This window comes from Microcaecilia unicolor, chromosome 8, assembly GCF_901765095.1.
Source record: "Microcaecilia unicolor chromosome 8, aMicUni1.1, whole genome shotgun sequence".
NCBI classification, from domain to species: domain Eukaryota; kingdom Metazoa; phylum Chordata; class Amphibia; order Gymnophiona; family Siphonopidae; genus Microcaecilia; species Microcaecilia unicolor.
In genome coordinates, this window is record NC_044038.1 from 20597546 (window position 1) to 20658493 (window position 60948).

Genomic DNA, 60948 nt, shown 5'->3' on the forward strand with positions numbered 1-60948 from the left:
CATAGCCTGGCATTGAATATCCAGGCCTAATTCAATCAGCTATGGTCAGTACTTTAAAAAGGCTGACCACTGCCATCTAAATATTGACTGGTCAGTATACCTCAAGAGATGTAGTAGTTAACTTTTGTTCAGAGTGTCAGCAGGCTAATGCACCTGAATGGATTTCACCTCCTCTCACACCATCTACCCTGTCTCAACTGACTGTACCAATAGAGGCCTAGAGAGGGATTCTGAGCACAGACACCGACTGTCAAATGGACGTACGGATAGTGCCTGCACCCATAGCATGCTCTAACTAATATGTCTGCCCCCTACCTGCAGCATGCATTACCGGCGATGGAAGCCTACCATCTGCCCTAATGGCAGCGGAACTACTAAAAGCAACACGAGGAGCTGAAAAGACGCCTCCTATATTTTTATTTTATTTATTTTTTTATTTTTTTACTTACGATTTCACTGGTCGCCCGGCTCTCTCTCCTCCGCGCTTTAGGGGATGTTTGGCAGTTCACCACTTGCCGCTTCTCCGGTCTGCTGCACTCTTGGAGCGGTGCGGGGGCCTGGATCGCCGGTGCCTGGGGTGGCCGGTCGCGGTGCCTCAATCGTCTTCCGGGTCTTCTTGGGGGGGCTGTTTTGGAACCGAAACGCCGATCCCGGAAAAGAAACAACGCGCCGATCCCGGACAATGCGACAAATAGCGCCGAGGTAGGCAGGCTCAAACAGTTAAACGCCGCCGCCGCCGCTGTCGAAGGAGCACGTGAAAGGAGCACCTGGTGCACCTGGAGCCCGGAAGTGAAAAGAGGCCGTCCGAGCTCCAACTCGGGGTTTTTAAACCCCCGCTCTTTCTCCTCCCATGCCAGCGGGGTGCCTCCATTTGCAGCGGGAACGCGCCCACTCCGCTTCCTGGCACCCCGCTGGCATGAACGCGCATGCCCCTCGGTGCACGGCGCCATGTTAGCTACGGCTCCGTGCACCTCTGGGGCACTGCGCCTATCTTTGATCTTTGTCACCCCGATGAATCAGCACATAAGAACTGTCACTACCAGATCATAAGATTAAACCCCAGATTTAAACACTACATAGCAGTTTAGAAGAAAGCTAACAGTTGACAACTCTATACACACAAAAACTTACCTCAGGATTTCATTTTTTTTTCACCCACCAGGTCCACACTGGAGTAGATAATTGTCCTCTCAGTCGATAGCTCAGGCCCAGTCAACTGCCACCGAACTGACACGGCCCCGGTCACTCAGCCATCGCATTGCGCTGCAACACAATCTGATAGGAACAGACTGTAGCTGAAACAGTAAGTGATATGACAAGATGGCAACTAACTGTACCCAGCACTACAGTTTGTCTCAGGCAACTGATCACTACAAAAAGAAAAATGAATTTACGGAGTGTATCAGTAATTCTCTACAGTGACATTGCAAGGAGGTTGATACTGTAGGGTATCAGTTTTCTGCTTCCGCAGCTGAAGTTCTGCTAAATCAGACTCACTGCGATGATTTTCAGGCACTTCAGGGGGGAAAAAAAATATTGCAGAAAGCAAAAGGGAAAATAAATGTCTAGTTGCAGCTGTTAAGCACTAAGACCTTGCTTCAGAACTGTGCTGAGCACTGATCTCCATAACACACTCAAAACATAAATGGGAAATACAGATAGCACCAGTTAATCCAAGTTTGATTTAGTGCTCTACGGTGATCAAGATTCCAACATGTATGTAAAATCGGTTTCCGTGACAGTTTTAGACCAGGTGAAAAAGGGCGTTTGACTGTCTTGAATTACTCCTTTTTTTAATGTATAGGAAGTTGTGAAATCCTGAAGTACGTTCAGCCAATCAGAACGGAGGAGGGAAAATCATTTACAACATATGAGCTGCAGAAAGGTAAGACTCAAAAATAACATTAGAAGATATTTCTTCACAGAAAGAGTAATGATCTCCCAAGTCAACAGAATTTTGGAAGGCATGGGTTACACACAGGAGAACCTTAGTGGCCAAAAAGTGAAATGAGGCTACAGAATTGCCTGGGCATAAACTGGGCACACTAAATGGGTCTTAACCTGCCATCATAATCTATGTTTCCATGCATTGTCCAGTATCCACTTCACCAGACCTGCTTTCACCTATGGCTAAAGAGGCAGCTGCACCAGGAACCTGCATAAAGGGGGCTCAGCCCTTCAGGTTACCCATTTGCTGCTGGCTGCACTTTCTTTCCTCTATAGGACTGCACTGCACCGCAGCACCACCGGAAACCACAACTGTGACTGGCCAGCTACTCTTCTCATTCTGTCAGTGCCCACCACTACTACGCAGCCCGTGCCCCTCAGTCTCGCTCTACCTCTACCTACACAGGGGATGATGTCACCCTCAATCATCTGGAATACTGTAAGCTGCCATGATAGTTTACCTGGGCAGGCAGGAGGCATACATGGGGCAGGTGGGGCTTGCAGAGCGGGCAGGACCTGGTAGACAGGGCAGTGGGCTGAGACAACAGGCACGCTGCAGGCATGTGCACATATGATGGTTTATTTATTTATTGCATTTGTATCCCACATTTTCCCACCTCTTTGCAGGCGCAATGTGGCTTACAATACATCATGAATAGTGGAAATAAGAAGAGAATAGACATTTGGTATTACAGAAGGATTTTGAGTTGCATGGTAATAGAATACATGATAGTAATATAACAGAAGGCATTATTAAACATTTCTGGATATATGTGGGGAGTTTCACATGTGTTGATCGTTGTGGTATATCTTGTCAAAGAGATGGGTCTTCAGTAGTTTGCGGAAGTTGGTCAGTTCATAGATTGCTCTTAGGTTGCGTGGCAACACGTTCCAGAATTGCGTGCTCATATAGGAAAAGGTTGATGCGTGCATTAATTTGTATTTTAGACCTTTACTGTTGGGGAAATGAAGATTAAGGAATGTGCGAGATGATTTTTTAGCATTCCTGGGTGGTAGGTCTATCAGGTCTGACATGTAGGCTGGGGCATCGCCATGGATGATTTTGTGAACTAGGGTACATACTTTGAATGTGATGCGTTCTTTGAGTGGGAGCCAGTGTAGCTTCTCTCATAGGGGTTTTGCACTTTCGTATTTTGATTTTCCGAATATGAGTCTGCCTGCCGTGTTCTGGGCTGTTTGGAGTTTTTTTGAGTATTTGCTCTTTGCAGCCAGCGTAGAGTGAGTTGCAGTAGTCTAGATGACTGAGTACTAATGATTGTACCAGATTACGGAAGACGGTCCTTGGGAAGAATGGTCTTACTCTTTTTAATTTCCACATTGAGTGGAACATCTTTTTGGTTGTGTTTTTCGCGTGATTCTCAAGTGTTAGGTGCCGATCAATGGTAACTCCAAGAATTTTTAGGGTTTCCGAAATTGGTAGATTTAGTTTTGGTGTGTTGATGGTGGTAAATTTGTTCGTATTGTGTTGAGAGGTGAGTATTAGGCATTGGGTTTTTTCAAAATTACTGGGGGTGCTAAGCCCAGTGGAAATAACTCCTCCCTAGACATATACAAGAAATTTTCTCAATATTGGGGGTGCTCAAGCACCCACAGAGCCGGTTCCTATATTGGTTGGTAAGGTTTGGAATAAAATTGCTCCACAGCTCACTTAGCCGTACCCTCTATTTGTAAGGCTTGGAGCGTTTGGAAAACTAAAAGGGGGCCCATCCTCAGACGTTTGCCCATGGCTCCATAAGTGGTTTAACTGGCTTTGCACTTCACTGATAGCCCTACTAACAGCCCATAACTGAGCAAAAGGACTTCTAGAATGGGGAGTCTCCTAGCTGCTCAAGAAACAGAGAAACTTTCAAATTCCAGTCCTTAGAACAGAAACCCAGAACTTCCCCACTAGTTACATTATACTATGAAAACAAGGGTCTCACAAAATGGAAGAAAACTGGCAAAAGCTTCTTCTTTTTAAAATGCGAGCAGCCAGAGGTGATGGGACTGCTCAGATTTTCACTTTTTCTCCTGCAGTCTGAAGTTGTGTTGAATACAGTAATACCCAAGCAAGCTGCTGCCACCTGCAGGTTGATGTATAAAATCCATTCTACTTTCAGAATAGACGGGAGCTTTATCAAGCTTTATTTATTTATTATATTTGTATCCCACATTTTCCCGCATAGCAGTAGGCTCAATGTGGTTTACTGGTTCCGGAGAGGAGAGTACCAACTCCGGGAATATATACAGAGTGGAAACAGAGTAACAGTAGGTGCAAGGAAGCTGATAAGGTTCCGGAAAAGAGAATACAACTCTGGGAAGAAAATATAGTAGCATATAGAGAGAAGTAATCCCAATGAAGCTAAGTCTCTGGGGATGGGACTACAGCTTCTAGTGAACAATACAGAGTAGGATAAGGGTACAAGTACACTTAATAAGTAGTGTAAAATGGAAAAGAATGACACACCAGGAGAAAGTTGAACTGAAGCTACTAATCACAGTGAATATCATGCATTATAATAGATTCAACTCCAGAGGCAGGATGGGAACAGAAACTAAGCTTTCTGGTGACGTTTCAGAGCACACCGACTTCAGTCTTGCTCTGTGATTTCAACTTTTTGCCAGCAGCCTGAAGTTACCCCAGGAGATTACTCAAAACGTGGCTGTACATTCCATATGTTGTGCATTGTTTTTATTTCTTTATTCAATTTTAAGTTACATATCTCCAACATATCTGAGATAATCAAGAAAAAACAAAGAAAAAAGAAATACATCACAAATCATTAAGGAAAATAAACCATAATCTTACGTCCACAAGTTAAAAAACAAAGATCCAAGAAATCAGAAATCATTTTTAAAGGAAAATATAAATGGAAATGGGAAAATCCCCAGGCAGACGTAACTCCCGAATACTATCCCCAGCCTGCCCCAGATAGCACGCATTCAGGATTGATTATGTTGTAGCATTCAATTCTTGTTTAGCTAAAAAAAAAAAATCATTTAACTGTTTTGGATCAAAGAATTGAAATTGTTTACCCTCGTGAACTATAAAGCATAAACAAGGAAATCTAAGCACTAAGCTTGCACTCTGGACAAAGGGGTCAGAAAATCTTTCCGCCTCGTCTGTGTCTCTTTTGAAAGATCAGGAAATATGTGCAGTTTTCATTTCTACGTAGCTCACAGCTTTTCAATAGTAACTTGAGGTAAGTTACACTCGGGTACAGTAGGTAAGTTATCTGTCCCCAGAGGGATTATAATGTACTAGTAAAAAAGGCCCGTTTCCGAAACAGATGAAACGGCTCGGCGCATCACCAAAGCCCCTCCCCCCGGAGCATCACCCAAACCCCTACCCCCCCCCCCCCCGGGCACATAAACCCCCTCGCCACCCGCAACCGCCAATACTAACACTGTCCAGCCGCTGCTGCTTCTCCTGTTGAGCAGCAGTGGCGGCCTGGACAAAAAGAAAAAAGCAAAAAAACATTTCAAACCTGAAACAGTGCTCCGTAGACAGCCAGCTGGCATTGGCTGTCGTCTCTGCAGCCGCTCCTTCTCTCCCCTGTGACGTCGCTGCACTCCTCCGGGGTCTTCCTCCAGGGGCAGTGACGTGCAGGGGAGAGGAGGAGCGGCTGCAGAGACGACAGCCAATGCCAGCTGGCTGTCTACGGAGCACTGTTTCAGGTTTGAAATGTTTTTTTGCTTTTTGGCCAGGCCGCTGCTGCTCAATAGGAGAAGCAGCAGCGGCTGGACAGTGTTAGTATTGGAGGCTGCGGGTGGCGAGGAGGTAGGTGTGGCCGGGGGGAGGGGGTATGGGCTTGAGTGATGCGCCGGGGGGAGGGGCTTGGGTGTTGCACCAAGGGGGGGGCACTGAGAGCTGTTTCGTAGGCAGGGAGAGGCGTAGGGAAACACGCGAAGCATGATTCCCTACTCCTCCCCCTGCCTGGCCGGGGTGTTGATGTTCTTCGGGTGGGGGGGTGTTTTGCTGATGCGGCGAGGGGGGGTGTCTGTGTTGCCCCGCTCCCTGCCACTTGCTCCGAAGTGGCAGGGAGCGGCGCACTGACAGCTGATTCCCAGGCAGGGGGAGGAGTACTCCTCCCCTTGCCTTGGAATCAGCTGTCACTGATGTCTCTGACTTCAGTGCGTTCTAGCCTGCCTAGAAGACCACCTCCGAGGGAGCCACGGTCCCAGGCAGGTTAGAACATTGGAGGTGTGTATTATTATATAGGATGGGCTAGATTTATTAATGTTTAAAGGGGGTCTTTTACTAAAGATTAGCTCGAGTTATCTGCAGCAGGGCCCATAGGAATAAAATGGGACCTGCTGCAGATAACTCGAGCTAACCTTTACTAAAATACCCCCCGAGTACATAATCCCCCTGATTCTATAAAGGTCACCAAAAATTATGCACGCAAATTGAGGCATGTTCCTGATTTGTGCACACAATTTAACAGAATAACGAGCCAATAAGTGCCACTAATTGACTTTTTAACAAGCAATTATTGGCACTAATTAGATTTAATTGGGACCAACACGCATAAAGAGGCCCTTTTACTAAGAAGCGTAGGCACCTACATGCATACAATGAGCGTCAAATTAGAACTACCACCTGGCTACCACGTGCTCCAGGCGGTAATTCAAATTTTGACGCGCGTCCAAAAATAATTTCTGTTTTCTACCGCATGGTGCTAACCGGGCGCTAATCGACAGTGTATGCACGCTGACGATTATCACCTGGTTAACGCATGAGACAGAATACACTTAGCAAATTGTGCACATAAATTCCAATTATTGCCAATTAGTTCTCATTATTGCTTGTTAAGTGCTGTTATCAATGCTGATTAGCTTGTTAAGCCAATTGATTTCGGCGCAGACCTAGGTGTGCTATATAACATTGGCATGCAAGTCCTGGGAACACCTCTAACCCACCCATGCCCCTCTCAGGCCTCCATTGCAGTTGTGTACTAGGATTCCAATGTAGGAGGAGTGGCCTAGTGGTTAGGGTGGTGGACTTTGATTCCCACTTCAGGCACAGGCAGCTCCTTGTGACTCTGGGTAAGTCACTTAACCCTCCATTGCCCCATGTAAGCCGCATGAGTGGGAAAGCGCGGGGTACAAATGTAACAAATAAATAAATAAATAAAGCACAGGAAAATCAGAATTAAACCACTGTGTTCAAAGGGTAGTACTGTGGTCTTCATGCAAGAAAGGCTTTCAGTAGTAGAAGAGTGCCATCTGCTGTTATTCTGTTCTAATTACACCGCTCAAGCTGAGGATTAATACATACTGTAGTTGTTTCAGTAGGGTTGACGATATAGTGACATCAGCAAACCCTTTGTTCTCAGACTATCTCACCCAACTAGCAGAAGAATTCTGTACTATCTTTCCATCAGGAATATAGAAATCAAGCTGAATTCAGCTTAGCCAGAAATGTCAGACATTGGTGTGTGGAGTCAATTCACCAGTTTTCAGTGCTGAATTGTAATGTGGACTAGTTCTAGGAAGCACATAATGTCACCACTAGTGTTTGGGACAGGAAAAAGAAAGGATTATGCCCATCACCACTGAAAATCAGTTCCCTTGTCGTCTCGGTTTAATCATTGAGGGGCCCTTTTACTAAGCCGCATAGGTGCCCACGTGCGCCCAACGTCTGTCAGTTTTGAGTTATCACCTGGCTACCGTGTGGCCCTTGTGGTAATTTAATTTTTGGCATGCATCCGATAGGCGCGCCGGAAAAACTTTTTATTTTCTGGTGCGCAGGCGGTAATCGTCATTCTGCATGCATAGACCATTACTGCCCGATTACCATGTGAGACCTTACCGCTAGGTCAATGGCTGGCAGTAAGATCTCAGACTCAAAATGGATGCGCGGCAATTTTCATTTTGCCACACGTCCATTTTCGGCAAACATTTTTTTTTAACGCATTTTTTTACAGCTGCGCTGAAAAATGATTCTGCGCGCACCCAAGACACGCGTCCACACTACCGCAGGCCATTTTTCAGCGTACCTTTATAAACGGGCCCCTGAGCCAGCTCTGGTTGGTATTCTAAATAGTCTCAAGCTGATAAGATGATATAAACTTTACTGTAATCAGTCCTTACACTGTCTGATTACATAAAGAATACAAAATGATTAGATATACTTCATTCGTGAGGGAGAAAATGTCCATAGCTTTCGTGAACAACTTACAGAACCCTTCTCCTCACTAATAATCATTGAAAATAAAAGCAATGGCTCCCAAACCTGGCCTGGGAGCCCCCCAGCCAGTCAAGTTTTCAGGATATCCACAGTGAATATTCATGAGATAGACTAGCCGTTAAGCCCGTAAAAACGGGCGAGTATTGCAGCCCTCCTCTCTCCCCTGGCCTCACCCTGTCCACCGATCCTCCCCCCCCCCCCCCATATCCAGCAACCCTTCTCTTTCCCTTGGCCTCCCCCCCTCCCCCCCATGTCCAGCAACCCTCCTCTCTGCCCTGCTGTCACCCCATGTCCAGCAACCATGCCCTCTCCCCCCTGCCCTCCCCCCCATGTCCAGCTACCCTCCTCGCCGCCGCTCCCTCCCCCCTCCGTGCCGGGCCCCCTGCACTGACCTGACAGCGCCTCTCACCTCCGTGTGAAAGCACTGCAGGCAGCAGCAAATCGCTCTGCTGCTGCCTGCAACGCTTCCACACAGAGGTGAGAGGCACTGTCAGGTCAGTGCAGGGGGCCCGGCACGGAGGGGGGAGGGAGCAGCGGCGACGACAACGACAACGTCCGGGATGGGTGGGTTGGAGGTTCGTGCACCGGCGATATTGGTTCTTTTTAACTTTCCAGGCTCCAGCGGCAATGGCAGCATCCGACTCCGTTTCCCTCTCTGTTCCGCCCTCTGACGTCATCACGTCTTGATGCGAGGGCGGGACAGAGACGGAAGTCTCTACTGCGCATTTGCAGGTGAGTCGGTCACTTGCCGTTTATATGTTTGATTTTAATGCCGAGAAGGTAGGTTTGGGAATCTCTGAGCTGTCAGCCACTGGTTCCTGAAAATGCATATACCCTCAGATTCTATACAGGCCTGCCCAAAGTTGGGTGCTGTAATTTGGCTATGGATCCCAGATGTTGGCACTCCTCAGGCACACTCAGTTCACACATGAACTGCGCATACACAAACAGTGTCAACGTTGGTGGCTGGAAAGCATGCTGCTGACTTCCTCACTGCTGAGACAGCACCGGGGGTGGGGGGAGGGGGAAGGTGTTCAGGCAGTGGTTTTCTTAGGCTGATGGGGCCTGGACATTCCCACCAGCCATTCAAGGGTGCTAAATTTTTGGAGGGGGCCTGAGCCCATAGTGGGGTCCTAGGCCCCCAAGCCCCCCCTCCCCAGCCTATAACACACAAAGTTCCTGCCTATGGCAACTCATGAATATTTTCATGTAGAACTGAGCTGTAAATGAGACAAGAGCTCATTTGCAATTCCTAACTAAATTTGATAGAAAAATGGGTACAAACCTTCAAACATTGTCACAGATTAATACACAGGCCCCATAGACTGGCTTGTAGCTACTTTTGCACAGTCTACTACTACTACTACTATTTAGCATTTCTATAGCGCTACAAGGCATACAGTCAACGGTGATATTCCTATTCTGGTAGTGTAGCAGGGGTCCTTCTACAAAGGCGCGGTAAAAAGTGGCCTGTGGTAGTGTAAGCGCAGGATTTGGGCACACGCAGAATTCTTTTTCAGCACACCTACAAAAAAATGCCTTTTTAAACATTTTGCCGAAAATGGACATACGGCAAAATCAAAATTGCCACGCGTCTATTTTGGGTCTCAGACCTTACCGCCAGCCATAGATCTAGCGGTAAAGAATTTGGGTGGTAATGACCTACACGCATCAGATGCCACTCGGCGCGCGCCTGAAAATAAAAATTATTTTTCAGATGTGCGTAGCGGATGCGTGCCAAAAATGAAATTACCGCAAGAGGCACATGGTACTCAGGCGGTAAGTCCATTTTGGCACGCCCTGGGCACGCATAGAGCCTTACGCGGCTTAGTAAAAGGGACCCTTAGCTATCAAAATATTTTAGCTTGCACCCTATCCCTATGGAAAATGTGTTTACACAAGAAATACAAGGGCAGCTCCGCTGACCCCTAAATTTGGAATTAACCTTTACTAAAGCATTATATTTTCCCGGTATAATCCTCAATCTAGATTGTGATCAAGGGGGCTTGATAGACCTTTGACCTGTCCCAGTATGGAGACACTTATGTCTTTATAAGGTGATACCTTTTTAATGTATACGTAATACATTTTGATTAGCTTTTAGGAGCAAAAATCAGAAAAAGCAGTGTACAGTGAAAATACAATTTATAACACTTCTCAGAAGTTTTTATTTTAAAACATGACTTTTTTTGGGGGGAGGGGTCCTTTTACTAGGCTGTGGTAAGCACTAACACATGCTTAAAATGCCTTACCATGGGGTGCGCTCAGGCGTCCCGTGGTAATTTTGGCATCGGTGCAAGCTTCCCATGCGCTAAACAATATTTTGTTAGTGCTGGGGCGGGTCAGGGGGCAGAGGGTAGGAGCGTTCTGCACTAATTGGTTAGCGCAGATACATTGCCACATGCTAACCAATTAGCATATGATTAGTGCATGAGCCCTTACCGCCTACAAAATAGGTGGAAGAAGGGACTTCACATGCTAATAACAGCCATGCGTTAATGGCAAAATTAGAGTGTGGCCATTAATTCAAGCAATAGAAAAATAGTCATTTTACCCATGCGGAAAAATGGCCTTAGTGGGTGGGAGTGACCTGCTTAAGCACACGGTAAGGCCGCTTTCTCCTACAGTTTGGTAAAAAGGGGCCCCTTTATTATTAAACAGCAGCCGTCCATTGTGTTGGCAAATTATTTCTCATGAGGCTTGCTCTGCTACTCGCTGCATCTTGTCATTCAATGTAAAATATTATATACTTCCACATCTATACAGCTAATTATCTATCCCCTTTGTCTTTGTTCATTATCAGTGTCACATTATAATAAATGCTGTGTTCCCAGCCCGCATTACACATCACTTCTGTCATGCTTTTCTTACCGTGACACCCCACCCCCTTTTCTGGGTCATTGATGAACATGCCGAAACAGGCCTCCTCCCTGAATTTGATCTGAGCATTTCTGCTCACTCACTCCTGCGCCTACCTCTCCTAGCCAATTTCCTATCCATTTCAGAACATAACCTTCAATGCTGCATTCACGTACTCTGTATATTAACCTTCCAAGAAGTGCAGGCTCACATGTCTTCACGAAGTCCAGATAGCTATCCGTGACGCCTTCTTTTAGTGAATGTTACCAGATTAGTTTGACACGACTTGCCCCTATTAAACTTGGACTCGTATTTAGAAGGTAAGCTGTGCCTAGCCAGGTGCTCGTCTATCTGGCCCTTGATTAGGATCTGAGAGTCTGTTGCTACTGCTGTTCCCCTGGCCTCATCGTTTGAACATTTCTCCAGATTCTTTCATAAACACAATACCCAAAGGGCTCTTATTCTGACTTTACAGTTCTCTCTATGCTTTCCAGTTTGCTTGCTGTAACTGAACTTGCATCTCCTCTGACTTGGCTGTTAGGACTTAACACCGATTTTTTTTTTTTTTAAATCTTATTGGCAGTTTTAGATGTTTATGGTCATCCTACTCTAACGTCTTTCTTTTTGCTCATCGGTTTGTATTCCCGTTTACATAAAAATGTCATCCTGCTACCTTAGGTTTACAGACCTTTGGCATAGCTGGTTTCCTTCCATTTAACACAAATGCCCTTTATTAACTGTTTCCTTGCACTGCTCTCGTTTCCAACCTTGGATGTCTGTCTTTTTTTTTTTTTACAATTTTTTTATTAATGAATAATTGCATATCACAAATGACAACCAAATTCTTTAGCTCCAATACAACTTAGCCAACAGTATAGACAATTTGGTAAAGTATCATCAATTTCTTTTTCCTTAATACAGAAAATAAACGCTCTTCAATAGAATGTGATAGTCATTACATAAACATGACATAAATATTCCAAACCTCCAATTACATCAGATACTTTTTGATCCCCTAATCTTCCTGGATGTCTGTCTTTAGAAGCGATATCTGGACGACATCTTCTTCACATGGAAAAGTACGGAAGATCAATTATTACAGTCTGTTCAATGGTTGAATCAATTGGATTCCAATTTACAATTTGAATTACATTATTCTACTAATTCTATTAATTTTTTGGATCTGCAGATCCAAAACAGATCTGAAAGCTTTTTTATCACTCTACATAGGAAAGATGTTTATTTATTTATTGCATTTGTATCCCACATTTTCCCACCTTTTTGTGGGTTCAGTGTGAGTTGAATGTTGGAAATACAATTTGTTACAGATAGTTATGGATTACATTGTGCGGGTTAAGCGAAACAATTGAGGTGTCGTTAAGGAATAATTATCTGAGATTCCATAGCTTTCATCCATATAAACTTAAAGAAAGTCTTCCGATCAGCCAATTCTTGCGTCTCCGTAGGATATGTTCTACAATAGATGAGTTTAAAAACCAAGCAGAAAAGTTGACTCAATTTTTACAGTGGGGCTATCCGATGAAAATACTCAGGAAAGCATATTTACGTGATCGTTATGCACAAAGATCGCTTTTACTACAATATAAACGACCAGCTAAGATTGATAAACTAGTCTACGTTATGCCATATTCACAAGCTTCAGGTTTTGTGGCAAGGGCCATTCATGAACATTGGCATGTTCTTCGATTAGACTCCTGTTTTTTTGGATCACTCCATAATAGCTTTACAACGCAGGAAAACCATAGGGGAAATGATTAAATACAAATCTCAAAATACGACAAAGATACCAGATGCTAAACACAGTTGTTGTGGATCATGCCAATGGTGTGCTTTGACCATGGAAGGAAACAGCTGGACACAGTGTAAAATTCAAGCTCACAGGCACACCAATTGTGTCACTAGAAACGTAGTATATAAAATTCAATGCCCTTGTGACAAAATATATGTAGACAGAAGCAGCAGACCGGTTAAAATTCGATTGACAGAGCATAAATCTAAGCTCTCTACACAAGCGGAGGAAGCTCCACTGGTACAACATTGGATACAAATGAATCAATAGTAAATGGGAGGGAGGGAGGTAATTTGGAGCATATTCTTAATTATAAGGCACAAAACTGGATTTTCAAACTTGATTCAGTCAAACCTAATGGGCTGAATAGAGAGATAGAATGGATGTCTCTGATTTGACAAGTTCCTGTGATTGGTTGGTGAAGCCATGTGACCTCGGCTAAACAAACTATAAGTTAGACGCCGTGGTTATCTTGGCAGAAGGGGGGTAGAAGGACTAGGAACTCACTTTTGAGACATAAAGGTAACAGACCATCGAATGGATTTGTAATGAATGATGTGACAATCTTATTTTTTATCTATTTTTTCCTTTCAGGGGCATACCTTGATAAAACTGAGATAGCGAAACACGTGTCGGTATGCCGCCCTGATATCTAGCGTGACACGATATAAAGATCAGGTAGAAGATCAGTAAAGGATTTTCCTATATATGAACACTATTTAAAGAAATTTATTCAAGAAAGTCAAAAAATAAGAAATGTGTAAAAGGTATTCTTTATTATGACCGATGATGAGAAAGATGGGAAATATTCACCGTATGAAAATGTGATAGCGGTATACCGCCAATAAACGGAGTACTGCCTCTGATGGTCTGACGATACCTTATGTATCTGAATATTTATATTAGTTACAATAGTAATCAAAAATATATACAGTTTGTGTACAAATATACATTGTTGAACTATGCACCATTATCATAAGAATAGCCACACTGGGTCAGACCACTGGTCCATCTTGCCCAGTATCCTGCTTCCAACAGTGGCCAAACCAGGTCCCAAGCACCTGGCAGAAACCCAAATAGTAGTAATATTCTATGCTACCAATCCCAGGACAAGCAGTGGCGTCCCCAATGTCCATCTCAATAACAGACTATAGCCTTTTCCTCCAAGAACTTGTGCAAACCTTCTGTAAACCCAGATACGCTAACCGCTGTCACCACATCCTCTGGCAACAAGTTCCAGAGCTTAACTATTCTTTGAGTGGAAAAAATATTTCTTCCTATTTGTTTTAAAAGTATTTCATTGAGTTTCCCCTGGTCTTTGTACTTTCTGAAACAGTGAAAAATCAATTCACTTTTACCCATTCTACACCACTCAGGATTTTATAGACCTCAATCATATCCCCCCTCAGCCGTCTGTTTTCCAAGATGAAGAGGCCTAACCTTTCCTCATACAAAAGGAGTTCCATCCCCTTTGGTCGCTCTTCTTTCAACCTTTTCTAATTCCGATATATCTTTCTTGAGATATGATGACCAGAATTGAACGCAGTACTTAAGGTGAGGTCACATCATGGAGCGATACAGAGGCACTCCAATATTCTCGATCTTATTTATCGTCCCTTTCCTAATAATTCCTAGCATCCTGTTTACTTTTTTGGCCGCCGCCACACACTGGGCAGAAGATTTCAGCGTATTGTCTACAATGACACCTAGATCTTTTTCTTGAGTGCTGACTCCTAAGGTGGACCCCCTAGCATCAGGTAACTATTTAGATTTTCTGTTGTACGAATAAAATTAAAGAACTAGCCTGACAGTTCCCATTTGTCTTGTTCCAACAGCTTCTGTAATGTGTTCCTAAAATCAATTATCTCATGAAAGATTTTTTTTTTTAATTCAGCATTACGTCTAGCTATCCATCTAAAATATTAAATTATGCAGGAGGAACCCTTCTCCACCACTGCCAACTCCAGGCTCCGCCCATTCTGCCTCGCCTCACCCTATGCCTGGAACAACCTTCCCGTACGTCAAGTCCCCTCCCTGCCCATCTTCAAGTCTCTGCTTAAAGCCCACCTCTTCAATGCTGCCTTTGGCACCAGTGTTGCCAGGTGGGCGGTTTTACCGCCCAATTGGGCGGTTTTCCGCGACCCGCCGCGGGAAATTTTTGCCCGCGGCGGGTTGCGGTTTTTTGGGCGGTTTTTTAAGCTTCCGGGCGGCTTTTTGGGCGGCTTTTTGATTTTTTTCGGCCGCGGGGGGCGGGGTTAGTGACGTTTTTGGGCGGGGTTAGTGACGTTTTGGGCGGGGCCGATGACGTGGGAGGCGGGGCCGATGACGTGGGAGGCGGGGCTGATGACGGGGAGGCGGGGCTGATGACGGGGAGGCGGGCCCGATGACGTTGGAGGCGGGGCTGATGACGGGGGGGCGGGCCCGATGACGTGGGAGGCGGGGCCGGTGACGGCGGGGGCGGGGCCGGTGACGCGGGGGTGGGGGTGTCAGGGGCGGGGTTTGTGTTTGGGCGGGTTTTGGGCTGGTTTCTGGCCCGGATTGGGCTGGAAAAAAAAATTCTACCTGGCAACCCTGTTTGGCACCTAACTCTTACCTTCAGGATATCCAGACTGCCCCAATTTGACTGCCCCTATCGTATTGACTACTCACTTGTCCTTTAGATTGTAAGCTCTTTGAGCAGGGCCTGTCCTTTTATGTTAAATTGTACAGCGCTGCGTAACCCTAGTAGCGCTTTAGAAATGTTAAGTAGTAGTAGTAGTAATATTAGCTTGATTCTTGGGCTACTAGTCCCACTTTATCTTAGGCATTCCATAAAGGGGTTTAGTTGGGGGGGGGGGGGGGGAGGGGGGATACTGAGGCCAGCACAAATGTTATGTGGGCATCCTACTACTTTACAATAATGTACCAGTACCATGAAACAATGGCCTTCCCCTCCCCTGGGGACTCCTTACACAAGTCACCGACCAGGTTACAAGGCAGGCCAGAGAGAACAGATAAGCTGATTCTAACAGCACCAGGATTCAAAACTAAAGTCCAAAGCAGTGTCGAAATCCCCAAGCCTGACTACTGCCCCCCACCCACCCCAGTCCTTCGACATATACTTAAAGAGCTGAGTTTCCATGACGCAGCACTCCTGGAAGCGCGACGTCATCAGAGCGCGCAGCCGTGACTCGGCAGGCGTCCAGAAAGTTCTGCCCACTAAGCAGATCCATCCTAGAACTACGGGGTAGATGACGTCAACGGTGCGACGGGAGGGGGCGGAGTAGGATGTTGCTATGGAGACCGGGAGCGTGACTCAGCAGGGTCCGGCGATAAAAGTGAGGCGGCGCGGTAAAGTGATACATTCCCGGAGGAAAAGCAGCAGGAGAAGGTGTGTTAGAGCTGCAGTTTGCGCTACCTGAAAGATTTGCTTTTCTGATCATGGAATTTCCTGACTTGGGGAAGCAGTGTTCTGAAAACACCTGCAAACAGCTCGGTAAGAAACGGGGGTTTCTTTGTTTTACTGTGATCTTTTTTTTAAACCATGTACTTATTCTCAGCGAAAGGGGAAGGTGATATTGAAACAGCTACCAACTTCATAGTGTAACTTAAAAAGATATTTAGTATGGAGGGGGAAGCTAGTAGTTTGGTTTGTATGGGGTAATATTAGACTATAGGAATGGGGGGGGGGGGGGGGAGAAAAGTAAAAATTTAAAATTATTTGATGATTGAGTTAAAGGATATATGTTTGTAAACATGTTGCGAGATTTAATGGTTATCTTGGAATTTTGTGGTTGTGTTTGAATGCAGAATCATCAATAAAAAAAAAAGATATTTTAGAAACGGATGTAGAACTCCTATATTAACACATTGTTCTAAATCTAAGCCCCAGCACGAGAACAGCTTGCTAGTCGAATTTTGCTGCTGTCGGGTTGTGATAATTTTGAATATTAGTTTACTTGTCACTTCATGTTGTAGTTCCCTTTATTTTTCCCAAAGCTCAATAGATGGAATATCTTTAAACCAGACCCATAACAAAGCTACAATGAAAACATGACGGAATTTTTAGTCATCATCCTTCTTGTTGCATGCAGAAACCGGGAGACATGACAATAGCAGTAGTAAGTCAGACCAATGGTCCATCTAGCCCAGTATCCTGCTTCTAACATTGGCCAATCCAGGTCACATGTATCTAGTGGAAACCCAAATGGTAGCACCATTCCATGTACCAATCCCGGGGTAAACAGTGGCTTCCCCCATGTCCTCAATGACAGCCTATGGACTTTCCTCCAGGAATTTGTCCAAACGTTTTTTTTTTTCTTTTTTTTTTTTTTTAGCTCTAACCACTATTACCACATCCTCCTGCAGCAAGTTCCAAAGCTTAACTATTCTTTGCGTGAAAAAATATTTTCTCCTATTTGTTTTAAAAGTATTTCCATGTAATTTCATTGAATGTCCCCTGGTCTTTGTACATCTAGCAAAATCTAGGAAGTTAAGTAACATAGTAGATGATGGCAGAAAAAGACCTGCACGGTCCATCCAGTCTGCCCAACAAGATGAAGTCATGTGTATACCTTACCTTGATTTGTACCTGTCTTTTTCAGGGCACAGACCGTATAAGTCTGCCCAGCACTATCCCCTCCTCCCTCCTCCCAACCACCAGCCCTGGCACAGACCAAGTAGTTTCTTCATACCTGTATTTATTTATTTATTTATTTATTTATTTATTTTTCTGTTACAGATTTCCTTCCTCTAAAATGTAACGCTTGTGAACAGGTCTTCTGCAAAGATCATATTACTTATTCTCAACACAAATGCACATCTGCATACAAGAAGGTAAGACAGAGAACGTCTGCTTTCTACTTTTTTGGGATCTGCTAGGTTCATGTGATTTTTGATGTTTGACGTGGCTAGGCTCAACTTGATGGACCTTAATTTGATGAAAAAGTTATTTTAGAATACCAGCACATAAACTAAGCTTATTTTTGTAGTTTAGGAGAAAAACTTTAGGTTCAATACAGGTAGAACAAGCTTTTCTTTTTAAAAAAAATTGCAAACCCCTGTACAAAAGGGGTGAAAATACCTGTAATCATTAATAAAGTAGAAATATGACAGCAAATAAGGGCATCTAGTCTGCCCATCCTCAGTAACCACTAACTCCTCCTTTTCCTAAGAGATCCCACATGCCTGCCCCACACTTTCTTAAATTCTGACACAGTCCTTGTCTCCACCACCCTTTCCGTAAATTAGATTCCTCCTAAGCTTATTCCTTCTTAATTTCATCCTGTGCCCCGCTCATTCCAGTTTTCCTTCATTTGAAAAAGGCTCACCTTCTGTACATTGATGCCACTGAGGTATTCTCTATCCTATCCCCTCTCTTCCAGTGAATACATGTTGAGGGTCATAAGCCTGATGCTATATGTTTTATGACAGAGACTGCTAATTTTGTAGCCACCCTCTGGACTAACTCCATCCTGTTATCTTTTTGAAGATGTGGTCTCCAAAATTGCACACAGTACTCTAAATGGGGCCTCACTAGAGGCTTATGCAAGGGCACAGTCGCCTCTTTCCTGCTGGCCATTCCTCCGCTTATGCACCCGAACATACTTCTTGCTTTTGACTTGTCAGTTTTTCTACCCGTTTGGCTACCTTAAGATCATCAGACACAATCGCCCCCAAGTCCAGCATTTCTTTCGTACACAGAAGCACTTCACCTCCTATAATGTACTGTTTCCTTGGATTCTTGTAACCCAAGTGCATGACCCTGCATTTCTTAGCATTAAATCTTGGTTGCCAATTATAGGACCATTGTTCAAGCTTAGGTAGATCTTCCTCATGCTATCCACACCCTCCGGGGTGTCCACCCTATTACAGAGTTTGGTGTCCTTCACAAAGAGACAAACCTTACCAGACAGGCCTTCCGCAATATCACTCACAAAGATCTTAAAAAGAGCAGGCCCAGGGATTGATCCCTGTGGTATACCACTGATAACATCCTTTTCATTGGAGCATGCTCCATTTACCACTACCCTCTGTCTCCTTCCATTTAACCAGTTTTTAACCCAAGTCACTCAGTTTATCAGTCGCCTATGTAGAACTGTGTCAAAGGCTTTGCTAAAATCCAAGTACACCATATCTAGCACCCTTCCCACGTTCAACTGTTTGGTCACCCAGTCAAAGAAACAAATCAAATTTTGTCTTGACAAAACCTGCCACTAGTAAAACCATGCTGCTTTGGCTCCTACAGTCCATTCGATTTGAGAAGCGTTCCCATTAGTTTAGTCACCACTGAGGTCTGGCTGACAGGTCTGTAATTTGCAACCTCCTCCTCCTACTTGTGTGGAGGGACCACTCCAAACTCTAAGGAAGCACTGAAGCGGTCAGACAGTGAAGCAGCCATAACTTTCTCCGAACAGGCCCCATCGCTTTGTCTATTTAGTTTAGCTAGCTTCTCGCAAACTGTCTTCTGAGAATCAGGCCAGGTCTACCATACATCATGATGCCGGAAATCTTTTATAACCAATTCCACAAACACAGTAACATAGTAAATGACGGCAGATAACGACCTGTACGGTCCATCCAACAAGATAAAACTCATTTTACATAGAATGTGATACTTTATATGTATACACAAGTTTGATTTATAAGTAACTTAGTGACCAAAACTTACCTATTTAGAAAATTTGTGTTAAATGTTAGAATATGTAGTTTAGGGATATTCTGTTCTGTTTTTGCAAGGTTATGTTCTGTTCCTGGAAATGTCCAGTCTTCTTAATGTATGATCCACATTGAACCGAAAGGCAGTGCGGTGCCCCCACCAGCCCATGGTTGTGGCAGGACAAAATGTCCCCAGCCCCCATTCGAGATCTGGTTGCATGTCTTGAACTAACATCCAGTTTTAATCTTGCCTTATCTATTTCCAGGATGTACAGGTTCCTGTGTGTCCACTGTGCAATATCCCAATACCAGTGAGGAAGGGAGTCGTGCCAGATATAGCAGTTGGTGAACACATAGAGCAGAAATGTAAATACAATCCTTCCCAGCACAAACAGAAGGTACTTGGTTTCTAGTGTGCCTTTTTATTACATGATGACTTTTAAAGTTTGTAAAGAGATGTTCACTTAGTAGATGAGAAACTCTCGAAGATAAGACTGTAGCAGTGTTCGGGTGAATAGAGATTGGTTTAGCAGTCAGGTCACTTGAAGAATATATGTGCGTGTGGTGTCACGTCTTTGCACGTGAATGCTGTTGGAAGATGGCATTTTGAAAGGCTTCAGTTTTTATGTAAACATATAAGAAGTATTTAAGAAGCTTGTTTAAATTAGATGTTCCAGCCCTGTGGTTTGATCTTGTTTTCTTCCCTTTTATTTAATACTAGTAAAAGAGGCCCGTTTCAGAGCAAATGAAACGGGGCGCTAGCAAGGTTTTTGTCGCCGCCCCCAATGTCATGACATTTGACGTGAGGGCGGGGCCCGGAGCGATTTCCAACCCGCCTCCCTCCCTCCCTGCCAACCCCTTTTGCTCTGCCATTGCTCCGCCTTCGAGGCGGGGCCCGGAGCGATTTTGGTGGCTTCACCACCACGAACCTTCGAACCTTTTTGAAAGAAGTCAGGGCTTGGCTTCACTGACGTCAGTGTCCTCAGAACGTTGAGGGTGAGTTTTATTATAGTAGATAGCGAGTCTTTGAAAATCTCTCTGCAATTTGTTATGGCACAGATTAGTCTGGACTTTTTTAAACACTAAGCAGCAAAACTGTGATTTGATGGCTAATGGGGAACCATATAGGTGCATGTAGACGATCCAAGAAATCTGGAAGTATAGCCAAGGAGTTTAAAAAATATATATTTCTCTTCCAACTTAGATTTTCACAAATAAGTGTCTGAAACCTGGGTGCAAAAAAAGAGAGCTGATCAAGATGGTGTGTGATCAATGCCAGAGCAATTTCTGTATAAAACATCGCCATCCACTGGACCATGAGTGCAGCAGCAGCAGCGGTAGCAACCATCCACATCGCAAAGCAGGGTAAGGAAAGCTTTGCACTCGGGTAGGCCTGCAGAGTAGGGAAAATTGAACTAAGGTGCTTGCTTTCCAGAAGGCATGTAGCTGTAGCTTTTGAAACAAACACCCTGTAGCACATCTCCCCCCCCCCCCCCCCCCCCCCCCCCCCCACAAGTTATTAGGGACATAAATGCACATTGCCAGTTTTAGCTTGCTTCCTAAAAGGAAAGGATTGCTGTACTGAATACAAAAGATTGGGCTTTTACAATCCTCCAATTTTCATGAGTAAAACTAATCAAATGAACTGCTTGAGTGGAAATTACATAAGTACATAAGTAGTGCCATACTGGGAAAGACCAAAGGTCCATCTAGCCCAGCATCCTGTCACCGAAAGTGGCCAATCCAGGTCAAGGGCACCTGGCACGCTCCCCAAACGTAAAAACATTCCAGACAGGAATTCAAAATGGCCGCTGACTAGTTCGGACGCTCAGCAACGCTCCGAGAATCAAAATGCCAAAGAGAAGGGGCCGCTTATCCTCCGCTGCTGCCCCTCCACGGCAAAGTCTTTCTTTACAATCCACAATGATTAATTACCTTCGCGGTGCACAGATACCAGGAACACCGGGAGCAGGTTCGCTAGGTCGACCGGGTGGAAATGGAACCATTTCGGAGACCGCTGGACTGGAGCTATCGCTCAGCCCCGATGATAGGGCACCTCCCCCGCAACCCTCGGGAGCGAGCACGTCGACGCCGGATCCTAGCAGAACGCCACCGAAGAGTGCAGTCGTCCATAGGACCGAGGAGGAGAGTCGAACTGCGGATAGTGTGGACCTTTCTTGCGATCTAGGTGCCTCTCGAGGGGGAGATATGACAACTATTAACCAGCACCAGACGGAAGCTGAGACCGGAGATAAAACACTACAGTCCGCTGTTGCAGTTACAGAGGTACTTTTTCCTAAGTTTCGGAAACCTACTGAAATTACACTAGAGACTCTATACACCTTGATTGTGGACTTGGGGAATTCCTTAAGTCCACAAATTAAACAATTATCTCAAGAAATGTCTAATATGGACCACAAGGTTCAACAGACTGAACTCAAGATAGAGACAATATCGAAATGTCAAGAAGAATTGGAAAAACAAGTGAAAGAGGTTCATTTAAACCAAGAGACTATGATTAAAGATTTAACTTCTTTAAGGAGACGTACTGAATTCTTGGAGAATGTAACCAGAAATAATAATATCCGCTTTTTAAATTTTCCAAAAAAAATTGGTGTTTTACCAAGGGAAATGCTTAGAAAATACATTACTGAGACACTTGGCGCTTCGGAGGAAATGGTTCCACCATTTACACAGATATATTATTTGCCCCTGAAGCGCCAGGTGTCTCAAGAGCAGCCAGATTTGGATATTTCTTTGATATTGGAAGCTTCAGATACTGAATTAATCCAAGCCTCTACATTAATTGCCACAGTAGCCTTGTCGCCAGATAAAAACTGGCTGATGAGACTTTTCTTCCAAAATAAGGATAAGAGTTTCCTTGGTTTAAAAGTTAGTCTCTTCCCTGATGTGACTAAGGAGACTCAAAAACGTAGACAGAGATTTTTACTTATGAGGCCTGGGGTAATTCAGCTAGGAGGAACGTTTTTCTTAAAGTACCCGTGCAAATGCCTAGTTAAATACCAATCTAATAAATATGTGTTTTATGAGCCGGCACAACTTTCTTTATTTCTGGCTGCAAAAGGACAAGGGAGTATTTAACTTATAGCCCTATATGTTAAGAGAAGATATCTGTTATGAGCAACCGATAAAGGAAAGCTTCCTTAATTATTTTCTTTCGATATCCATTTTGTAATTTTTGAATCTCACAATGTGGACTTTAATTAACATGCTGTAATTGCTTTGAATATTAATTGGTTTCCTTACATATTTGAACAGTGATGTTATTTACTTGACAAGTTTCTTTTTGCTTGTTTAATATATTTAAATTGATAAATAAAGAAATAAATAAAAAAAAAAAAAAAAAAAAAAAAAAACATTCCAGACAAGTTATACCTAAAAATGCGGAATTTTTCCAAGTCCACTTAATAGCAGTCTATGGACTTGTCCTTTAGGAATCTATCTAACCCCTTTTTAAACTCCGTCAAGCTAACCGCCCGTACCATGTTCTCCGGCAACGAATTCCAGAGTCTAATTACACGTTGGGTGAAGAAAAATTTTCTCCGATTCGTTTTAAATTTACCACACTGTAGCTTCAACTCATGCCCTCTAGTCCTAGTATTTTTGGATAGCGTGAACAGTCGCTTCACATCCACCCGATCCATTCCACTCATTATTTTATACACTTCTATCATATCTCCCCTCAGCCGTCTCTTCTCCAAGCTGAAAAGCCCTAGCCTTCTCAGCCTCTCTTCATAGGAAAGTCGTCCCATCCCCACTATCATTTTCGTCGCCCTTCGCTGTACCTTTTCCAATTCTACTATATCTTTTTTGAGATACGGAGACCAGTACTGAACACAATACTCCAGGTGCGGTCGCACCATGGAGCGATACAACGGCATTATAACATCCGCACACCTGGACTCCATACCCTTCCTAATAACACCCAACATTCTATTCGCTTTCCTAGCCGCAGCAGCACACTGAGCAGAAGGTTTCAGCGTATCATCGACGACGACACCCAGATCCCTTTCTTGATCCGTAACTCCTAACGCGGAACCTTGCAAGACGTAGCTATAATTCGGGTTCCTCTTACCCACATGCATCACTTTGCACTTGTCAACATTGAACTTCATCTGCCACTTGCACGCCCATTCTCCCAGTCTCGCAAGGTCCTCCTGTAATCGTTCACATTCCTCCTGCGACTTGACGACCCTGAATAATTTTGTGTCATCGGCGAATTTAATTACCTCACTAGTTATTCCCATCTCTAGGTCATTTATAAATACATTAAAAAGCAACGGACCCAGCACAGACCCCTGCGGGACCCCACTAACTACCCTCCTCCACTGAGAATACTGGCCACGCAATCCTACTCTCTGCTTCCTATCTTTCAACCAGTTCTTAATCCATAATACCCTACCTCCGATTCCATGACTCTGCAATTTCTTCAGGAGTCTTTCGTGCGGCACTTTGTCAAACGCCTTCTGAAAATCCAGATATACAATATCAACCGGCTCCCCATTGTCCACATGTTTGCTTACCCCCTCAAAAAAATTGTTTTAAAACAGACCCAATTTGGGGTTTTTTTTTTTTTTTAAATGACCATCTTGAGTTTTATTGCCTTAAGTAGCACTAGATGATGTTAGAACTGAAACATTTTTGTGAGGCCTCAATTACGTTAACAGCACTGCAGGCCGTTCACGTATGATCCATGCAAGAATTACCTCTAGTTTCACAAGTGTCTTGATACCCAGCCCGTGTAATAAGCCGAACCCACTATATATGGATACAAAGTCTGGCCAGTACATGTTACCACTGTGTATTAGCAAAGATGCCTTTCTTAGTAGTAGCAGCAGACCTGAGGAACAGCATAGTCCCATCAAGTCGGACCCATACAGGTAACTTTCTTTCTGTGCAGATGGAATACATCAGTGCTGTGACTTACAATTCAGAGTTCCTGTGCTTTATTCTAGATGTGCTGCTATACTGAGAACCCAGGACTCTTTGAAAACTTCCAGTAAAATGGTCTGCCAACCTACAATAATGGAAGATTCTACAAATCCACATCAAAACAGGTATGTAAAGTGTGTGTGGGGGGTTCTTTAACTTTTGAAATGCTTGAATAGCATGACTTATGAGCACTTTTGTCTTATCTGCACAGGAGTGCATCGTGGTTGGAGAAGATGTTTGGTATTTCTCAGGCTGGCTCCTTACAGAACGAGTTGGTATGTAAACTAGTAGTGGTCCATGAAATTACAAAATGATGGCAGCAGCTACAGCCTATCCAGTTGGCCTGCTTACAAAAATTAAGCCCTACAGCCCTTTCCTCTGCATTGGGTACCCTGTGCATCTTGTGCATGTATGAATTGATACTGTCCTTATCTCTTCCACCTCCGGGGGGGGGGGGGGGGGGGGGGGGGAGAATGGGACTGTTCTGTGCATAGACGGTTATATTTGTGGAGACAAAAAAATAAGTGGTGCTGGTGCTACCCACCACAAACCAGTCTTGGCTCCAAAAATCCTCTTCATACAAAGTTAGAGAACACAGTGTAACTGTGGTCAGGGCCAACACACTGTAGACACCAAGAATGGGTGTCTTTCCTGGAGATTGTCCGATTGCACAGGGTACAACGCTTAAAGCCACCGAGAATCTTCATGCATAAGGAAGGAAACACTTCCTCAGTAAAATTAAACAAAGTGATGGTGCCTGAAAAAGGGGCAATGCACAGCAAGAATAGGAAAGTTCCTGCCTAAAAGTGGCCCGATAATGATGAAAAATTAAATAAAACTTAAACCTGGGCAAAAAAAAACAAAACTAAACTTAAGACAATTTAAGAGTGAGGTTCCAAAACAGGAAAATAAAGGACAAAAAAATAGCCAAAAGGCACAAAGGAGCTCTCTAGGACTGAGCGATGTGAGGAGACTTTTTTTTTTTTTTTTTTTTTAAACACTCTCCTCACTGCAAAGACAATACGAGGTGGAACGTGTCTCGCACTCCACAAAGCTATTAGACTTTGGTAAATTTTGGACTGGGCGATGCAAGTTGCCGTCACTCATGAGAATACATAAGCCCCCTTGTCCTTGGAGAATCAGGTTTTCAGGATATCCACAATGCATATGCATGCACTTGCTCCTTGGTAGGCATAAGTTATTCTGGATGTCCAGAAAATCAGTGATGCATCCTGATGGGACTGGGTTGAGAGAGCCTGGCCTAAGGACTTAACTGAGAATCATTGTCCTAGACTTCTGTTTGCAAGATGCTCATGAACTTAATGCTTAATGACTTTTACAGAGTGAAGAAGCAGTGCTGCAACGAGCCCTGGAGCTGTCCTTGGAGGAATGGATGAGAAATTGTTCTATTACTCGGGTATGCACTGGAAAAGAATTTTATATATATATATATATAATTTTTTTTTTTTTTTCTTTAAATAACTGACTCCTTCCATTGGTCTGTTCTGTTGGAAACAAATTGCCTTCAGATATTCAACACCTTAGTTAGAGAACAGTTTTCTAGAAATAGAACAGGTTCGAATGTGTACTGGGCCAGATTGGGATGGAGGTGTCTTGGTTCTTCTCCCCCCCCCCCCCCCCCCCTTCTCTGAAAAAGAAATCACTGATTTTCTGTTGGGGAAGTAGACGAACACCTGTAGTAGTAGTAACTATGTTTTTCTAGATCAGCTGTAGTGCTGAAAGGTATATCTCCTCTTTCTTCTCGAGGCTGGTAAACAGGTATTCTGTACATACACCCCTCCCATTTCACTTCTGTCAAGCATCAGTGTCTCTTAATGACTAAAGTATTTTAAAATTGCTTCTGATGAAAGCTCTCTTTAGCCCCTAGGAAAAAAAGCTGGTGTGTGCTGAAGAAATATTCAAAAAACCTAAGCCACCGATGTTGCCCTGAAGACTTACCATTACTTTTTAAAGCGCAGCTGAACTGGGCCCTTGATGATTCTTTACCAATGGCTATGGACTTGCTGCATGAAATATTCTTATTACTACCCTTGTTATTTGCATTTTTTATTTAAAGGTCTGATTTTTAAAGCATTTGCAGTATTAGATGGTAATGCAGCATTATCTATGTATGCTAGAGCTCTCAATCTATAAATAAAGGGGGAGTGGGAGACAGGGTGTGCAATAGTTCATAAAAATAACAAAAAAGATTGTATTCTGAGGATCACCCTGTATGGCACAGGGAAGTGGAGGAGTACCTTAGTGGTTAGTGCAGTGGACTTTCATCTTGGGGAACTGGGTTTGAGTCCCACTGCAGCTCCTTGTGACTCTGGGCAAGTCACTTAACCCTCCATTGTCCAGGTACAAATAAGTACCTGTATGTGATACATAAACTGCTTTGAATGTAGTTGCAAAAAAAAAAAAAAAAAGTCCCTTTCCCTTAATTTGTATATCAATCTGGATGCGCCTAACCTAAAGACTCAAAACCTAGCCCAAGACTCATCGATTGCTACACTAGAAAATTGCTGGAGAACTTGTAACACATCAATGCTGCTAGGGTAATGAGCTACTTGATATTTTGCTGTGACTATCTTTCCTGGGGTTAGGGGACCATTTTTGCCCAGGAGAATTAAAGCCAGGTACTATCGTGGCTGGCTTAATTCCTTGCAAAATAAGCCACCTACAGCATTTTTTTTGTACCACCAAGCTGTTGCTACTTTATAAAAACACGGACCACCTATTGTACTCCTAGTTATGCAGGACGCCATGCACTATTGAACTGTTTATTTTTAATCACATAAGCCACTGCCAAAACCATGTATTATGTCAAATTTTCTCCTAGTATTTCTTAAACTGTACTTCATTGTGATAGCATTTGAATGAGGGTATATGCTAGAAAATGTAAATACTGAGGGGGGGGGGGTACAATACATATAGTATAAATTATATTTACAATACCTTAATAAACCTTTAAATTTGATATGTTTGGTAATAGCTTCTGTTATTTTACTCGCATTTGCTTGGGCTTACTTGTCTGCCTTTTTCAGTAAGGGAACAGTGATAGCACACCTATAATCCAAGTTAAGATGGCTGCTCAGGCTTCTTAAAATAAGGGAACTTTTAAAAAGTTCAGGCATATAGCCACTGATGTAATGAAACACAAACAGCAGAAGTTCACATGTAGCTTTCAATTTTATTATTTACATTTAACTGTTAGCAAAATTCAACCTGATCAGAATGGTTTCTAGCTTCGGTTTGGCCTTCGCCCAGAGGTTGATGGAACTGCTCTTCGCTTCGCTCTTACTGCAGAGGGTGGTTCTTTTGGGGCAGTAGATGGCAGTTGTGGAGAATTAGGTTGATTAATGGCTGTATTGGAGTCAGCAAGAAAAAAAAAAGTAAAGTTCTCATAAGGCAGAAACTTGTTAAAAAGCCACTAAGGCCCAGATGCACTAAACGTTTTTCATCGTTAAATGAGCCCTTAAGGAAGAATTTCCGATCCTTTCCATGCACTAAAGCCTATTTTTCGACGGTAGTAGCAGCTAACGAAAACGGAATGGAGATGAGCAATTAGTGTGAAACCCCCATTAAAACGACATGCACTAACCTTTTCCGATTGCCTTTACGCAGGAAAAAGGCAGGAAAACTAACGAGAGGTCTGGACCTCTCGTTAGGACAGCTCTGTGCCAGGAAAAAGTGTTAAGTGAAAAAATAAACAAACTTTGAGCCAATCCCAGCGCATTAGCAGAGCTAAAAGCGCTGTGATTGGTCCAAAGGACCTCAGAAAACACATAAAAAAATAAAAATAAAAAAAGGATCGGGAGGGGGCAAGGGCGCTCATCAGGAGCGTCCTGTACGGACGGCCTTGCCCCCCCCCGCTGCTCCCCACTTTCCGCCGCTCCCCCCACCCCGAAAAAGCAAACTTCTAGAAGCCCCTGCCCCCCTCCCTTCCTCACTACTCTCTCACCTCAGCTCCGCCTCCCGACATCCTCCGTCTGTGCCCCGCCCCCTTTTGGGGTCGTCGCCGCCATTCCCCTCCTCCATCGGGCCCCCCTTCCTCTTACCGGGCCCGTGCAGCGCCTCTCTCCTCTGTCCGAAGGCGCTGCACGGGCAAGAAGAAAGCTGAATCAGCTGATGCCTGCCTTCGCGATGGCGCGTCTTTCTCCTGCTGCGCCCGCCCCTGTCTGACGTCAGTAACCTACGTAGGTTACTGACGTCAGACAGGGGCGGGCCCAGGAGGAGAAAGACGCTCTATCGAAGCTAGGCGAAGGCAGGCACCAGCTGATTCAGCTTTCTTCTTGCCCGTGCAGCGCCTTCGGACAGAGGAGAGAGGCGCTGCACGGGCCCGGTAAGAGGAAGGGGGGCCCGATGGAGGAGGGGAATGGCGGCGACGACCCCAAAAGGGGGCGGGGCACAGACGGAGGATGTCGGGAGGCGGAGCTTAGGTGAGAGAGTAGTGAGGAAGGGAGGGGGGCAGGGGCTTCTAGAAGTTTGCTTTTTCGGGGTGGGGGGAGCGGCGGAAAGTGGGGAGCAGCGGGGGGGGGGGGGGGGCAAGGCCGTCCGTACAGGACGCTCCTGATGAGCGCCCTTGCCCCCTCCCGATCCTTTTTTTATTTTTATTTTGATTTGGGAGCCATGTGCTTGCGATTTGACTGTGTTTTGAACGTTTCTGGCATGCGCAGAGCAGCCAGCATAACGCTTGGCTGCTTTGCGCATGCTTTACGAGCCGATTACCGACGGGGATTGGTGCATCGTTCTTTCCAATACCGCACCAAACTTTTTGGGGCTGTGTTTTTGGAGCATGCTTCGTTATTTGAAATTCGGTAAAGGTTTTAACGTTTCTGATTTTTTTACGTTTGCTTGATGCATCTACCCCTAAGTGTCTAAACAGACTCTCACTTCCTCCCCTCTCAGACTAGGGTTAACTATTTTCAAGGTTTGTAGCACCTTGAAGACCCACTGTTATGAAACAACCTGTAAAATGTGTGTTAAAAAAAAAAAAAGAGCCCACCATAAAAGGAAGGAAGTAAGGAAAAGAAAGTTTAACAGAAATAAGGGGAACTAGAGAGGCTATAGCACCTCTCAATGAGGTACAATGGGCAAAGGAGAAAAGGCCAAGATGGAAACATAAGAGAAAAAGGGTGTTAACAATGGGCAGAAAGTGATACGGGGAAAAGGCAGAAATGCAAATATTTTTGTTTAATACTCTTATATAAAAGAGGACCCTGAGGGACCACATCTGGCTGGCAAATGTACATATGGAAATAAAATGAATACTGTATCCTTCATCAGTGTGTGTTTATGAATAGCTTTTCAAACCATGGGGTTTGGATGAGATATAACCCAGGGACTGTAGAATGGTTCTAGCATCTCTGAGGGGATATATATATATATAGTACATTTTTATAGAAAAAGGTTCCACAAGAGTGGACAATTAGTTCTGGTCCCTCTCCACAAGTAACAGAAGAAGTTGGAAACTACTGGCCAGTACGCTTTACTTTAGTAGTAAGACAAGCAAAGGGTGATTCTTCTAAAGCAAAATCATAGTGGTGTACAAAATGAAGGGTTTAACTGTTACATCACTTGGACATATAAGAGACGGGAACATAAGAACAGCCATACTGGGATCAAACCAATGGTCCATCTAGCCCAGTATCCTGCTTCCAGCAGGGGGGCAATCCAGGTCACAAGTACATAGCAGAAACCCAAGTAGTAGCAACATTCCATGCAACCAATCCCGAGGCAAGCAGTTGCTTCCCTCGTCCACCTCAATAACAAATTATGGGGTCCTTTTAGAAAGGCGTGCTAGCATTTTCAGCGAGCACTAAAAATAAGCATGCGCTAAATGTTAGTTGTCCATATATTTCTATGGGTGTTGCCAGTGTTTAGTGCACCCTAAAACCACTAGCATGCCTTTGTAAAAGTCCCCTTACGTGCAGGATGACAGACTCAGAACAAGAAGCTTTGCTGCAACTGAAGAGAGGGCCTCGGCTGGCGGGGGTTGGGGTCCCCCATGAGCAAAGATAGGCGATGGAGGGGGAGGGGGGTCCAGGGCCAAATCTACAGGGACCCAGGCCCCTGTGGCCCTACGCAGATATGCCCCTGGCAGTGCCCCCTAGGATACCTGGTTGGTATCATGGCATGTGAGGGGGACCAGTGCACTATGCTGGCTCCTCCCACGACCAAATGGCTTGGATTTGGTTGTTTTTGAGATGGGCGTCCTCAGTTTCCATTATCGTCGAAAACCAAGGTCGCCCTAAATGTGGAGATTCGGGCGTCCCTGACCGTATTATGGAAACAAAAAATGGACGCCCATCTTGTTTCGCTAATACTGGATGCCCCACCCCTTTACCGGGACGTCCTTAGAGATGGGTGCCCTTAGAGATGGTCGTCCCCGTTCGATTATACCCCCTGCACATATTTTTTGAGATTACTGCAACCAGAACGGAACACAATAATCAAGGTGAGATCGCAACATGGAGCAATACAGAGACATTATAATAGTCTTGACCTCATTTTGCATCCCTTTCCTAATAAAGCTTAGCATCCTGTTTGCTTTTTTTGGCTGCCGCCGCACACTGGTCAGATTTCAGCATATTGTCTACAACGACACCTAGATCTTTTTTTTGGTGCTGACCCCCCAAGGTGGACCCTAGCACCAGGTGACTATGATTCAGATCATTTTTCCCAATGTGTATCACTTTCCATTTGTCCACAGTAAATTTCATCTGCCATTTGGATGTCTAGTCTTCCAGTTTTCTAAGGTCTTCCTGCAATTTTTCAAAGTTCATATTTCTTTTGACAACTTTGAATAGTTTTGTGTTATGTAAATAAGTGTTTAATGGAGGCCAGGTTAAACGTTTCTTCATAATTGTACCCATTATTTCAGCCATGGCAAACTCAAACCTGTGATGTTGTAATACTGACTGCCACTAGAAGTGAACAGCACAACGATACAATAAAAGTTGAGTGAACCAGGACAAGAGAGGAGAGAAGGGGCTAGGGTCAGAGATTCTAGAGAAAGGAAAAGGAGATTTTGTTTTGTTTGTTTGTTTAGAGCAAAAGCCAAGTAAGATGATCACAGGAAGACCTGTACAAAGAGCTAAGTCTTCAACATTGTCTTAGCTTTAGATATGAAGGGTCCCAATGAAGCTCTAATGGAAGAGTTCTGCAGCAATGAGGTGAGATAAATGAAAGCCATACTACACTATACAGTGCACATGAGAATGTTAGCAGTGGAGGAATGCAAGGGTCGACAAGAGGAGCAGTAGAGGAATGCAAGGGCCCATAAAAGAGGAGAAGGGCAGAGAGATAGACCAATACAATGAACTTAAGGAGCCAAATGTTGATCTGACAAGAGTGAAATCAGATGGCCTAAGACTATACATTAAATTTCATGGCTGTGTTTTGAACAAGTAAATGCTTTGATATAAAGGGATGCTGGCAAGTCACGTAGGGAATTATAGTAGTCAAGATGATTAAAGGTTTGCAGAGCTCTAGTATATCCAGGTACAGTCTAAGAAATCTAACTTTCCACAGGGCACAGGAAAGGAATGGAAAGCAAAGCAAATAAATGCAACAATGAAAAGGGGCTGAGCAAAGGCTACTAGAGAACCAAAGCATTAAGGACTAATTTGTGTTGGGAAATCAGGATGCTATTTTATCCAAACTAAGACCTAGAATGGCTGATCCCACCTAGCATGAGAGTAATCAAGAACTGGATGTCACCAGCTTATAGATGAGCAGTAATAATATCTTGGATGAGGGTTAGAGCTATGATCAAATAAAATAGGTGTGCTAATAAAAGGACCCCCCCCCCCTCCCAATGTCTTTCAGGCATGTTGTTTTTGTAAACCACCTTGTAAATGTCCTTCAGGAAAGGCAGTGTATCAAATGAAGTAAACCATAAAGACTGGGGTCTCCACAGAGATAAAAGGGAGGGGGGTTGGATAGTGCGTCGCCCTGAGAAACCTGAAAGGTGCAAAAATATAGATAAGTTTCCCTAACAAGTTTAAAGCAGTCCCAGTTAGGCCAGTCTCCTGCAGCTAGGTCAAGAGACATGTATGTATGATATCACATCAAAGGCAGCACTCAATCTTACTGAATCAGTAGAACATCTCTGAGCATCCAGGTGACAAATATCATTTAACAATGCTATTAAGGCAGTCTCAGTGCTGTTACCCTGTCTAAACCCAGAATGTCTTGGGTGAAAATTATTTGAATTCCAGAAGCAGGATAGCTGTTGATGGGTTTTCTCCATCAGTTTTGCAAGAGGAGTACCAACTGAATAAAGGTTCTGTATGAAGGGCAGATCTGCATGTCTTTTTTTAGGACTGGCCTAATGATGGATAGCTTCCATAGCTGAGGAATTATGCTCTAAGACCAGTGTTGCTCAAATCTAGAAGAACAGGACACTGAGGTGTATTTTCAAAGCACTTAGACTTACAAAGTTACATAGGTTATGGAACTTTGTAAGTCTAAGTGCTTTGAAAATGAGCCCCAATGTGAACTAACAGTGCTGGACAAGCCATGAACAGCAGGAAGCACATGGTCTAACAGAGGTGATAAACATCTAAAACAAAGGTGGGCTATATTTTGATAGTATCGTTTTCATATAGGATAATTACAAGTTCTTGAGGGATACAGCAATGCACTAAAGCTGCAGACCAGAAATGAAAGGTGAATAATCGCCTACATTTACTTGCTTTTATCTGCATAAACACCATTCCTCAGGGGTCTGTGCTAGGACCGCTGCTTTTTAATATATTTATAAATGATTTAGAGATGGGAGTAACTAGCGAGGTAATTAAATTTGCTGATGACACAAAGTTATTCAAAGTCATTAACTCGCGACAGGATTGTGAAACATTACAGAACGACCTTACGAGACTGGGCGGCTAAATGGCAGATGACGTTTAATGTGAGCAAGTGCAAGGTGATGCATGCAGGAAAAAAGAACCCGAATTATAGCTACGTCATGCTCCACGTTAGGAGTTACAGACCAAGAAAGGGATCTGGGTGTCGTCGTCAATAATACACTGAAACCTTCTGCTCAGTGTGCTGCTGCAGCTAGGAAAGCGAATAGAATGTTGGGTATTATTAGGAAAGGTATGGATAACAGGTGCCCTTGGCCTGGATTGGCCGCTGTCGTGGACAGGATGCTGGGCTCGATGGACCCTTGGTCTTTTCCCAGTGTGGCATTACTTACGTACAGGAATTAGCAACATGTTTAGGCAAAATTATGTTCTGTTACTGTACAGTATGATACTTAAGTCTATGAAGCATTAAACTGTAGCTCACCTGGTATCTCATAAGGCCAGAACTCATTACAGTTAGGACAGTGTGGGTCAGTCTGGCCTTTGAAGTATGTCGCAACACAGGGTAAGTGGATCTGGATGCCGCAGGTATCACAAATTTGACTCTAGAAATAAAAAGTTGATTTTATTTAGCTCCATGCATTTTTGCCAAAGCTAAGAGCTATGAAAAAAAAAACCCAGCTAAATATAAGACTTTATATACATGAACATGATTTGCATGCACTGCTTCTACCATATGCAAATCTCTTTCACGCATATTCATTGTGGATATCCTAAAAACCTGACTGGCAAGGGGTACTTCAGGACCGGACTTAAATGAGCAGTGTGCTGATGTCTATGCAAATCTTTGTACGCAGTTTTATCTTGTGTGCTGAACTCTCTTTCATATAATGCAATTAAGAATAGAAAACTGTGTGCAAAACCCATGCTAAGTTCTGCACAAAGCTTCCCGCACTTTATTACTCTGGCCACTCAGGCCCTCATGATCAAAAGCAAACTCTGGCGCTAGAGGCTGTTAACGCCATACTAGCGCCAGAGTTTGCAGCCGACCCATGATCAGAGCCCTCGAGCGCCTGAAACAGCTCACTCGAGGGCTCTCAGCGCAAGTAGCATGCAAAATGCATGCTAAACAGGGCTTTTAGCGCAATTAGCTTGCAAATGCATGCTAATTGGCGCTTAACGCATTCATCCCCAATGATCAGTGACCAGCGCGCCAAAGATTGGGTCGCTGGCCGCAGCAAAATCAACGCCAGCTCCGAGCTGGCGTTAGATTTTGCGGATCATTGGGGAGGAATGGTGAGCCCTGTCCAGCATGCAGTTGCATGCTGGCAGGCCCCCCTTCCCCCCCCAAGGCAAACTCGAACGGGGGGCTGGAGGTCCGGTGGGTCTCCAGCCCCCAAAACCCCCAGAAATCGTTCTTCCATCGACGGGGGGGAGGGGGGGGGCTGGAGGTCCGGTGCACCTCCAGCCCACCCCAAATCCTCCCCCCAGCGTTGTCTTTAAATTCCCTGGTGGTCCATGGTGTCGTGGCACCCCCCTGGCACCGTCCCGGCCCCCCTACCTTTCTGTTGGAGGAGGGACGCAGCCTGCCTGCCTCCCTCCTCTTCCAGTCAGTCGACGCTCAAAATGGCGGCGCCCAGCACCGCCCACTGCATCCTGGGATGCACTGGGCGGGGCTACAGACCACCTCCCCACCCCCCCGTCGATGGAGCAACAATTACTGGGGGTTTCGGGGGCTGGAGACCCACCGATCCTCCAGCCCCCCCCCCGTCGCTGGGTGGGAGAGGGTTTGGCCGGCAGTGGCGGCCACAACGTTTTCTGGGGGTTTGGGGGGGGGGGGCCTCGTTGTTCGGGCCTCGGGCCAGGCTGTTTGACAGGTTTGGGGTTTTGACAGCCCAGACCTGTCAAACAAGTGCGGGAGGATTGTGCTGAGCGCATGCTCGGGCGCAATTCTCCCGCACTTCAACATGATAATCAAAGATAATAGCGCTGCTTAGATTTGCATGCATTATCTTTGATCATCGATGCAGAAAAGCCCTGCGCTATTTTTAGGGTGCTGTTTGGAACAGCACAGGGCTTTTGATCATCTGGGCCTAAAAGAGCAACACACGGAGAGGGAATGGGTTAAGAGGGGAGGCATTAACAATTACAGCTGGACTCCTGTACTCTTGTGCCCCCAGCTCTATTAGCTAATGCCCCTCCCCTACCAGACAGTATGCAGGGAACTGGAAAGGAGGTCTGGGTGAGGCAGGAAGAGTTAATCCAGACCCTTTTCTATCATTATCTGTCCTTTCCCCTCCTTTTTAGGTGGTGAAGTTCAGCAGGTGAAGGGAGGCTGGAACGGATAAATCAGAGCAAAGAAAAAAAAAAAAAAAGCTACTTTGCTCTGCCTAGTTAGGATTTAAGGCACCACATAAAGACGCTGCTACCTGCCTAAGGGTGTATTGTCCAACCAGAGTATTAAGGTCTCAAAGGAAATGTTTGCTCCACGTCCTTCTTTTCACCAAGCTCTTCTAGAAGGATCATTCACGTATGTTTTTTTTTTATTGCTGGTCCTACGATGTGGAACGATCTTCCTTTAGAACTAAGGCAATTGGCCTCTTCACTTTCTTTCAGGAACCAAAGACTTTTCACCAGGCCTTTGGAGTTATGACGATTAATAACGTTAGTAGTTTGAAGAAATATTTATAAGGTGTAGTCTGTTAAACTTTTCAAGAATGGATTCTGAATGTTAATTTTAATGTGGGTTTTTTTGTAATTTTAATTTATGTATGTTGTACTGTAACCCGCTTAGGTTAAACAGACAATGAGGGATATAAATGTGAGACAGATAAATAGCACTAGCAGAAAGTGCTGTTTATGGGTCAGCACCTAACATAGCAACCTGGATTTACCATAACAGACCTGCACCTCCAAGTGTACCCCAGTACTTGTTACCTGCTTCACAGGAGTATTTTAGGCCATATGGTAGTTATTTTTCCAGTATTTTCCTCTATTATAACATGGGTTTCTGAATGGTTCTTAATTTTAAGAGAATCCCAAGAGTATATTTTTGTATTCATAGGTAGATTGGATAATTATTATTCAATTACAATTAGTACTTCATCTACATCTGCAGGATGAACAGTAGTACTGAGCTTTCTGGGAGTTCACCCTGTGGCCTCTGCCCCCACCCAGACAACACACTTATACCCTTCTACTAATGAATGCTAATTAGCAAAGAGTGATGAGAGAAGTTTTAGTAGGACACCTCCTGTCTCACTGTCTGAGATGGAAGTGTGAACAGAATGAGAGTCCTCTCAACAGGCGAGTGTCATGACTGAACAGGGGGAGAGTGGGGGGAGAGTGGAGATTCTCAGGCGTCTGAGAAGGCACAAGGAGAGACTATTGTCATGTACAGTACTATACACCAATCCTCCCCTCTTCTCCAGCAAACAGAAGAAGCCATAAACCTGCAAATACATTCTAACAAACACTGTAGGGAATAATTTTGAAACTTAAGTTCCTATTGATTACATCATCTTGTCTCAGTAAAATACCCTAATCTAGATTTCCAGCAGATATATGGTCAAAGACTCCAGGAAAAGACTATTCATGGGCCACTTTGTCTGCTGTGTTACCCTGCATCTTTTGTTCAGGACCAACACGACTATATGTAGCTGAGCAGGCTGGACAGACAAATTGGTTTTATCCCCCATGTTAATCCACAATGTAATACAGCATTTAAACTAGCCAAGGATTCACTCAAGCAGAAATCCTTACCTGAATAGCTAGGGTGCCACAAAGGTTACACTTATTGACCATGTCTTGGTACGTATTACAAATGTAGTTCTCCATCTCCATTATGCAGCGAGTACTCAAGGTGTATTCTCCATCTTTCTATCAAACAACATATTAGACCATTTCATTTACTAGATACGTTTGGGGGTAATTTTATAAAGAAACTTAAGGAGACATTTATAAAAAGGTCCCCTAACATATACACACAGAGGAGATGCTTCCCAGGGGCATTTATGCAAGCACACAAATGCTGACTCTTACTGGCACAGAGTTACTTCTGCACCAAAGCAGAAGTTTTCAGGGAGGCCAATTTATAAAAAGGCGCATAGGTGCATATGTTGCCTTTGTAAAATGGATTCAACATATTGTATCCCCCTAACTCTATAAACTCGCACGGGAAGTTATAAAATGGTGTCAGTTATGCACAAAATGCCAATTAGGAGCTAATTATTAAATTAACTAGTAATAGGCTTTAATTGGTCCTAATTAGCAACTGCTCACATAACTGCCCTTAGCACGCTAGAAAATGTGTGCACAAAATCCACAGTATGCAACTGGAAAGGGGGAGGGGTATATGACCAGGGAGGGGTATGGATGGGTTAGGGGCTTGCCTAGCACTTATGTGCATGGGTTCTAGGATCTAAAAGCAACTAAGCACTAATCCCCAGATTCTATATATCACGTGGACATCGAAGCATATTCCGTAACGATGCATTTAACAATTAAACTAATCAGCGGCTGATAATTGGATGTTAAGCCATTATCAACACTAATTGGCATTAATTAGAATTTACGTGCATTACCCGCTAAGCATATTCTGCAAATTGGTGCACGAAAATTCTAATGTGCACTACTGAAAAGGGGGTGTGGCTATAGGCGGGTCATGAGCATTGGGGAAAACAATGCGCAGGGTTATAGAATACATGTATTCTGTGCTTAACTTAAACGCCAAGTATTTACATAAATAGCCACACCTAGAGTTAGGTTCTGTCATGGCCGGTCAGCGTATTCTATATACCATAAGGAAATTTAGGCTTATTCTATAAAGTACGTCTACATTAGGGCATACTTTATTAAATGTGATTAGGCAAATTTCATTTCGGTGCCAAATTTTTAGGCATGATATATAGAATCTAACTTACTTCAGAAAGCCATTTGTCCTGCACAAAGTTCTGCAACACTTGTTCTGCTTCTTTTTTCTTCATTTTCTTGCTCTGAAGTTGGTCGGAAAGGTTCAAAATGCTTGTGGAAGCTGCAAACCCATTATCTGATTGTATAATAAGATCCATCTACAAAAATGAACAGAAGTTCTTGTGAGGTGTGTAACGGAGACAATGCCATATCCATCCATCAACAAAACTGGAAAAAATAACACTTCCCCGCCCCAGGGCTGCTGAGAGGGGAGGGGGTCAAAATTCCCGCAGGCCCAGTCTCTAAGGGGAGCCACCGGGGTGTGTCTCTCTCCTGCTCCTGTTGGGACCCGGGTGATTGTGTTAACACTATAACCCGGTCCCGGCACACAGCAGCAGGAGAGAGATTGATCCTGGCATCGCCCCCCCCCCCCCCCCCCCCCCCCCCGGAGGCTAGGGAGCAGCAGATGCACTGATGAAGGGGAGGGGGCGGTGGCAGCCTGAGCAAGTGAGTGAGGGGCTGCGGTAGCAGCTGCGCCCCGAGTGGAGGGCCAGCAGCAGCCCTGCCTCCCCCCCCCCCCCCCCCCCAAAAAAAAAAAAAAATCTATACATCTAGATCCCTCAACAGAGGAACTTCCTATACTGTTGCAACAAGAGCACCATTTCTGGCATTAATCATCCACAGATGTTCCCAAAATTAACTGGGAATGTGAAGTCTGATAATAATAATAATAATAATAATGCAGAATAACAAACTAGGACCTATTTCCCCTCTGTGATCATTAAGGAGTTATTTTGATTGCTTTTATATATGGTTCTTTTTAGGTCTACTCAAATACTGAAGTCAACAAGATAAAAGCAGATCACATTAAAAAAACCCACAGAAACGAGTGAATACAAAAGGAGAAGTGGTTTATTAAATAAACCACTTCTTTGTTTAGTCACTCGTTTCTATGAGTTTTATCTGATCTGCTTTTATCTTGTTGATTTCTCAGTGGGCAGATTAGCGCCTCTTGTTTTTGGCCCATATACTGAAGTGGCACTTTATATCACACACTCTAAGGAGGGCAGCTCAGTGTTCTGAAAATTAACTCTCATTAATATTTACTTATTTATTATGACATTTCTACCTCGCATTTTCCCAAGAAAGCTCAGGTTCAATGCAGCTTACGTAACAAATCAAGAACAAGCATTACAAGACAATATTAATACAAGAATACAACTATTAAAAAAATTAAAGCTGGTTTGCAAACTACCCTTTTCTTCCTTTTTTTTTGGGGGGGGGGGGGGGGGGGGGAGGGACCCAGTGCTTTTCCTCTTGCTCCTTTATACTTCCAACTCAATTGGAACCAGGGAATGAGGCCCATGAGCCTTCATTTGGCTTTTTCCTCCTATTCAGTATGCCACCCAATCTCGGCTAAGCTCCAGAAAGAATGGATCCTAAGGAGCTTAGCCGAGATTGGGTGGCAGAGCCGGTGGCGGGGATAGTGCTGGGCAGACTTATACGGTCTGTGCCAGAGCCGGTGGTGGGAGGCGGGGCTGGTGGTTGGAAGGTGGGGATAGTGCTGGGCAGACTTACACGGTCTGTGCCCTGAAAAGGACAGGTACAAATCAAGGTAAGGTATACACAAAAAGTAGCACATATGAGTTTATCTTGTTGGGCAGACTGGATGGACCATGCAGGTCTTTTTCTGCCGTCATTTACTATGTTACTCTTGACTTACTTAGTCCCATCATTGCAGGAACAACAACCCTGGTCCCTAAATCAAGACACGAGAAGGTAGACTTTCAGCAGAACCGTGGCCATATAATTTTACACAGACAATTCAGCTGTATAAAATTATATGTATATTTAGTGTGGTGAACACACAAGTGCAACCACTCAATACACTTCTACTATATAGTAACAGAGAAAGTGATGGCAGACTGCCCAACAGTCACATTCATTATCAATTCAAGATTAAATCAACAACGAACATAATATTATATACTTGATCATGGTCTATCTTTGGTGTTCTGGGACATAGACCATAGAAATCCGCCCGGCTCCGTCCTTATGTTCCGACTACTGGAGTTGCCGTCAAAGTCCACTCCAGCCTATCCAAATCCGTCTTGGCATTTGCGGGACAAAGACTGTAAAAGTGCGCCCGGCGCTATCCTCGTGTTCTATATTACTGGAGCTTCCGTTGCTCTCTCCAGCCCATCCTAAACCAGATTGCTATATGCGGGACTCAGACCGTGCAAGCCAGCCCAGGACCGGCATTAGTTTTTACAGCCAGAGTTGCCACCTAACCACCACTTGACATACAAACACATATGCAACCATTTAAATTGTTTTTTTAATACTATTCATTTTCTAATTAGAGATCCCTTGTGTTCATCCCACACCTTTTGGAATTTTGCCACAGTTTTTCTCTCCACCGCCTCCCTCGGGAGGGCATTCCAGGCATCAAGCAACCTCTCTGTGAAATTTAGCCACACGAAGTTAAACCTGCTATTTGGCCACTGGAATCTGAATGTACAAAATGATATGATTGAATTCCACACTCTCCATAGACCAACCATGTTTGTTGTAATGACATAGGCCAATTTTCATGATGACCGTCTCCCCTCCACCCCAAGGGGCTCCGAGTACTGCCTCCGCAGCATCCCCAGTTTCAGCCAACCTGAGGAGCAGTGGCGACTGTTGGTTTTCCCTTTTTGGTACTGTTGAAAGTTTCTCCTTGCTTCTATATAACAGGTATTCTCTCCTCCCCCCTCTTAAACTAAGAGGAATTCAGAATGTAAGGGGAATTCATTGTATGTGTAAGTTGATATAAAATACTTTATTAGATTACACTCAAAATTAATAAAAACATATCATTAAAACAACCCTTCCCCCCCCCTAAAAATATATATACTAACCCAAATCCATTTCCTAGAATAATTAAACGTATCTTTACACCACTACTGGCTGCATACGGCATTGTACAGTGGCAATATGTATTCAGGTACTGCTTCTTCCGAAAACGGGCTCCTGAAGCATGGGGAGGGGGGTGAACATCTCCAATTTCAAGTAATGTCACATATCACATCAAACAACAATACAAGACATTTTAAAAGGTACACAAACACATAAGAATATACTGGGTTACTGCAAGGTTCTTAATGGAGAGGGAGAGGGGAATGGGGGGGGGGGATATTATGTTAAAATATGTTGTATGCTATGTCCATTGAATATTTGTTTGGTGTTTTACTGTCTTGCATTGAAAATGGACATATCTACTTTGTTTGTACTGAAGAGGACAGTACAAATAAAAAAGTAGCACATATGAATTTATCGTGCAGGTCTTTTTCTGCTGTCAGCTACTATGTTACTATGAAGCATATTTTCAAAGCACTTAGCCTTCCAAAGTTCCATAGGTTTCTATGGAACTTTGGAAGGCTAAGTGCTTTGAAAATATACCTCATAGTTATGTTATGTTTGTTCCTTTTCTTATTCATTAATAAACATTTATTGTAATATATCTATATATATCTATATATATACTTGGTCAGACCAAAAGGTCCATCAAGCCACCCTCAATTAAATGAAACATAAAATTACTCCTGGGGTAATGAAATGTTTAAAAACAAACTGAAAATTCTGCACACTTTACTTGTAATTTTCTTGTGCAGAATTCCCCCATTATAAGGGCTGGCATGTCCCCCCCAGATACAAATGCCCCCCCCCCCCCCGAGACGTTTCCCATGTACCTTCCTGCAGACCTCCACCCCATTCCTATGACACACACACCCCTCATCCACCTTTTTCCAGCCCCCCTCAACAATCCATCCATCTTTTTTTCCAGCCCCCCCTCCCTGCACACACCTACCATTCACCTTTTTTTTCAGCCCCCACTCCATCTGTGTTTTTTTTTTTCCAGGTTCACCACTCCAGTACGGTAAGAGGAGGAGCTGCACAGCCACACGTCAGGCTGCTTCCTTCTCCCGACTGTTCCTTTCAGCCTCGTGGGCCTCCATACAGATGCGCAGCTTAAAGAAACTGCCAGGGACCAAGGCGGCAGAGAAGGAAGAAGTCCAATGTGTGGCTATGCAGCTCCTCTTCTTGCCGTACTGGAGTGGTGAACCTGGAAAAAAACACAGATGGAGTGGGGGCTGAAAAAAAAAAAAAGTGAATGGTAGTGTGTGCAGGGAGGGGGGCTGGAAAAAAGATGGATGGATTGTTGACGGGGGCTGGAAAAAGGTGGATGAGGGGTGTGTGTGTGTGTGTCTTAGGAATGGGGTGGAGGTCTGCAGGAAGGTACATGGGAAACTTCTATGGTGGTGGTGGGGGGTATTTTTATCTGGGGGGGAATGGCGTGCTGGAATGGCGAGTGTGCAAGGAGAGAGAGAGGCAGCCAGAAAGCAGACTACGCAGAACTCTACGCAGTCTGCAGAAGGGGGGAATTGCGTGTAAACTTTGCATTACACAGTACTGTAAAATTCCCCCAGGAGTATAAAATATAAATGAATGACCCCCCCTCCCCCCCCACAAATACTAACAGTCTATTAAAAAAAAAAAAAAAAAAAAACTTTCATACAGCTCAAAAAACCATTAATGTAACCGTTTTTGAACTGATACTCCAGAGGTTAGGCAGGAAAAAGGTTTGGAAAGGAGTACAAACCAACCTATCCTATTTTAATAGGCAGATATCTAAAACTAAGAGCATAAGAAAAACCAGACTCAGACCAAGGTCCATCAAGCCCAACATCCTGTCAGTACCCAACAAGTTCCATAAGACATCTCAAAGGAAAGGATGGTTAGATACACCCCTCTAGTCTCAGCCGCATGACTCCTATAGCTATTTATAAGTAAAACCACCAGGCTTAGGGTCCTGCAAAATTCAGTCTCGAAGGCTGCAACCCAGTCAGGTCTTTAGGCTTTCTACAATGCATATTCATGAAGTTTATTTACAAGCCACCTTGAACCCACTGTGAGCCATGCACATGTATTGTGGAAATCCCCAAAACCCAACCAGGTGGTCCTTAAGGACAGAAATTGGGGACCCCTGATTTAGACCATAAGAAAATGTGTAATGCACGAGGAGTGGGAGGGCTTGAATCTTGAAGTATGGTATTTGTTTACTCATCTATCCAGGAAGATAACAAAACTAGTCTCAGATAAGCAGCCACATCTTACAATCCAGCTTCTATGGCACGCAGTTGGGAAATAATTTTAGCAATATAGGATAGATGGGCTTTTTATCAACTACAATAAGTTTCTGGGATCACCTGCTTAAAGCCGAGAGACTTTCTGGAGCAAGAAAGATGCTGTAAAAGGAAAAGGCACATAACAGCTGATTTTCCATAAAAGGGCAACAACTTTTGCTCTCAGATTTTCCTCTTTTGTACTTACTGTTTTTCTAAACAATTCCAATTCATTTTCTGCATAATCTGATGCCATTTTGGTTATTTCTGTTTCTGCAAGATTCACCTGCAGAAATAAAAAAAATATGTTTCTAGTAAAACAAATTTTATAAACAGCAAGTCTTGGCAGTTATCAAGCTATCTTTGAGGGTCACACGTCGCCTCAGTGAAGGAAGCAGCATGTGTGCTGAGCTCCCAGGAGAGATCTCTGTAATTCATCCTTTGCTTATACAAAGGAACCGACTAAAATGTATAAAAAATACATGCAAAGACTGCTCCCATAACTCTATCCCAGTTACGTGGTCTGAATGTGTGGGGAAACTGGAGAGATCAAGTCGCAAGACTACCAAAAGCATGCTCAAAGGTACACCCCTTCCCTCTGGCCTGATCATAGTGATAAGAGATCAGTTGTTTGCTAAAATTCACACTAATTTTGACTTGCACTTAGAAACAGTAGTGGATAAAATTGCTGAGATAGTTTTCATGGTCAATGAGACAAGTCCTGAGTTGAATTAGTATTACGTGTGAGGGCAGTGGTGGACTCGGTACCTGCAGCCCAACAGAAACTGAAAATCTGGAGCAAGTAGTATCAAATAAGGCTGACAAGATGATTTAGAGAACAGAAACCAGTGCAATACCTGGGTGGGGGGAAAGTGTCATACCCTGAGCTGATCTAGGCCAAGGCCTAGAGTAGTGCCTATGCAATAGAATCGGTCATCATGCAGATAAATGCCACCTTAGTGAAAGGCAAGGCCTGAGTCCAGTTTGGCGCCAATAAGAATCAATATAATTTGGCAAGAGAATAGCAGTCATATAAATCTCTAGTACAGATACATGAGAAAAATTTGCCAGGGGGAATTGGAGAAGCAGAGTGCACCTTTTCATGTTATGCCGATGCCAGCCAATATTTAGTTCTGGTTGCAATTTCTATATCATGACTTAGGAAAATAGCAACTATGAAGATGAATGTTTCACCTGGATTGTTATACATTTCAGGTCCCCGGTAGACCTACCAAACAAACTAATGGCTTTTGTGCGGCATAACAGATGCACGGACAGTAGATGATCTAAAAACTCGCATTTTATTAAGCATCCAGGACTCGACATGAGCCGTGTTTCGGCCCACAAGAGGCCTTCCTCAGGAGTCACTTGAAATGGATGTGTATAGATGAAACTAGATAGGTTCAGGAATATTCAAAGGTTAATCCTTGTATTCTGTCTGCAGAAAATCCTCAAAAAATGCTTGGACTTAAATGAGTACAAACTAGCTGTTTATATATTCTGATATTTGTTCAACATTTGCTTATTTCCGATCTGAAGAAGGGTTACCTTTGAAAGCTATTCAAAAGATGTATTATGTTAGTGGAGGAGTAGCCTAGTGGTTAGTGCAGCGGACTTTGATCCTGGGGAACTGGGTTTGATTCCCACTGCAGCTCCTTGTGACTCTGGGCAAGTCACTTAACCCTCCATTGCCCCTGGTACAAAATAAGTACCTGAATATATGTAAACCGCTTTGAATGTAGTTGCAAAATACCACAGAAAGGCGGTATATCAAGTCCCATTTCCCTTTCTCAATAAAAAAGGTATCATTATATTTTATTTTCATTGTTTTGATTTATTTCTATTTATTACTTTTAAAAGTGGACTATCATAGCTACCACACCACTTTACTATCAGAAACATATGAAAAAAAAAAAAATGTTAAATTTCAAACACGTAACTTTTGCAGATTGCTTATGGACACATGACATTTAAAAAAAAAAAAATCACACTCTCTCAATATTTTGGATCTGGTACTTTAGTCACCTTTTACCACAGGGGGTCGCATATTTTTGTAAAATTTTTTTAAATTAAGATTTCTTTTTTAAAAATACATAGTTGAGGCACAGGGGGCTCTTCTCTTGTAGTTAAGTTCTGCTTTGGACACCTCTTGCCTACCGACTACCATAGAACATTCATTTTGTGTTGGGTTTTGATTCTCCACTGAGCATCCTGCATGGATTTCTAGTGGCTGCTACACTTACCAATGCATAGTACTGTCTCCCATCATCTTCTGACATTCCCTTCCTGATCTGCATAAACAGTGACTGCAAATGGACATTAATGACATTGACAAAGTCATCCAGTTTGTCATGAGCATAGTGCACTAGAATAAGAAGGAAAAAAAAAGGACTTATAACAGACATGTTCCCTTCAACCAACTTTAGTTGAAGGAAATCTATTCTTTGACTTGGTATATGCCTTTCCACGATTATTACTGTGTGTTACTGTAAACAAAAGAAATACATTCAAAACAATACCTCAAAATCAGTATCTAAAACATATAAACATATCTCCAAAAACTAAAATCACCATGGGCAAAAAGGAAAAATTTTTACCCCAATTATCCCAGCTGCTCCCAATGAAGTTCCTAAAAGAGGCAACCCCTCTGATGGTAACCCATTCCCAAATAGCAGGCCTCAATTTGTTGTTGGACCTTGATGGTGTCAGGGGAAAGAGGGCAGAATACCACACAGAATAACAGTGACCTGGGCATCAGCAGGCCAGGCCGGCCTCAAGTACCAGGTGCTCTGCCTGCCCCTGAATCCTCAGCAGGCTTCATCTTGCTGGGGGGGGGGGGGGGGGAGGAGGAGAGAGAGCAGTGGATAGGTCACACAGCAGTCTTGACCCAGACATATAAATTCATACTGTATTGTTGAGAGCTGTCTTGCAAAAAAAACTTTCACTGAAAGCAGTTATTGTAAAGACCATTGTGTGACAGCATGGCCTGTTGTTTATCAGTCACATCTGCCTGTGGTTTGAAGTCTCTTTCCATCTTGTAATTTCCTTCCTTCAACAAAAGCAGTCACACACCTACACAACACTACAATAGCGAGGTGGCTTCTAGAAAAAGACGCCCAAAGTGCACCACCAAGCACTGCTGAAAATCATTTCACATCAGCTGCCCAGGAACTAGAGTCTTCTTACCTCTCTGCAGCTCTGGCATTATTTGAAGGAGAAAGAGGAACATCTGAACTAATCTCAGTTCAAGTCTCAATGCATTTCTTAAGGCAGATTGTCTCTCCCCAAAGCATTCCCCAAATCTAAAAAGTAAAAACTAATGTTTTCACCATAGACTTAGCTCCACACTAGCTTTGGCTGAGCTATGGGTAGTCATTCTAAAGTTATAAGGAACAGGAAAACACACACACACAGAAACTATAATACACAAAGGCAATAGACTCAATTCTGTAGATGGCAAAAAACTAAACCCCACAACACACTAAGTGCTACTCTATAAACAACGTTCAAAGTTGGATGCCATTTATAGAATCCTACAAATGGCCCTGATCCATCCATGCCCCTCCCATAGCCACACCCCCTATTCATGTAGAAAAATCTACACACACATTACAGAATAGCAACTATAAAGATGTGTGTAAATTCCAATTATTGCCAATTAGCGCCAATCATTGTTAGCACCCAATTATTGGTGCTATTTGGCTCGTTCAGCAATTAAATTGTACTCACACATGTGCAATTTTGAGCACTATATATAGAATTAGGGGGAATAAGTAAGATCTGTCACACTTATCAAATTGAAGCTAAAAATAAAACTGATAACAAAAGTTGGGATTTTTCAGAAGTCTACAGAAATCATATTTAATCCTGAAAACAATCCCAGTAAGAAAATACTGATCAGTTCATGTCCAATGCACGAGTGTCATAGCAGACCACTTGAGTGCCCATTATTTATTAATAAATAAAAATACATAATGTGATACTTAGTTGATTACAAAATTGGTTCAATAAAGATAAGTGGATGCAGCTGGTATGTTTTCTTTCCCTGAATCCTGCTTGACCAGTCCACGTGAATAGGTTGTGTCTCTTTCTACCAGCAGATGGCGGTAGACATACTGAATTTTTCAAGCAATATCCCTGGTGTGTACGCTGGTGCATCCTCTAAATCTCCAGTATGCCTATGCCAACGTAGTAGGTCCATCTTGCTACCCACCGTACTAGTTCCTTATCAACCCCTGCAGCATTTAAATACAGTCACATTGAGAAAGATCACTTCTATCTTTTTTTTTTTTTGGGGGGGGGGGGGGGGCGGGGCTTTTACGACTATATATAAGAAAAAGAAAGAATCAGCAGAGTCAGAATGGACAGGCTAAGCCCAAACAATACTCCAGTGAACTGGGCTAACAGGATTCAAGCAATGAAAAGTAACAGGTACAAATAATCTCAATATAAATCTTGGGTGACAAGCTTACTGAAAAATAATACATTCAACCTGAAAAGAAAGCAGTTTATACCCAATATTTATTCCTACTGAATACAAACGTGGAGGAAAAGACTTCAGTTTTATCAGCGCCTTGCTTGCCACTGAATGGTTTTGTTGGCTACTGAATTATTGCCATCATTAGTCTAGAAAAACCTCCACCTCCCATTATTTTAATGGTTTAATATTTTTCAATCATTTTCTTTAAAGGAATTTGTCTGATCAATTCAATCTTTCAAAATACCTGCATAATAGCTTATTGAAAACAGCAGTGGTGACTTAGCTTTTGTCGGCAACATTTATTAAACCATTAAAAGAAAAGAAAATAAAGGGAGGTGGAGGTTTTTCTAGATTAATGATGGCAAAAATTCAGTAGCCAACAAAACTGTTGAGTGACAGACAAGGCGCTGATAAAACTGAAGCCTTTTCCTCCACGTTTCAGTTAAAGTACTCAGTAGGAATAAGAATCGGGTATAAATAAGTTTGCTATTTAGGTTGAACAAGTATAAATTATTTCATCTTCCTTTTCATCCTGCTAGATCAGTCCACACAAACTGGATATACAAAAGAAGATACCTTGGTGGACAAAAGTATACATGGCCTCTTGATCACTGCTCTGTCAAAGGCTGCATCGCCTCTGTCCAGAGCATCAATCTTGTAATGCTTCACAAAGGAATGCAGCACAGAGCAAGCTGCTGCCTTACAGATGTCTTCTGATTAAACCACTCTGGCCTGAAGGAACTACCTTTCTGCAATGTAAGCAGCTTCAATGCCCGCCTTAATCCACTGCACAATGAAGGACTTGGAAGCCACTTGTCCTCTTCAAGGTTCCTGAAACGGCAGAAAGAGTCGAGCTGAGAGACGAAAGGGGCTGGTCAAGCTACTACATTATATTCTTGGTCCTGTCAGAGCCCAAACATTGGAGGAAGAGACTGAGATCTCTGTTTAGAGTCTGCATGTTGTGTCTTGCTTGTTTGTTTGATTGCTTTTCTTTTATTATTGCGGAGTTTCTTTATCTCATTTTAGCTTTGTAAACCGCTTTGACATACTACAAATAAGGCGGTCAAGCAAGACTGAAAAACAATAAATGATCAAATAGAAGAGCAGGACCATACAGACATCCAACTTGATGAGCTTTCAAGAACAGTCTGAACTGCTATGTTCTGAAAGGGTGGGGGTGGGGGGATAGGGATACTGTCTGTTTTATATGAAATACAGAAATCACTTTAGGAAGGAAAGACGGACCGTGCATAATGAAACTACTACTACTTAACATTTCTAAAGCCCTACTAGGGTTACGCAGCGCTGTACAATTTAACATAAAAGGACAGTCCCTGCTCAAAGAGCTTACAATCTAAAGGACAAGTGAATAGTCAGTTCGATAGGGGCGGTCAAATTGGGGCAGTCTGGATATCCTGAAGGTAAGAGTTAGGTGCCGAAGGCAGCATTGAAGAGGTGGGCTTTAAGCAAAGACTTGAAGATGGGCAGGGAGGGGGGCTTGACGTAAGGGCTCAGAAAGGTTGTTCCAGGCACAGGGTGAGGCGAGGCAGAATGGGCAGAGCCTGGAGTTGGCACTAGTGGAGAAGGTTATTGAGAGGAGGGATTTGTCCTGTGAATGGAGGTTTCGGGTGGGAACATAAGGGGAGATGAGGGTAGAGAGGTAGTGAGGGGCAGCAGACTGAGTACATTTGTAGGTAAGAAGGAGAAGCTTGAACTGAATGCGGTATCGGATTGGAAGCCAGTGAAGTGACCTGAGAAGAAGGGTGATATGAGTATATCGGTTCATCCTCCAAGAACAAAAGACATGGGTTTCTGCACAATAGAGCTTGGAGCTCCGAGACCTGCCTGGCCGAATACCCAGTAGGAATGGCACCTTCAAAGTCAGATCTTTCAACGAGGCCCAGCAAGAACATTTAGGACCAAAATTAACATTCTACTGAGGCAGAACAGGACATACAGGGGGGGGGGGGGGGGGGTGTCTTAATAATTTGCTTTCAAGAAATGGGAGATAAAAGGATCTTTGGACTTCACTCCTGAAATAACAGACCTGCTGCGTCTACCATCTGCTAAAGGTAGAAAAATATTGGAGCTTTCCAGGCTGCATCAACTTTTCCGGTGATGTCACTGGAAAAATTCAGTATCTTTACCTCCATCTGCTTGTAGGAAAAGGACACGACCCATTCACGTGGACTGGACTTATCATTAGTATTATGCTAGCACTGTATTATATCTCTGGTTTTGAATTCCAGTGCTGTTAAATGTGTATATTTTTGATATTGTTTCATGGTAGTACTATCATTAGGTTTCAATTTACTGTTTTCAAGTTTACCTCATTTATTGTATTTATGTTTATTCTTGGTCATTTTGCTATTACGATGTTACAAAATTGTACGTTTTATATTAAACAGTACCTGCTATATGACGCCTTGGGTGAATCTCTTGGTGGTTAATAAATCCCAATAAATAAAATAAAAATAAATATATGTGCAAACAGCAGCAGGCACATGTGTATATTTACCCCTGCTCCAGAGCAATTAAACACATGTATATATGCACGCAAACCCTAAACTCTGCCCCTGAAACCACAAACAAGTTTGGAAAAAAGCTCTACCAAGACAGTAAAAAACACAAGTCTATTGCACGGCTTCATTGTCATTATCCCAAACCATGTGCGATTATAGGAAAGGTCTATTTTTAGACATGTTTGATAATCCATTTACAAATATGAAAAACACAGCTGCCTTCTGACAAGTAATCTTTTCCAGATAATGAAAACAAACATTGGACAAAAAGAGTCTGGTTTTAAAGTGAGTCAAGGGGATAGGCTCAGAAAATGGCCACTAGTCCTTTCCTCCACTTAAACACCACACAAATCGGGTGCTACTTTGCAAACATTTAATTGGTACAATGGGACATGAAAAATAAAGGCAAAAACAGAGATCTGGGACTTGATGGCCATTATTTCAGCAGCTGCTTAATTCTGAAGTACTTGACTTCTGAAAAGAAACAAAAACACTTTTAGAAAAAGAAATATCCCAATGGTTCTCATGGCTTGCTGCAACTAAGGCTGCTCTCTTGCTTACTGTACATTTGAAGTTTGGCACAAATGGGAATTATTGCTACAGTTTTTATACAGTCAGAAAAACCACCATACAACAGAGAACTTTCACAGAGCATACCAATGATGTCAAATCCTGATAAAGTTCACAGCAAGTTCGCATTAAGTGTGTTTCGTGGTATGAGAACCTTCTTACTATGAATGTCTACTCCATAAAGAAGAGAGAGCAGAGTGTGGTAGAAATCCACTGGGTAACAGTTATCATTAGGCACCCCAAGATCATCAACTTCCAAAGTGATTTCTTAAAGTCTTTCCCCCTGATATTCAAAAAAATACGAAAGTGCAAAACCCCTAAGAGAAAAACTACACTGGCTATCACGTTCAACGTCTGCACTCTAGTTCATAAAATCATTCACGGGGATGCCCCGGCCTATATGTCAGACCTTGTCGATCTACCACCTAGGAATGCTAAAAAGATCAGCCTGCACATTCCTTAATCTTCATTTCCCCAGCTGTAGAGGACTAAAATACAGACTAACACATGTGTCCAGCTTTTCCTACATGAGCACGCAGTTGTGGAATGCACTGCCACTTAACTTTAAAACAATTTACGAACGAATTAACTTTCATAAATCTCTGAAGACCTCTCTCTTCAACAAGGCATACCACAATGATCAATAACTGAAATTGTAACACATCACCACTCTACCTCATAATCTGAATGTTTTCTTACTATATCTGATTGCTTAATTCAATTATGTCATCCATGTTCTCTATGTAACACCAATTGTATATTTTACTCTGGAATGGCGAATGCCATGACGGAACATTGTAAGCCACATTGAGCCTGCACAGCTTTTCCTACATGAGCACGCAGTTGTGGAATGCACTGCCACTTAACTTTAAAACAATTTACGAACGAATTAACTTTCATAAATCTCTGAAGACCTCTCTCTTCAACAAGGCATACCACAATGATCAATAACTGAAATTGTAACACATCACCACTCTACCTCATAATCTGAATGTTTTCTTACTATATCTGATTGCTTAATTCAATTATGTCATCCATGTTCTTTATGTAACACCAATTGTATATTTTACTCTGGAATGGCGAATGCCATGACGGAACATTGTAAGCCACATTGAGCCTGCAAATAGGTGGGAAAATGTGGGATACAAATGCAACAAATAAATAAATAAATTTAACCATCCAGGATTGGCAACTGGCCCGTTAAACGCCCCATAACCAACCATCTGCAAATTTTGCTGGCCATGTCCCGCTGAAAAATTTGCAGTTAGCGGCTAGTCAGCTATATCTCGTGATATAACCGGCTATCTGCCGATTTTCAGCATATGTTTGGTGGCCAATGGACATGTATATTTGGCCGGCTCAAACTTAACCAGCCAGCGCTGAATATCAACTTGGTCAGTTAAGTTTGAAACGGCCAAAAATAAATCGGATGTTCAATGCCGGTCACCGGAAATGCCCCGGCATTAGATATCCGGGCTCAGTGCCGACCGTGGCTGTTAGCCGTGCTGACTCTCGTGGTCGGAACATCATGACCTGTGTGTTTTAGTTCTCTTTTCAGAATAAATGTTTTAATGCTGAAACTCTTTGGCATGTACAAGGCCTTGGTTCGGTTCTGAATACCGGTGGAGCATGGATTACAGCTCCTAAATAGGGGGTTTCAACCCAGTCCTCGGGGCACACCCAGCCAGTTGGGGTTTTCAGGCTATCCCCATTTGAATTCAACGAGGATAGCCTGAAAACCCCAACTGGCTGGGTGTGCCCCGAGGACTGGGTTGAAAACCTCTGCCCTAAAGGCTATACATACTGGCCTCACTCAGGGTACCTTCTGGAAGCTGCTGAAAACTCACCTTTTCAAGCAAGCCTACACATATGACTTGACTTAAATTAGAAATCCATCTAAGATACCTGGATCTGACTACTTGACAGAACTTAAAATAGGTTTTTTATCCTTTTGAATTCATCCCTCTTCGAACCATTATTATACATTCTTCCTTATTCACAACACATTACCCCTACTTACACCCTCTTCCTGTTCCCTACCTCTACCACCTTCCTCCCTTATCCTTTTTTGTCCAGCTCTTTATATACTATGTTTAGATGTTTTATCTTGTAAATTTGTTATATTATTATGTAAGCCGCACTGAGCCTGCTGAAAAGTGGGAAAGCGCGGGTTATAAATGTTACAATACAATACATACGTATTGAGTTCTGAAGGGAAATGTCAGTGTAACCATATTTGGGCTACAGGAAGGGAGTAAAAAAATGAAGAAAAATCCCCATAATAAGCTGTTACACATGACTTACCTACCAGACTTATTGTGGTAAGCACTAGTACTGAACTCTACCCTTAAAACTAATCATCAAATCCACGTTTTCTAAAGAACCGGTTTTGAGTCACACAACGAAACAGTCTTGAAATTCACAACTGAAGCCACTGAACGTTTTGGTCCTTTGTTTTTACAACTTATGAACAGAGATTTGCATATACTTTGAATATGACTAACAGTCTAATATTAACCAACGTCAACACTTTTCCTGTAGCCTATTTAAATACACTTTTGTTGTTGAAGAGTGTCTCGTATGTAACTTTTCATATGTAACTTTACAGTTCTGAGAACTGCTAAAAGGATGTACTTGTTTAGATGTATTATTTGTCTTTATGAAGAGCTTCACCCAAAGAACTATACAGCTAGTGTAGCTGAACACAGACAGCTTACATTGTAGTAAGAGTATAACTCAGTCTGCTGCCCCTCACTACCTTTCTACCCTCATCTCCCCTTACGTTCCCGCCCGAAACCTCCGTTCACAGGACAAATCCCTCCTCTCTGTACCCTTCTCCACCACCGCCAACTCCAGGCTCCGCTCATTCTGCCTCGCCTCACCCTATGCTTGGAACAACCTTCCTGAGCCCCTACGCCAAGCCCCCTCCCTGCCCATCTTCAAGTCACTGCTTAAAACCCACCTCTTCATTGCTGCGTTCGGCACCTAACTCTTACCGTTCAGTAAATCCAGACTGCCCCAATTTGACCGTTCACTTGTCTTCTAGATTGTAAGCTCTTTGAGCAGGGACTGTCCCTCTATGTAAATTGTACAGCGCTGCGTAACCCTAGTAGCGCTTTAGAAATGTTAAGTAGTAGTAGTAGTAGTGTAATAAAAGTAATTGCCTTTCAAACTGAACAGCGAGGTGGTTTAAATAACATAAGAGTTGCCATACTGGGTCAGAACAAAAGTTCATCTAGCCCAGCATCCTGTTTCCTCCAGGTCACAACTATCTGGCAGGATCCCCCAAACTATCAAGATTCCACACTACTTACCCTGAGGGATAAGAACTGGTTTTCCCCAGGTCCACCTTAACAACGGTCTCTAGACTTTATCTCCAGGAATTGGTTCAAACATTTTTTTAAACCCAGCTTTACTAACTGCTTATACTACCTTCTCCGGCAACACATTCCAGAGTTTAACTATGTGTTGAGTGAAAAAGTATTAAGTACATAAGTATTACCACACTGGGACAGACCAAAGGTCCATCAAGCCCAGCATCCTGTTTCCAACAGTGGCCAATCCAGGTCACAAATACCTGGCTAGATCACAAAAAAGTTCAATACATGTTATGCTGCTTATCCCAGAAATAAGCAGTGGATCTTCCCCAAGTCATTTTAATAATAGTCTGTGGACTTTTCCTTTATCGGTCCAAACCTTTTTTAAACCCTGCTAAGCTAGCTGCCTCTACCACATTCTCTGGCAACAAATTCCAGAATTTAATTACACATTGAGAAATTTTTCTCCAATTCGTTTTCAATTTGTAGTATTTTTGGAAAGAGTAAACAAATTATTCATGTCTACCCATTCCATTCCACTCATTATTTTACAGACCTCTATCGTATCTCCCCTCAGCCGTCTTTTCTCCAAGCTGAAGAGCCCTAGTCGCTTCAGCCTTTCCTCCTTTCCTTTGATTGATTAGATTTAAATGTAGTTTTAAATGTACTATTTAGTAACTTCATGGTATGTCCCCTGTACTTTTTAAAAAGTAAACAACTGATTCACATTTGCCAGTTCCACTCCACTCAGGATTTCATAGACCTCTATCATATCTCCCCTCAGCCATCTCTTCTTCAAATTGTAGTATCCAACTTCCTTAGCATTTCCTCATATTAGAATTGTTCCAGCCCCTTATATTGTACAGTAAATCAAGAACTAAAATATATACAAAATAAAAACACCAATCTAACTCATACAGCAATATCAATATGATAAAACCAGATAAATATGCTGAAGGTAACAATTCTTTTAAAATCTTACCTACCTCAACCCAGACATTATACATAATACTAAAGCCAATGCCTTCTTCCTCACCAAGAGGCTCCTTAAAGCAGTGCTTCTCAACCCTTTCCTGAAGGCACTCCACAAAGTGGACATGAGAAAGATCCGGGGAGGGAAGGGGGCACCAAAAGGTTTTAGGCTTACACATGTCATTTTAAATACTAATTCTGATTCTACAAAGATATATTTTTTTAACTCACTTTATTTTGGCTTATTAAAAGTTGCAAAAACCTATAAATGAGACTCCTGAGTAACACTTAAAAATAATGAATATTTTAAGATGCAGACTTTTGTATTGCCCAAATTTTATTATACCAATGTTACTAACTGGAAATAGAAAATATTCTTTTTTATGATCCTCTGGAACATTTCAGGTGGAATGCACTAGATCCAGCTTTTGCTTGCCTCCCCGGCATCTCCACCCTCTCATTTCTTCATGTTTTCCTGAATAACACAAGGCCTGCAACACATTCTCCAAACCCCATCCCTCATCTACATGTCCTTACCAAGGTGCAGCCACCAAAAGAAAAACCAGCACTTTAGGTGGAATCTCACTAGCAACTCCAACAAGAATACTGACTCCTCTTTGCTGCTGGTGGAGACAAGGATGGTTAATAACTATGGCAGAAAAATTGAACTTGCTCACCTGAACGATGTGGCACTGTCAAAATATGGGCAGAAAGACCCGTGAAGCTCTGCTGGGTAGCGTGTCTCTCATATTGACATAAATGCGTGTCAGTGTAGCGTGGCATGGCACACACGACCCAGTGGAGCTTCGTGGGACCTTTTCTCTACCTGCCCCCCGAAGGTGCTGCATCCTTTGGGTAAACCAATTCAATTTTTCTATCTCTGTTGTGGGACTGCAAAAATGGACTGCTGGAGCCTATTGTTGGAGACCAATGGCTTAGGGGTTAATACAACAGGAACACAATCAACAATCTGTATTACATTTTTAAAGCAGGTTTTTGTTATCGCTACATTAATTTTCACCTTAGATGTAAAAGCAATAAGGTGCATAACACAAAACTAGACAATGACACAGTTTGTCCCCACCCCACCCCATGGGTTCTGTCTCCATCCCCACAGGTTCTACCTATGTTCCCATACTGTCCCCACGGGCCCTGTCTGTCCCCATCCCATCTCCATGGGCTCTATCCTCATCTGTAGAAGCCTTGAACACTTATGATTTTATATCTTTTTTTATTAAGTATAAAAAGGAACAATATGCTGTGCAACTGTTACAAATCACAAATAAAAAATAACAACAAGCAATTATATTAAAAAAAAACCCTACCCTTCTAACCCCAACAATAGCCGACTTCTACTACTCCAAGGAATACTAATCTACCCTATTAAAATGTCCAGGGGTGCAAAATACAACCTGCTCTGTATGCCCTAGCTGGGGATAAATATATGCCTTATGAAGCACTGTTATGACTTCTTAATCTATGGATGAGTAAGTTATCAACAATCTCAGAATTCAGTCTAGCTCTCCTGTCTTCCACAGTCCTTCCTGCAATGGAAGATGTCTTCTTAGAAGATGTGCTGGTAGCAGAAATGTACAGGACCCAATGTAAATTTTGCTAGTTGAGGCCAGCATGTTTGCTTGCTTTTCCAAAAAATCAAAATATCATTGTCTGCATCACTCAGAAATAACAGTGCAGTTCATTAACAGGCTTCAAAGTAGAAAATGACACAGGGACAAAGTATGTCCTGTCCCCATGGGCTCTGTTCCCATCCCTGTGTCATTTTTCTAACGCAAAACAATTAAAACTATGTGCTAAATCCAAAGTAAAGTAAAACGACAGTGATCTAAAATGGAAGTAAACTCAATTTTGAACTTTCATTTTATGTTTAAACGATTTTTATTGATTCTGCAGCAGAAATAAACAGCACCCTGCTGGGCTTTGCATACAACATGTATCATCCTTGATTAACTATACAACCATTTGCTAACTAATATGCAGCATTTTTGAATTTTATATAACAACCAGAAGAAACCCCGTTATAAATTCCTTGAACTTTCATTTTAATGTCAACGATTAAAGGTGGAAGTTTCTAATCATGGAATCAAAAACTTCTTGTCCAGCACCAAATGATCTAAGGCTCCTGGGCAAGGGAGATTGTCCAGAGGGCCTTGAATACACAGCCCACACACCAGCATCCTCAACATCATAAATTTTGGACGTGAAGAATAAATACTACTCAAGTAAACATCCTCCCAGCACCCAAATAACTCACCTCCACCCAGACCCTCTAGAGTGGGCAGGCAGGTGGATAGGTGGGGAGAGGTAGCTGGGTGGAGAAATAGACTGGGGTGAGTCAGTGAAGAGGTTGAGTAGATAGGTGTGGGAGTAGGTTAGTGAGTAAAAAAGCAGATTAGGTGGGTGAATGGGTGGCTAAGTAGATGAATGCAGGTTAGTTGAATTGGTGGGTGGAACTGAGAAAGTGAGTAGGTTAGGAAGGCAGGTTGGTTGTTGGAAATGCAGGGGGTCCTAGGTCTGAAGCATATCAAGAGAACACAAATACAGGTTTTTAAGCACCGAGTCCTCCTTTGTTCTTCCTGTGCACAATAATCTTGCTTTAATGAAGTATAATACAATTACATTTTAAAGTATGTCTTGGTCTTTCAATGGCAAAAAAATGAAAGGAAAGGAATGCATTTACTGATACATAGTTAATATGCAATACGAACCTTTATGAACTTCACAACAGTGTCTGTGTAATGCTCTCACTGCTGAACCTTCCAAAATTCCATGAGACATCAATACCTGCAAAAATCGTCTATGACTGTCTGTCATCTGTGTGCCCATTTTCTTAATATTTTCTTTTAAAGGCTGGAAAAAAAGACAAAAGAATTCATACTAAATAAGCAAAAATTTAAAACACCCTTAAATTTACCTCGTTCACCTGTAAAAGTTGGGGAAAGGGGCTTCAGCAAGTGTAGAAGGGTAGAAAGAATCATATCAACTATTATATATTTATTTTTATTTCTTATATACCACCTGCAAGCCCAAAAGCTATCACAGAAGTGCATATTCAGATATGGTATATATAATATTTGCAGGGTTCACCTGGTGACTCACTGAAAGGTCAGCTGAGGATGCTACAAAGGGGAGTTCTGGTCTTAAAGGTGTAAATTTATGAAAGATTTTTCATATGTTACGTGCATGTTTAAGTGAATAAAAGTGATTTTATAAAATTACCTCAGAGTTTATGCATGGAAAAATATGAACTATGAGACGGTAGTGCTTACAGGAGGTTCATTCAGGTGTGGGTTTAGGGCAGTCATAATTTACACATATAACATTGTAGCTTTGATATTGATGGTCATATATATATTTTTTAGATTTATTGTATTTAATTATTGGGACGGTGTTATTTCTGCATTGTATACATCTCCCACACATAGTTTTGACATTTTTGTATAATGGTAGATTAAAGGTGTGGACATTTACACCTGCTTAGCAACAGGCGTAAATAGACAGACACATGATGGCAGATAAGGGACAAATGGCCTATCTTCAGTGGTGCAGTGACTAAGAAGGAAGGGAAGATAAGATGTTGGAGGACGAGTTCTTCACAGTGCTGGCTGGCGGCAAGATGCTGCCCCCTTGAAGTGCCGCCAGAGGCCGGCTCCTCACTTGGCCTCATTATAAAGCTTCCCTTGTCGGGTGCATAAGGAGAGGGATGATCAGCAGGAAAAAAAGAGAGGATGGTACCCTTGTATAAGTCTTTGGTGAGTACTGTGTGTAATTCTGGAGAACACACCTACAGAAAGATATAAACAGGATGGAATTGGTCCAGAAGGAGACTACAAAACTGGTCAGCAGTCTCTGTCATAAAACATATAGGGACAGGCTTATGAACCTCAACATGTATACACAAGAAGAGAGACAGGAGAAAGGGGATATGATAGAGACGTTTAAATACCTTAGAAGAATTAATGTACAGGAGTTAAGCCTTTATCAAATTAAGGAAAACTCTGGAATGAGAGGGCATAGGATGAAGTTAAGAGAATATAGGCTTAGGAGGATCTAAGGAAATACTCTTTCACGGAAAGGGTGGTGGATGCATGGAATGGCCTCCCGGTGGAGGTCGTACAGACAAGGACTGTGTCAGAATTTAAGAAAGCGTGAGATAGACACATGGGATCTCTTAGGAAAAAGGAGGAGTTAGTGGTTACTGAGGATGGGCCATTTGGCCCGTCATGTGTTTACGTCTATTGCAGCAGGTGTAAATGTCCACACCTTCAATCTACCAATATGCAAAAATGTCCAGACTATGTGTGGGAGATATATACAATGCAGAAATAACACCGTCCTCTCCCCTCCCCCACCAACAAAAATGTATATGACCATCATCATCAAAGTTACAATGCCAATTCAGCCAAATGCATAGCTTATGGTTTGCCCAGTATATGTTTCATCATTGGTCATACAACACATAACAATGAAGTGAAATAGAACTTACCTTAGTGAGACAAAGGGGTGAGGAAGAGATGCTAGACCGGGAAGGGGGGGGGGGGGGGGATTGCATGGGCTTGGATCTGAGAGAGGGAAAGACCGTGGGAGGGGGTGTCAGTGCTTCCTCCGCTTTGCCTCTTAACCAGATAAAAAGCAATTTAGGTCAAAAGCATAGGAGCCAACGCCGGGTCTGAGCACCCCCATTACTGAACAAACTCATTTTTCCAACAAGAGGGAATTTCTGTTGGGTTTAGCACCTCCCATAATTTTGGAAAATTTGGCTCCTATGGTCAAAAGTACAGAAGAAGAAATTATTTACTACTTAACGCTGGAGGAATAAGGAGCGGCCTTTTCAAATATACCAAGCCACAGGCATTCGGGAACCGGCTTCCCCTCCGCATAATCTGCCATCTCTCCCTCTAATCTTCCAGTCTCCTCCTTGTCCGCGCGGTACGGCAACGGCACGTGCCCCTCAACCCCCCTCCCATCAAACTCATACCTGACTCTGAGGTCGCCCACTAGTAATCCGACAGCTTTTCCTTCTCCGGGGACCCGCGTGACCGACCCTATAGTACACTACACATCAGCTTCTACATCCAGTATCTTGCCGGAAACAGGAAGTTGCGTCAGAGGGGACTCGGAAAGCGCAGCAGGACTTCTGAAACGCGAGACGGTTGAGGGTTGACCAAGGAGGTTTAATAGACAGGAGTGGAAGTGAGCCTATCTGGTCCACTGTAAGCCAATTTGGTTAATCTCTGTTTCCACTCCCCCTCGCAGCCGTCATTGCCATTCACTCAAAACAAAGCACACTATGAGCTGCTGCAAGGAGGTTTAATAGACAGGAGTGGAAGTGAGCCTATCTGGTCCACTGTAAGCCAATTTGGTTAATCTCTGTTTCCACTCCCCCTCGCAGCCGTCATTGCCATTCACTCAAAACAAAGCACACTATGAGCTGCTGCTGCAAGGAGGTTTAATAGACAGGAGTGGAAGTCCACTGTAAGCAAAGAAGCCAATTTGGTCATCTCTGTTTCCACTCCCCCTCCCAGCCGTCATTGCCATTCACTCAAAACAAAGCACACTATGAGCTGCTGCAAGGAGGTTTAATAGACAGGAGTGGAAGTGAGCCTATCTGGTCCACTGTAAGCCAATTTGGTTAATCTCTGTTTCCACTCCCCCTCGCAGCCGTCATTGCCATTCACTCAAAACAAAGCACACTATGAGCTGCTGCTGCAAGGAGGTTTAATAGACAGGAGTGGAAGTCCACTGTAAGCAAAGAAGCCAATTTGGTCATCTCTGTTTC

At 43.1% G+C, this 60948-nt stretch overlaps 2 protein-coding genes across 3 annotated transcripts; one reads left to right on the forward strand and one right to left on the reverse strand.

The window, feature by feature from the left end:
* The first annotated feature begins 16097 nt into the window (after positions 1 to 16097).
* ZFAND2A (zinc finger AN1-type containing 2A) lies at positions 16098 to 26726 on the forward strand. The gene is made up of 8 exons (XM_030213334.1): positions 16098 to 16284; positions 17530 to 17624; positions 19712 to 19843; positions 20650 to 20810; positions 24422 to 24523; positions 24610 to 24673; positions 25741 to 25815; positions 26280 to 26726. Exons 1-8 carry the CDS (start codon positions 16230 to 16232, stop codon positions 26307 to 26309), a joined length of 714 nt encoding a protein of 237 aa, XP_030069194.1. The 5' UTR covers positions 16098 to 16229; the 3' UTR covers positions 26310 to 26726.
* An 845-nt stretch (positions 26727 to 27571) lies between these two features.
* On the reverse strand, positions 27572 to 60286 carry NSMCE1 (NSE1 homolog, SMC5-SMC6 complex component). Of its 2 annotated transcripts, none has more exons than XM_030212936.1 (8): positions 60148 to 60286; positions 57878 to 58019; positions 45534 to 45655; positions 43499 to 43576; positions 38134 to 38280; positions 36974 to 37090; positions 33696 to 33816; positions 27572 to 27776 (listed from the first exon to the last, which is right to left on the reverse strand). In XM_030212936.1, exons 2-8 carry the CDS (start codon positions 57993 to 57995, stop codon positions 27643 to 27645), a joined length of 837 nt encoding a protein of 278 aa, XP_030068796.1. In that variant the 5' UTR covers positions 57996 to 58019; positions 60148 to 60286; the 3' UTR covers positions 27572 to 27642. The 2 variants fall into 2 exon arrangements, with proteins under 2 accessions (XP_030068796.1, XP_030068797.1); XM_030212937.1 differs by having other exon boundaries at positions 27572 to 27764; positions 60148 to 60282.
* Positions 60287 to 60948: the final 662 nt, after the last annotated feature.

What these genes read in the sequence shown, in the direction of transcription:
- ZFAND2A (XM_030213334.1), top strand. Translation starts at nt 16,230, where the DNA reads ATGGAATTTCCTGACTTGGGGAAGCAGTGTTCTGAAAACACCTGCAAA. An exon ending in AAACACCTGCAAACAGCTCG is followed by an intron (nt 16,285 to 17,529) that starts GTAAGAAACGGG and finishes TTTCTGTTACAG; the next exon opens with ATTTCCTTCCTCTAAAATGT. An exon ending in CTTCCCAGCACAAACAGAAG is followed by an intron (nt 19,844 to 20,649) that starts GTACTTGGTTTC and finishes CTTCCAACTTAG; the next exon opens with ATTTTCACAAATAAGTGTCT.
- NSMCE1 (XM_030212936.1), bottom strand. Translation starts at nt 57,995, where the DNA reads ATGGGCACACAGATGACAGACAGTCATAGACGATTTTTGCAGGTATTG. An exon ending in CTGTTGTGAAGTTCATAAAG is followed by an intron (nt 45,656 to 57,877) that starts GTTCGTATTGCA and finishes TTCTTATTCTAG; the next exon opens with TGCACTATGCTCATGACAAA. An exon ending in GGAGACAGTACTATGCATTG is followed by an intron (nt 43,577 to 45,533) that starts GTAAGTGTAGCA and finishes TTATTTCTGCAG; the next exon opens with GTGAATCTTGCAGAAACAGA.